This window comes from Ictidomys tridecemlineatus, unplaced genomic scaffold (genome assembly GCF_052094955.1).
Source record: "Ictidomys tridecemlineatus isolate mIctTri1 unplaced genomic scaffold, mIctTri1.hap1 Scaffold_1097, whole genome shotgun sequence".
Taxonomy (NCBI): Eukaryota; Metazoa; Chordata; class Mammalia; order Rodentia; family Sciuridae; genus Ictidomys; species Ictidomys tridecemlineatus.
The window spans coordinates 5,188-76,927 of NW_027521034.1; the positions used below are offsets into that span (position 1 = coordinate 5,188).

At 45.8% G+C, this 71,740-nt stretch overlaps 2 pseudogenes; both read right to left on the reverse strand.

Moving 5' to 3' along the window:
• Nucleotides 1-23,782: 23,782 nt before the first annotated feature.
• Nucleotides 23,783-24,726, reverse strand: LOC144372481 (olfactory receptor 5J3-like; annotated as a pseudogene).
• Nucleotides 24,727-35,941: 11,215 nt separating this feature from the next.
• Nucleotides 35,942-36,895, reverse strand: LOC144372482 (olfactory receptor 5V1-like; annotated as a pseudogene).
• Between the last annotated feature and the right edge of the window lie 34,845 nt (nt 36,896-71,740).

Below are 71,740 nucleotides of genomic sequence, written 5' to 3' on the forward strand. Positions count from 1 at the left end.
GTCCTTCTGCAACCCAGTCTCCAACCTCTGCTTTTTGAATCAGTTCTTCTGAACCCGAGTCTCCAACCACTGCTCTTTGTATTTATCCTTCTGCACCTCAGTCTTCAACCTGTGCTTTTTGTAACAGTCCTTCTGCACGTCAGTCTCAAACTCTGCTCTCTGTAACAGTCCTTCTACACCTCAGTCTCCAACCTCTTCTCTCTGTAACAGTACTTCTGCACTTCAGTCTGACACCTCTGCTCTCCATGATTCTTCTGCACCCCAGTCTCCAAAGACTCCTCTCTGTAACAGTCCTTCTAAACCTCAGTCTCCAACCTCTTCTCTCTGTAACAGTACTTCTGCACCTCAGTCTGAAACCTTTGCTCTCCACGATTCTTCTGCACCCCAGTCTCCAAACACTGCTCTCTTTAACAGTCCACCTGCACCTCACTCTCCAAGATCTGCTCTCTGTAAGTTCCTTTAGCAAACCAGTCTCCAAACTCTGCTCTCTGTAACGGTTTTTGTGCACCCCTGTCTCCAACCTTTCCTCTCTGTAACATGCCTTCTGCACTCCAGTCTCACAACTCTGCTCTCTATAGCAGGTCTTCTGCACCCCACTCTTCATCCTCTGCTCTCTGCAACGATCCTTCTGCACCCCAGTTTCCAACCTTTGCTCTCTGCAATGATCCTACTGCACCCCAGTCTCCAACCTCTGATCTCTGCAACAGTCTTTCTGCACCTCAGTCTCCAAATTCTGCTCTCTGTATGATCTTTCTGCACCCCTGTCTCCAAACTCTGCTCTCTGTCACAGTCCTTCTGCACCCCAGTCTCCAACCTCTTCTCTCCGCAAGAGTCATTCTGCACCCCAGTCTCCAAACTCTGCTCTCTGTAACAGTCCTTCTGCACCCTAGTTACCAACATCTGCTCTCTGCTACAATAATTATGCACCCCAGTCTTCAAACACTGCTCTCTGTAACAGTCCTCCTGTACTGCAGTATCCAACCTCTGCTCTCTGTAATGGTTTTTCTGAACCCCAGACTCCAAACTCTGTTTTTTTATCAGTCCTTCTGTACCCAAGTTTCCAACCTCTGCTCTCTGTAACAGGACTTCCGCACCTCAGTCTCCAAACTCTGCTCTCTGCAACAGTCCTTCTGCACCCCAGTCTTCAACCTCTGCTTTCTACAACAGTCTTTCTGGACCCTCGTTACCAACATCTGCTCTCTGCAACAGTCCTTCTGCACGCCAGTCTCTAACATCTACTGTCTGCAACAGTCATTCGGCAGCTCAGTCTGAAAACTCTCCTCTCTGCAACGACCCTTCTGCACCCCAGTCTCCTACCTCTGCTCTCTGTAAAAGTCCTTCTGCACCTCAGTCTCCCAACTCTGCCCTCTGTTTGATCCTTCTGCAACCCAGTCTTTAAACTCTGCACTCTGTAACAGTCCTTCTGCACAACAATCTCCAACCTCTGCTCTCTGTAACAGGACTTCTGCAACCCAGTCTCCAACCTCTGCTTTGTGTAACAGTCCTTTTGCACCTCAGTCTCCAAACTCTGCTCTCAGTAAGATCAATCTGAACCCAGTCTCCAAACTCTGCTCTCAGTAACAGTCCTTCTGCACCACAGTCTCCAAACTCTGCTCTCTTTAACAGTCCTTCTGCACCCCAGTCTCCAAACTCTGCTCTGTGTAACAGTCCTTCTGCACCTCGTTCTCCAACCTATTCTCTCTGCAACAGTCTTTCTGCTCCCCAGTCTCTGAGATCTGCTCTCTGTAACAGTCCTTCTGTACTGCAGTGTCCAACCTCTGCTCTCTGTTTCAGTTCTTCTACACCCCTGTCTTCAAACTCTGCTTTCTGTATCAGCCTGTCTGAACCTCAGTATCCAAACCCTGTTCTCTGTATCCATCCTTCTGCACCTCAGTCTCCAACTTGTGCTCTCTGTAAGAGTCCTTCTGCATCCCAGTCTCTAACCTCTACTTTCGGTAACAGTCCTAAACTGCAGTCTCAAAACTCTGCTCTCTTTAACAATCCCTCTGCACACCAATTTCCAACTTCTGCTTTCTGTAACAGTCCTCCTACATCTCAGTCTCCAACCTCTGCTCTCTGTAACAGTCCTTCTGCACTTCAGACTGAAACCTCTTCTCTCTGCATGATCCTTCTGCACCCCAGTCTCCAACCACTGCTCTCTGTAACAGTACACCTGCACATCAGTCTCTAACGTCTGCTCTCTGTAAGATCCTTCAGCAACCCAGTCTCCTAACTCTGCTCTCTGCAACGATCCTTATGCATCCCAATCTCCAACCTCTGCTCTCTGCAATGATCCTACTGCACCCCAGTCTCCAACCTCTGATCTCTGCAACGGTCCTTCTGCACTTCAGTCTCAAACCTCTACTCTCTGTATCAGTCCTTCTGCACTTCACTCTTCAAACTCTGCTCTCTGTACATCCTTCTAAATCCCAGTCTCAAACCTCTGCTCTCTGTATCTATTATTCTGCAACTCAGTCTGCAACCTCTGCTCTCTGTTACAGTTTTTCTATACCGCAGTCTCCAAACTCTGGTCTCTGTTACGGTCCTTCTGCACCCCAATTTCTAACCACTTCTTTCTGTAACAGTCCTTCTGTACCTCAGTCTCCAAACTCTGCTCTCTGTAACAGTCCTTCTACACCTCAGTCTCCAACCTCTGCTCTCTGTAACAGTCCTTCGGCACCTCAGTCTGATACCTCTGCTCTCTGCATGATCCTTCTGCACCCCAGTCTCCAAACACTGCTCTCTGTAACAGTCCACCTGCACCTAGTCTCCAAACTCTGCTCTATGTAAGATTCTTCAGAAACCCAGTCTCCAAACTCTGCTCTCTATAACTGTCCTTCTGCACCCCAGTCTCCAAACTCTCCTCTCTATAACAGGCCTTCTGCACGCCAGTCTCCAATCTTTTCTCTCTGTAGCAGGCCTTCTGCACTCCAGTCTCCAAAATCTGAACTGTGCAACGATCCTACTGCACACCAGTCTCCAACCTCTGCTCTCCGCAATGATCCTACTGCACCCCAGTCTACTACCTCTGATCTCTGCAACAGTCCTTCTGCACCTCAGTCTTCAAATTTTTCTCTGTAAGATCCATCTTCACCCCAGTATCCAACCTCTTCTCTCTGCAACAGTCCTTCTGCATCCAAGGCTCCAAACTCTTCTCTATGTAACAGGACTTCCATACCTCAGCCTCCAACCTCTGCTCTCTGCAACAGTCCTTCTGGACCCCAGTCTCCAACCACTGCTCTCTAGATCAGTCCTTCTGCAGCCATGTCTCCAACCTCTACTCTTTGTAACAGTCGTTCTGCACTTCACTCACCAACCTCTGCTCTCTGTAGTATCCTTCTAATACCCAGTCTCCAAAATCTGCTCTCTGTAACAGTCCTTCTGAACACCAGTCTCCAACCTCTGCTCTCTGCAACCATTCCTCTTAACCCCAGTCTCCAACCTCTGCTCTTTGCGACAGTCCTTCTGCACCCCAGTCTCAAACAACTTCTCTCTGCAACAGTCCTTCTGCACCTCAGTCTGAAAACTCAGCTGTCTTCAACGAACTTTCTGCACCCCAGTCTCCTACCTCTGCTCCCTGTAACAGTCCTTCTGCATCTCATTCTCCCAACTCTGCTCTCTGTAAAATACTTCTGCAACCCAGTCTCCAACTTCTGCACTCTGTAAGATCCTTCTGCACCCCTGTCTCCAAGATCTGCTATCTGCAACGATGCTTCTGCACCCCAGTCTCCAACCTCTGTTCTATGTAACAGGACTTCTGCACCTCAGTCTCCAACCTCTGCTCTCTGCAACAGTCCTTTTGCACCACAGTCTCCAAAATCTGCTCTCTGTAAAAATCTTTCTGCACCTGAGTCTGCAACCTCTGTTCTCTGCAACGGTTTTTCTGAACCTCAGTCTACAACCTATACTCTCTGTAAAAGTACTTCTTCACTTCAGTCTCCAACATCTGCTCTCTGTGAGATCCTTCGCCAACCCAGTCTCCCAACTCTGCTCTCTGTAACATTCCTTCTGCACACCAGTCTTCAATCTCTTCTCTCTGCAACGATCATTTTTAACCCCAGTCTCCAACCTCTGCTCTCTGCAACAGTCCTTCTACACCCCAGTCTCCAACATCTGGTCTCTGCAACAGTCCTTCTGCACCACAGTCTGAAAACTCTGCTGTCTTAAACGAACCTCCTGTACCCCAGTCTCCTACCTCTTCTGTCTGTTAAAATCCTTCTGCACCTCAATCTCTGACCTCTGCTCTCTCTAAGATCCATCTGAACCCCTGTCTCCAACATCTGCTCTCTGTAACAGTCATTATGCTCCTCAGTCTCTAAACTTTGCTCTCTGCAACAGCCTTCTGCATCCCAGTCTCTAACCTCTGCTCTCTACAACAGTCCTTATGAACCCCAGTCTCCAAACCTGCTCTCTGCAACAGTCCTTCTGCACCTCAGTCTGAAAACTCAGCTGTCTTCAACGAACTTTCTGCACCTCAGTCTCCTATCTCTGCTGCATGTAACAGTCCTTCTGCACCTCATTCTCCCAACTCTGCTCTCTGTAAAATACTTCTGCAACACAGTCTCCAACTTCTGCACTCTGTAAGATCTTTCTGCACCCCTATCTTCAAGATATGCTATTTGCAACGATCCTTCTGCACCCAGGTCTCCAACCTCTGTTCTATGTAACAGGACTTCTGCACCTCAGTCTCCAACCTCTGCTCTCTGCAAAAGTCCTTCTGCACCCCATTCTCCAAACTCTGCTCTCTGTATAAATCTTTCTGCACCTGAGTCTGCAAACTCTGTTCTCTGCAACAGTTTTTCTGCACCTCAGTCTACAACCTATACTCTCTGTAACAGTACTTCTCCACTTCAGTCTCCAACCTCTGCTCTCTGTAACATTCCTTCTGCACACCAGTCTTCAATCTCTTCTCTCTGCAACGATCATTCTTAACCCCAGTCTCCAACCTCTGCTCTCTGCAACAGTCCTTCTGCACCACAGTCTGAAAACTCTGCTGTCTGAAATGAACCTGCTGCACCCCAGTCTCCTATTTCTTCTGTCTGTTAAAATCCTTCTGCACCTCAGTCTCCGACCTCTGCTCTCTCTAAGATCCATCTGAAACCCTGTCTTCAAAATCTGCTCTCTGTATCAGTCATTCTGCACCTCAGTCTCCAACCTTTGCTCTCTGCAACAGCCTTCTGCATCCCAGTCTGCAAACTCTGCTCTTTGCAACGATCTTTCTGGACCCCAGTCTCCAACTTCTGCTCGCTGCAACAGTTTTTCTGCACCACAGTCTCCAACCTCTGCTCTCTGTAAGATCTTTCTGCACTCCAGTTTCCAAACTCTTCTATTTCTAACATTCCTTCTCCACCCTAGTTGCCAACCTCAGCTTTCTGCAAGGGTCCTGCGGCACTCCAGTCTCCAAACTCGGTCCTCTGCAACAGTTCTCCTGCTTCCCAGTCTCCAATATCTGCTCTCTGTAACAGTCCTTCTGTACCACATTCACCAAACTCTGCTCTTTGTAAAGGTCCTTCTGCACCCCAGTCTCCAACCTCGGCTTTCTGTATCAGTCTTTCTGAACCCCAGTCTCCAACCTCTGCTCTCTGTGTCTATCCTTCTTCACCTCAGTCTCCAACCTGTGCTTTCTGTAACAGTCCTTCTGAACGCAAGTCTCCCACCTCTGCTCTCTGTATCAGTCCTTCTGTATCGTAGTCTCCAAACTCTGCTCTCTGTAACGGTCCTTCTGCACCCCAATTTACAACCTCTGCTTTCTGTAACAGTCCTTCTGCACCTCAGTCTGAAACCTCTGCTCTCCATGATCCTTCTGCACCCCAGTCTCTAACCACTGCTCTCTGTAACAATCCACTTGCAACTTAGTCTTCAACCTCTGCTCTCTCTAAGATCCTTCAGCAACCAAGTCTTCAAAATCTGCTCTGTTTACCAGTCTTTCTGCACCCCAGTCTCCAAACTCTCCTCTCTGTAACAGGCCTTCTGCACGCAAGTCTCTAACCTCTGCTCTCTGCAACGATCCTTCTGCACCCCGGTCTTTAACCTCTGCTCTCTGCAATGATCCTAGTGCACCCCAGTCTCCAACCTCTGATCTCTACAACAGTCCTTCTGCACCTCAGTCTCCAAATTCTGCTCTCTGTAAGATCCTTCTGCACCCCTCTCTCTAACCTCTGCTCTCTGTAACAGTCTTTCTGCACCCCAGTCTCCAACCTCTGCTCTCCGAAACAGTTCTTCTGCACCCCAGTCTCAAAACTCTGCTCTCTGCAACAGTTCTTCGGCACCCTAGTTACCGACATCAGCTCTCTTTTACAGTCCTTCTCCACCCCAGTTTCCAAACTATGCTCTCTTTAACAGTCCTCCTGTACTGCAGAATCCAACCTCTGCTCTCTGTAACGGTTTTTATGCACCCCAGGCTCCAATCTCTGCTTTCTGTATCACTCCTTCTGCACCCCAGTCTCCAACCTCTGCTCTCTATTACAGTCCTTCTGCACCCCAGTCTCCAAAATCCGGTATCTGCAACAGTCTTTCTGCACCCCAGTCTCCAACGTCTGCTCTCTGTAACAATCCTTCTGCACTTCAGTGTCCAAACTCTATATTCTGCAACGTTACTTCTGCACCTCAGTCTCCAACATCTTCTCTCTGTAACAGTCTTTCTGCACCTGATTCTTTAACCTCTGCTCTCTGTAAGATCCTTCTCCAACCCAGGCTCCAAACTCTGCTCTCTGTATCAGTCCTTCTGCACCCCAGTCTACAAAGTCCGGTATCTGCAACAGTCCTTCTGCACCCCAGTCTCCAACCTCTGCTCTCTGTAACAATACTTCTGCACCTCAGTGTCCAAACTCTGTACTCTGCAACGTTACTTCTGCACCTCAGTCTCCAACATCTTCTCTCTTTAACAGTCTTTCTGCGCCTGATTCTTTAACCTCTTCTCTCTGTAAGATCATTATCCAACCCAGTCTCCAAACTCTGCTCTCTGTAACAGTCCTTCTGCACACCAGTCTCCAACCTCTGCTCTCTGCACGGATCCTTCTTCACCCCAGTCTCAAACCTCTACTCTCTGCAACAATCCATTTGCACACCAGTCTCCAACATCTGCTCTCTGCAAGAGTCCTTCAGCAACTCAGTCTAAAAACTCTTCTCTCTGAAACAATTTTTCTGTACCTCAGTCTACTACCTCTGCTCTCTGTAAGACCCTTCTGCAACCCAGTCTCCAAACTCTGCTCTCTGTAACAGTCCTTCTGCAGAATAGTTTCCAACCTCTGCTCTCTGTAACAGGAATTTTACAACCCAGTCTCGAACCTCTGCTCTCTGTAACAGGCCTTCAGAACCCCAGTCTCCAACCTCTTCTGTCTGCAATGATTTTTCTCCACCCCAGTCTCCACCCTCTTCTCTCGGCAACATTCCTGCACCCTAGTCACCAAACTCTGCTTTCTGTAAGATCCTTATGCACTCCAGTCTTCAACCTCTTCTCTCTGCAATGATTCTTGTACATCTCAGTCTCTAACATCTGCTCTCTGCAACAGTACTTTTGCAACCCAGTATCTAAACTCTGCTCTATGTAAGATCCATCTGAACCCCAGTCTCCAACCTGTGCTCTCTGTAACACTCCTTGTGCACACCAGTCTCCAAACTCTAATATCTGTAACTGTCCTTCTGCACCTCAGTCTCCAAACTTCGCTCTCTGTAACAGTCCATCTGCACCTCAGTCTCTAAAATCTGCTGTCTGCAACGATCCTTCTGGGCCCCAGTCTCCAACTTCTGCTCTGTGCAACAGCCCTTCTGCACCACATTCTCCAACCTCTGCTCTATGTAAGATCTTTCTGCACTCCAGTTACTAAACTCTGCTCTCTGTAACATTCCTTGTCCACCTCAGTCTCCAACTTCTTTCCTCTGCAACAGTCATTCTGCTCCCCAGCCTCCGAGATCTGCTCTGTGTAACAGTCCTTCAGTAACGCAGTCTTCAACCTCTGCTCTCTTTAATGGTCTTTCTGCATTACAATTTCCAAACGCTGCTTTTTGTAACAGTCCTTCTGCACCTGAATCTCCAAACTCTGCTCTCTGTAACAGTCCTTCTACAACCCAGTCTCCAAACTCTGCTCTCTACAACAGTCCTTCTGCAGCCCAGTCTCCAAGCTCTGCTCTCTGCAACAGTCCTTCTCACCTTAGCCTGAAAACTCTGCTGTCTGGAACGAACCTTCTGCACCCCAGTCTCCTACCTCTGCTCTCTTTAACAGTCCATCTACACCTCTGTCTCCAACCTCTGCTCTTTTTAACATTCCGTCTGCACGTCAGTCTCCAAATTCTGCTCTCTGTAAGATCCTTCTGTACCGCTGTCTCCAACCTCTGCTCTCTGTATCAGTATTTCTGCAACCCAGTCTTCAATCTCTGCTCTCCGCAACAGTTCTTCTCCACCCTAGTCTACAACATCTGCTCTCTGCAACAGTCCTTCGGCAACCGAGTTACCAACATCAGCTCTCTTTTAAAGTCCTTCTGCACCCCAGTCTCCAACCTGTGCTCTCTGTAACAGTCCTCCTGTACTGCAGAATCCAACCTCTGCTCTCGGTAACAGTCTTTCTGCACCCAAGTCTTTAATCTCTGCTTTCTGTATCAGTTTTTCTGAACCCCAGTCTCCAACCTCTGCTCTCTATAACAGTCCTTATGTGCCCCAGTCTCCAAAATACACTATCTGCAACAGTATTTGGGCACCCCAGTCTCCAACCTCTGCTCTCTTTAACAATCCTCGTGAATCTCAGTCTCAAAACTCTGTATTCTGCAACGTTACTTCTGCATCTCAGTCTCAAACATCTACTCTTTGTATCAGTCTTTCTGCACCTGATTCTTCAACCTCTGCTCTTTGTAGGATTCTTCTCCAACCCAGTCTCCAAACTCTACTCTCTGTAACAGTCCTTCTGCACACCAATCTCCAACATCTGCTCTCTGCAACAGTCCTTCAGCAACTCAGTCTAAAAACTCTGCTCTCTGCAACGATCCATCTGCACCTCAGTCTCCTACCTCTGCTCTCTGTAAGACCCTTCTGCAACCCAGTCTCCAAACTCTGCTCTCTGTAACAGTCCTTTTGCGAAATTGGTTCCAACCTCTGCTCTCTATAACAGAATTTTTGCAACCCAGTCTCGAATCTGCTCTCTGTAACAGGCCTTCAGAACCCCAGTCTCCAATCTCTTCTATCTGCAATGATTTTTCTCCACCCCAGTCTCCAACCTCTGCTCTCTGTAAGATCAATCTGAACCCCAGTCTCCAAACTCTGTTCTCTAGAACAGTCCTTCTGCATACCAGTCTCCAGAATCTGCTCTCTGTAACTGTCCTTCTGCACCTCAGTCTCCAAACTCTTCTCTCTTTAACAGTCCATCTGCACGTCAGTCTTTAAAATCTGCTCTCTGCAACCATCCTTCTGGACCCGAGTCTCCAACTTCTGCTCTGTGCAACAGTCCTTCTGCACCACAGTCTCCAGACTCTGCTCTCTGTAAGATTCTTCTGCACTCCAGTTTCCAAACTCTGCTCTCTGTAACATTCCTTCTCCACCCCAGTCTCCAACGTCTGTCCTCTGCAACAGTCCTGCTGCTCCGCAGTCTCTGAGATCTGCTTTGTGTAACATTCCTTCTGTACAGAAGTCTCCAAACTCTGCTCTCTGTAAGGGTCCTTCTACACCCCAATTTCCAACCTCTTTTTTCTGTAACAGTCCTTCTCCACCTCAGTCTTCAAACTCTGCTCTCTGTAACACTCCTTCTACACCTCAGTTTCCAACCTGTCCTCTCTGTAACATTCTTTCTGCACCCTAGTCTTCAACCTTTGCTCTCTTCATTGGTACCTCTTAACCCCAGTCTCCAACCTTGTTCTCTACAACAGTCATTCTGTACTGCAGTCTTCAACCTCTGTTCTCTGTAAGGGATCTTTTGCTACCCAGTCCCCCACCTCTACTTTCTATATCAGTCCATCTGAACCACAGTCTCCAAACTCAACTCTCTGTAACCGTCATTCTTCTCCTCACTCTGCAACCTCTTATCTCTGAAACAGTCCTTCTGCAACCAGTCTTCAAACTCTGCTCTCTGCAAGATTCCTTTTGCACCCCAGTCTCCATCTTCTTCTCTCTGCAACAGTTCTTCTCCACCCCAGTCTCCAACCTCTGCTCTCTGTAAGGGGCCTTCTGTACCCCAGTCTCCAAACTCTGCTTTCTGTATCAGTTTTTCTGCACCCCAGTCTTCAACCTGATCTCTCTGTAATAGTCTTTCTGCATCTCATACTCCAACCTCTAATCTCTGCTACAGTCCTTCAGCACCCCAATCTCCAACATTTTCTCTCTGCCACAGTCCTTCTGCACCTCAGTTTCAAAACTCTGCTCTCTTTATGATCCTTCTGAAACCGAGTCTCCAACCTCTACTTTCTGCAATGGTCCTTCTGTAAACCAGTCTCCAACCTCTGTTCTCTACAACAGTCATTCTGCACCCCAGTCTCCAACGTCTGCTCTCTGTAAGAGTCTTTCAGTCTCCAACCTCTGTTCTCTGTAAGGATCCTTATGCACTCTAGTCTTAAACCTCTGCTTTCTGTATCAGTCCTTCTACACTGCAGTCTCTAAACGCTGCTCTCTCCAACGATCCTTCTGCACCTCAGTCTCCAAACTCTGCTCTCAGTAAGATTTTTATGCAACCCAGTCTCCAAACTGTGATCTCTGTAACTATCCTTCTGCACCCCAGTCTCCAAAAACTGCTCTCAGTAAAAGGCCTTCTTCACCCCAGTCTCCAACCTCTGCTGTATGTAACATGCCTTTTGCCCCCAGTCTCCAAACTCTTCTCTCTTCAATGATCCTTCTCCACCCCAGTCTCCAACACCTGCAATCAGCAACAGTCCTTCTGCACCCCAGTATCCAACCTATGCTCCCTGTAAGATCTTTCTGCACACGTGTCTCCAATCTCTGCTTTCTGTAACACTCCTCTGTACCCCAGTCTCCAACTTCTGCTCTCTGTAATGGTCCTTCTGCAATTTAGTCTCCAACATCTGTTCTGTGCAACACTCCTTCTGCACCCCAGTCTCCTAACTTTGCTCTCTGCAACAGTTTCTCTGAACCTAAGTCTCCAACCTGTGCTCTCAGTAAAAGTCCTTCTGCACCACAGTCTCCAAACTCTGCTCTCTCTAACAATTTTTCTGAACGCCAGTCTCCAAACACTGCTCTCTGCAATGGTCCTTCTGCACCCCAGTCTCCAAATTTTACTCTCTGTAACAGTCCTTCTGCACCCCAGTCTTCAAAATCTGCTTTCTGTAACAGTCTTCTGCAACTGAGTCTCCATCCTCTTCTCTATGCAACAATACTTTTTCACCCAAGTTTCCAACGTGTGCTCTCTGAAAAAGTCCTTCTAAACCCTAGTCTCCAAACTCTGCTCTCTGTAACAGTCTTTCTACACCCCATTCTCCATACTCTGCTCACCCCAAAAATACTTATGCACCCCAGTCTCTATCCTGTTCTCTCTGCATCTTTCCTTTTAAACCCCAGTCTCCAGCATCTGCTCTCTGCAACAGTCCTTCTGCACCCCAGTGTCCAAACTGTGCTCTCTGTAAAAGTCCTTCTGGACCCCAATCTCCAACCTCTACTCTATGCAACAGTCCTTCTACACCCCAGTCTAGAACCTCTGCTCTCAGCAAAAGTTTTTCTGCATCCCAGTCTCACAACCTCTTCTCTCTGTAACAATCCTTCTGCACCTCAGTCTCCAACCTCTGCTCTTTGCAAGGGTCCTTCTGCACCTCAGTCTCCAACCTCTACTCTCTGTAACAGTGCTTCTGCACCTCAGTCTCAAAACTCTGCTCTCTGTAAGATCCTTCTGCACCCCAATCTCCAAACTCTGCTCTGTAACAGGCCTTCTGCACCCCAGTCTCCAACCTCTGCTCTCTGTATCAGTCCATCTGCAACCCAATCTCAAACCTATGCTCTCAGCAATGATCCTTCTGCACCCCAGTCTCTAACATGTGCTTACTGCAACAATTCTTCTGTACCTCAGTCTAAAAATTCTGTTCTCTGCAACAATCCCTCTGCGCCCCAGTCTCCAACCTCTGCTCTCTGTAACAGTCTTTCTGAACATCTGTCTCCTAATTCTGCTCTCTGTAAGACCCTTCTGAAACCCAGTCTGCAAACCCTGCTCTCTGTACCAGTCCTTCTTCACCTTAGTCTCCAACCGCTGCTCTCTGTAGCAGGCCTTCTGCATCCAAGTCTGAAACCTCTCCTAGCTGCAATAGTCCTTGTGAACCCCAGTCTCTAACATCTGCTTCCTGCAACAGTTCTTCTCTACCTCAGTCTGAAAACTCTGCTCTCTGCAATAATCCATATGTACCCCAGTCTAAAATCTTTGCTCTCTGTAACAGTCCTTTTGTAACTCAGTCTCCAATCACTGCTCTCTTCAACAGTCCTTCTACACCCAAGTCTCCATACTCTGACTGCCCCAACTGTCCTTCTGCACCCCAGTCTCCAAACTCTGTTCTCTACATCGGTTCTTCTGCAACCCAGACTCCAACCTCTGCTCTCTGTAACAGTCTTTCTGTACCACAGTCTCCAACCTCTGCTCTCTGTAAGGGTCCTTATTTACCCCAGTATCCAACCTCTGCTTTCTGTATCAGTCATTTTGAACCACAGTCTCCAAACTCTGCCCTCTGTTACCGTCCTTCTGCAACTCAGTTTGCAATATCTGTAAGGGTACTTCTGCACCAGAGTCTCCAGCCTCTGCTTTCTGTGACAGTCCTTCTGCAATCCAGTCTCTAATCTCTGCTCTGTGTAACTGTCCTTCTGCACCTTAGTCTCAAAACTCTGCTCTCTGCTAGAGTCCTTCTGGACCCCAATCTCCAACCTCTAATGTCTGTAACAGTCCTTGTACATCCCAGTCTAAAATCTCTGCTCTCTGCATCAGTTCTTCTGCACCCCTGTCTCCAACCTTTGCTCTCTATAACAATCCTTCTGAACCTCAGTCTCCAACCTCTGCTCTCTGCAACGGTCCTTCTGCACCTCAGTCTCCAAACTCTACTCTATGTAACAGTGCTTCTGCACCTCAATCTCCAATCTCTGCTCTCTGTAAGAGCCTTCTGCAACCCAGTCTCCTAACTCTACTCTCTGTAAAAGTCCTTCATCACCCCAGTCTCCAAATTGTGCTCTCTGTAACAGGCCTTCTGCACTCCAGTGTCCAACCTCTGCTCTCTCTATCAGTCCATATCCACCCCAGTCTCCAACGTCTGCTATCTGTAACTGTCTTTCTGCACACCAGTCTTTATCCTCTGCTCTCTGCAAGAGTCCTTCTGCACCCCAGTCTTCAAACTCTGCGTTCTGCAACAGTCCTTCTGCACCCAAGTCTCCAACCTCTGCTCACTGCAACATTCCTTCTGCACCCCAGTCACCAAATTCTGCTCTCTGTAATGATCCTTCTGCACCACAGTCTCCAAACTCTGCTCTCCGCAATGATCCTTCTGCACCTCAATGTACAACCTCTTCTCTCTGCAAAGATCTTTTGGCACCCCAGTATCAAACCTCTGCTCGCTGCAACAGTCCTTGTGAACCCCAGTCTCCAACATCTGCTCTCTGCAACAGTTCTTCTGTACCTCAATTTGAAAACTCTGCTCTCTGCAATAATCCGTCTGCACCCCAGTCTCCAACCTCTACTATCTGTAACAGTTATTCTGTATCTCAGTCTCCAATCTCTGCTCTATGCAACAGTCCTTCTGCAGCCAAGCCTCCAACATCTGTTCTCTGAAACAGTCCTTCGATAAACCAGTCTCCAACGTCTGCTCTCTGAAACAGTCCTTCTACACCCCAGTCTCCATACTCTGCTTGCCCAAACGATCCTTCTGCACCCCAGTCTCCAAAGTCTGCTCTCTGCAACAGTCCTTCTACACTCCAGTCTCCAACCTCTGCTCTCTGCAGCAGTCCTTCTATACACCAGTCTCCATACACTGCTCCACCCCATGATCCGTCTGCACCCCAGTCTCCAACCTCTGTTCTCTACATCAGTTCTTCTGCACCCCAGTCTCCGACCTCTTCTCTCGGTACCAGTCCTTCTGTACCACACTCTCCAACCTCTATTCTCCGTAAGGGTCCTTATGCACCCCAGTATTCAAACTCTGCTTTCTGTATCAGTCCTTATGCACCACAGTCTCCAAACTCTGCCATCTGTAAGAGTCCTTCTGCAACTCAGTCTGCAACCTCTGCTCTCTGCAACAGTCCTTCCGCACCCCAGGCTCCATCCTCTGCTCTCTGCAACATTCCTTCTCCAGCCCAGTCTCCAAACTCTGCTCTCTGTAAGAGTCCTTCTGTACTGCATTCTCAAAACTCTGCTTTCTGTAAGGATACTTCTGCACCCAAATCTCCAAACTCTGCTTTCTGAATCAGTCCTTTTGCACCCCATTCTCTAAACTGTGCTCTGTGTAACTGTATTCTGCACCTTAGTCTCTAACGTCTGCTCTCTGCTACAGTTTTTCTGGACCCCAGTCTCCATCATCTACTCTCTGCAACAGTCCTTCTGCACCCCAGTCTCCAACCTCTGCTCTTTGTAAGAGTCCTTCTTTCCTAAAGACTCCAAACTCTGCTATCTATAATGGTCCTTCTGTACCCCAGTCTTCAACCTCTGGTTTTTGAATCATTTCTTCTGCACCCCTGTCTCAATCCTCTGCTCTCTATAACAGTTCTTCTGCACCTCAGTCTTAAACCTCTGCTCCCTGCAACAGTTCCTTCTGCACCCAAATCTCCAACTTCTGCTCTATGCACAAGTCCTTCTGCACCCCAGTATCCAACCTCTACTCTCTGTAACAATCCTTCTGCATCTCAGTCTCCAACATGTGCTCTCTGCAACAGTTCCTTCTGCACCCAAATCTCCAATTTCTGCTCTATGCACAAGTCCTTCTGCACCCAATATCCAACCTCTGCTCTCTGTAACAATCCTTCTACATCCCAGTCTCCAAATTCTGCTTCCTGCAGCAGTCCTTTTTAACCCCAGTCTCCAACCTCTGCTCGCTGTAATATGCTTATGTACCCCAGTCTCCAAACTCTACTCTCTGGAACAGTTCTTCTGCACCGCAGTCTCCAAACTCTGCTCTCTGTTAAAATCCTTCTGCACCTCAGTCTTCAACCTCTGCTCTCTACAATGGTCTTTCTGCAACCCTGTCTTAAACCTCTGTTCTTGTAACAGTCCTTCTGCTCCCCAGTCTCCAATCTCTGCTCTCTGTAAAAGTCCTTTTGTACCCAGTCTCTAATCTGTGCTCTCTGTAACGGTCCTTCTGCACCCCAGTCTTCAACCTCTGCTTTCTGTATCAGTCCTGCACCCCAGTCTACAACCTCTGCTCTCTGTAAGAGTCCTTCTGAACCTCAGTCTCTATCCTTGCTCTCTGCAAAAGTCCTTTTGCAACCCAGTCTCCAACCACTGCTCTCTGCAACAATCCTTCTGCACCCCAGTCTCCAACGTCTGCTCTCTACAACAGTCCTTCTGCATCCCAGTCTCCAACCTCTGCTCTCTGTAAGATCCTTCTGCACCCCAGTCTCCAACCTATGCTATCTTCAACGTTCTGTCGGCACCTCAGTCACCAACCTCTGCTCTCTGTAATGGTACTTCTGCAACCCAGTCTCAAAACTCTGCATTTTGTATCAGTCCTTCTGCACCTCAGTCTCCAACCTCTGCTCTCTTTAACAGCCTTTCTGCATCTCAGTCTTCAACCTCTGCTCTCTGCAATTGTACTTCTGCAGGTAAGTCTTCAAACTCAAATCTCTGTAACAGTTATTCTGCATCTCAGTCTCCAAACTCTACTCTCTGTAAGATCATTTTGCAAACCAATCTCCAAACTCTGCTCTCTGTAACAGTCTTTCTGCACCGCTTCTCCAAACTCTACTCTATGTAAAAGGTTTTCTTCACCCCAGTCTCCAACATCTACTCTCTGGAACAGTCCATATGCACACAAGTCTCCAACCTCTGCTCTCTGCCACAGTCATTATGAACCCCAGTCTCCAACATCTGGTCTCTACATTAGTCTTACTGCACCTCAGTATGAAAACTCTGCTCTCTGCCACGATCCTTCTGCACCCCAGTCTCCAACCTGTGTTCTCTGCAACAGTCCTTCTGTACCGCAGTCTCCAACCTCTCTTCTCTGTAATGGATCTTCTGCACCCCAGTCTCCAAACTCTGCTTTCTGTATCAGTCCTTCTGAACCACAGTCTCCAACCTTTGCTCTATGCAACAGTCTTTGTGCAACCCAGTCTCCAACCTCTGCTGTCTGCAAGAATCATTCTGCACCCCAGTCACCAACATCTGTTTTCTGTATCAGTCCTGGACCACAGTCTTCAAAATTTGCTCTCAGTAACAGTCCTTCTGCACCTTAGTCTCCAACCTCTGCACTCTGCAAGAGTTCTTCTGCACCCCAGTGTCCAACCTCTGCTCTCTGCAACAATTTTTCTGCACCTCAGTCTTCAACGTCTGCTCTCTATCACAGTCCTCCTGCATCTCAGACTCCAACCTCTGCTCACTGTAAGATTCTTCTGCACCCCAGTCTCCAACCTCTGCTCTCTTTAAAGGTCCTTCTGCACCCCAGTCTCTAACCTCTGTTCTCTGCATCAGTCTTTCTGCACCATAGTCTCCAACATCTACTCTGCAACAGTTCTTTTCCATCCCAGTCTCCAACCTCTGCTCTCTATAACAGTCCTTCTGTACTGTAGTCTCCAACCACTGCTCTCTCTAAGGCTCCTTCTTCATCCCAATCTCCTACCTCTCCTAACTGCAACAGTCCTTCTACACCCCAGTCTAAAACCTCTGCTCTCTGCAACAGTCCTACTGCACCCCAGTCTTCAAGTTCTGCTCTCTGCTACGATCCTTCTGCAAACTCTACTCTTTGTAACAGTGCTTCTGCACCACAGTCTCCAACCTCTACTCTTTGTAACAGTGCTTCTGCACCACAGTCTCCAACCTCTGCTCTCTGTAATATCCTTCTGCAACCCAATCTTTAAACTCTGCTCTCTGTAACAGTCCTCGTGCACCCCAGTCTCAAAGCTCTGCTCTCTTGAACAGGCTTCTTCACCCAAGTCTAAAAACTCTGCTCTCTGTATCTGTCCTTCTGGACCCCAGTCTCCAACCTCTGCTCTCTTTAACAAACCATCTGCACCCTGTCTCCAACCTATGCTCGCTGCAACAGTCTATGTGCACCCAGTCTCCAACATCTGCTCTCTGCAACAGATCTTCTGTACCTCAGTCTGAAAACTCTGCTCTCTGCAACAATCCTTCTGCACCCAAGTCTCCAAACTCTGCTCTCTGTAACAGTCCTTCTGTGCATCAGTCTCCAACGTCTTCTTTTTGTAAGACCCTTTTAAACCCAGTCTGCAAACTCTGCTCACTTAAACACTCCTTCTGCCCCCCAGGCTCCAATCTCTGCTCTCTGTAACAGGCCTTCTGCACCCCAGTATCCCACCACTGCTCTATGTAAGAGGCATTTTCACCCCAGTCTCCAACAGCTACTCTCTGTAATGATGCTTGTGCACCCCAGTCTCCAACCACTTCTCTTTGCAACAGATCATCTGCACCCCACTCTCAAACCTCTGCTCTGTGTAAGATTTTTCTGCACACAAGTCTCCTACCTCTGCTCTCTGTATCAGTCCTTCTGCACCCCTGTTTCCAAACTCTGCTCTCTGAAACAGACCTTCTGCACCTCAGTCTTCAACAACTGATTTCTGAAAAAGTCCTTCTACACGCCAGTCTCCAAACTCTGCTCTCTGGAACAGTCCTTTTATACCCCAGTCTCCATAATCTGCTCTCTGCAAAGATCCTTCTGCATCCCAGTCTCCAACGTCTGCTCTGCAACAGTCTCTCTACAACCCAGTCTCCAACCTCTGCTCTCTGGAAGATCCTTCTGTACCCCAGTTTCCAAATTCTGATTTATGTAACATTCCTTCTGCACCCCAGTCTCCAACCTCTACTCTCTGCTATGGTCCCTCTGCACCCCAGTCTCCAACCTTATTCCCAACAACAGTTTTTCTGTACTGCAGTCTTCAACCACTGCTATCTGTAAGGGTCCTACTTCACCCCAGTCTCCGAACTCTGCTTTCTGTATCAGTGCTTCTGAACCACAGTCTCCAAACTCTGCTCTCTATAACAGTCCATATGCACCTCACTCCGCAACCTCTGCTCTCTGCAACAATCCTTCTTCACCCCAGTTTTTAACCTCTGCTCTCTGTAACAGTCCTTCTGTACTGCAGTCTCCAACCTCTACTCTCTGTAACAGTCCTTCTGCACCCATGTCTAAAAAACTATGCTTTCTGTATCATTCCTTCTGCACCCCAGTCTCCAACCTCTGCTATCTGCAACAGTCTTCTGCACCTAAGTCTCCAAATTCTACTCTCGGCAAAAGACCTTCTGAACCCATGTCTCCAACGCCTGCTCCCTTAAACAGTCTTTCGTCACCCCAGTTTCCAACCTCTGCTCTCTGTAATAGTCCTTCTGCACCCCAGTCTCCAAACTCTGCTCTCTGTAATAGTTCTTCTGCAACTCAGTCTCCAAATTCTGCTCTCTGCAACACTCTTTCTGCACCCAAGTCTCCAAACTCTGCTCTCTGCAACAGTCCTTCTACACCTCAGTCTTCATCCTGTGCTCTGTTGAACAGTCCTTCTGCACCCCAGTCTCCAACCTCTGCTTTCTGTAACAGTCCTTCTGCACCATATTCTCCAACCTCTGCTCTTTGTTACAGTCTTTGTATACCGCAGTCTCCAAACTCTGCTCTCTGTAACGGTCCCTGTGAACCCCAATTTCCAACCTTTGTTTCTGTAATAGTCCTTCTGCACCTTAGTCACCAAACTCTGCTCTCTGTAACCGTCCTTCTGCACCCCAGTCTCCATCTTCTGCTCTCTGTAACAGTCCTTCTGCACCTCAGGCAGAAACCTCTATTCTCTGCACGATCCTTCTGCATTCCAGTCTCCAACCACTGCTCTCTGTAACAGTCGTCCTGCACCTCAATCACTAACCTCTGCTCTCTGTAAGATCCTTCTGCAACCCAGCCTCAAAACTCTGCTCTCTATAACAGACCTTCTGCATCCCAGTCTCCAACCTCTGCTCTCTGTAGCAGGCATTCTGCACCCCAGTCTCCAAACTCTGCTCTCTGAAACAGTCCTTCTGCTCGCCAGTCTCCAACCTATGCTCTCGTTAACGGTCCTTCTGCACCCCAGGCTCCCACCTCAGCTTTCTGTATAATAATTCTTCACCCCAGTCTCCAACGTCTTCTCTGTGTAACAGTCCTTCTGCATCTCAGTCTCCAAATCTGCTCTCTCTAACAGTCCTTCTGCACCCCAGTCTCCAACCTCTGCTTTCTGCAACATTCCTTCTGCACCCCAGTCTTTAACCTGTTCTCTCTGTAACAGTCCTTCTGCTCCCCAGTCTCCCACCTCTGCCCTCTGTATCGATCCTTCTGCAGCCCAGTCTCCACCTCTGCTCTCTGCAACGATTTCTGTAACTCTGTCTCCAACTTCTGCTGTCTTCAATGATCCTTCTGCACCTCACTCTTCAAATTCTGCTCTCTGTGACAGTTTTAGTGCAATTCAGTCTCCAACCTCTGCTCTCTGCAACCGTCCTTATGCACCCCAGTCTCCAACCTCTGCTCTCTGCAACGATCCTTCTGCACCCCAGTCTCCAACGTCTCCTCACCTTTACACTCCTTTTGCACCCCAGTCTCCAACCTTTGTTCTCTGTAACGTACTTGTGCAACCAGTTTCCAAACTCTGCTCTCTGTAACATTTTTTCCCCAATCCAGTCTCCAACCTCTGCTTTCTTAAACGGTCCTGCTGCAACCCAGTCTCCAACCTCTGTTCTCTGAAACAGTCCTTCTGCTCCCAAATTTCTAATCTCTGCTCTCTGTTACAATCCTTCTGTACCCAGTCTCCAACTTCTGCACTCTGTAATGGTCCTTCTGCACCCTAGTCTCCAACCTCTGCCTTCTGTATCAGTCTTTTTTCACCACAGTCTCCAAACTCTGCTCTCTTTTACAGTCCTTCTGCACCTCAGTCTCCAAAATCTGCTTTATGTAAGATCGTCTGCAACCAAGTCTCCAAATTCTGTTCTCCGTAACAGTCCTTCTGCACACCAGTCTCCAACCTCTGCTCTCTGCAGCGATCCTTTTTCATCCCAGTCTCCAACCTCTGCTCTTTGCAACAGTCATTCTGAGCCCCAGTCTCCAACATCTGCTCTCTGCAACAGTTCTTCTGCACCCCAGTCTTTAACATCTACTCTCTGAAACAGTCCTTCTACACCCCTGTCCAAATGCAGAAGAATGAGACCTAAACTATCACTTACCCTGCAAAAAATCAACTCAAAATGCATTAAAGACCAAGGCTCTAGACCAGAAATTATGCAGTTTCTAGGTAAAAACAAAGTAAATCCTCCAACCTACAGGCAGAGGCAATGACTTTCTCAATAGGATGCCAAAGCTCAGGAGATAACACCAAAAGTTAGCTAATAGGATGGCATCAAATTAGGAAGGTTCTGCACAGCAAAGGAGACAATTAGAATATGAAGAGAGAACCTACAGAAAGGGAGAAAGTCTTTATGAGGTGCTTTCCTAAAAGAAGATGAATATTCAGAATATTAATAAAGAACTCAAAAAACTTAACATCAAACCCACAATTATTAAATAACCCAATTATCAAATAACCCAATTACCAAATGGGAAACTAAATGAACTAAACAGACAAGTCTTAGAAGAAAATATGTGAGTGGCCAACAAATATATGAAAATACTTGCAAGTCAAGACTACCCTGAGATTTCATCTCACTTCATTGACAAAGGCAACCACCAAGAATACAAACAGAACCCAGTGTGACAAGGAGAGAATTGGAGAGAAAGGAGCACTCTCACCCTGTTGGTGGGCATGTAAGTCAGCACAACCACCACGGAAATCTGGATGGAGGCTCCTCAGGAGTAGGCATGGACCTCCCTGCAACCCAGCTCTACCTCTGCTTGGTATTTATCACAGCGGATCGAGGTCATCATACTATAATGACACATACATGCCCATGAACCAGCCGAGGTGACATCAGTGGACGAATGGATAAAGAACATCTGGTATATGCACACTGGAATTTCATTCAGCCATAAAGAAGAACGAAATTATGTCATGCTGGAAGATGGATGGATCTTCAGAACATTAAGGAAATTAAGCAACTCAGAAAGTTAAGGGCCGTATGTTTTTCCTCTGTTAAAGCTAGAGGGAGAAAAAGAAGGAAAGTTGGGAAGGGAGTCTCATCATGAAAGTTGAAGGAAGATCAGTAGAGTCAAGGCACCAGTGGAGGAGGTGAGGAAAAAGGAAATATTGGAATGATATTGGCCAAAGTTCACGGTTATTTTGTGTGCATGTTCAAATATGAGTCAGCAAATTCCACCATTATGGACCACTACAATGAACCAATGAAGTGTGAAAAGAAGAGTTTCACATTACATGGGACAGGCACTATTCTTGGAGGGTGCCCATTTTTTCCAATCTATAAATACCACGATCATTTACCACTGTCAAAAATCTCTACAGATTCGAATGTTCTGATTAATGCTCCACCACATGGCCTCTTCTACTTCAGGGTCCCCAATTCTCACTGAAATCAGGGAGCCCGTTTCAACGATGCCATCTGTTAATGTCTTCCCAGGCTTCCAAGGACAGCGGCTGTGGGTTTCACAAGGATCTGGTGCTGCCTTCTGAACGCATGTCCACGAGGCCTTGGCAAATGCTGGTGCTCCAGGCCCTCCTCCAGATCCAGCTGTGAGCCCAGGGAAAAAGTCACATAACACAACCTCCAACACCTTATTTATTTATGATCACCATCCTCTCCATTATTCAAGGATCATATTGGTCATTGAACTTAAGCAAACACTGAGTCCAGATTTCAGTCCATCAACCAAAGAGAGTCTAATAGGCACTCCCCGAGGCTCAGGAAGATCCTTGGCCCTAACATTTCTGGTGATTACGTCCGTGTGACTGCATTCAAGGTGAACCAGCAATATGTCTTGACTTCTTGGTCTAGAAGACTCAAGCAAATTCTCTTATATATTCTTAAGGCTCCTATTAACAAAATACAGTAAAATATTTACCTTTTATTTTGGTGTGACCCTTATACTCTCCTGGGCTATATTTTATACTCTTACCTGAGGCGTTCTAAGATCAGACCCCAATTAAGAGTCTGGTGACAATGTGGGATGATTGATGAGCATCTTAAAGACAATTGGGCTGGGGATGTGGCTCAAGCAGTAGTGCGCTTGCCTGGCATGCGTACAGAGCGGGTTCGATCCTCAGCACCAAATACCAACAAAGATGTTGTGTCCGCCAAGAACTAGAAAATGAATATTAAAAACTCTCTCTCTCTCTCTCTCTCTCTCTCTCTCTCTCTCTCTCTCTTTCCTCTCCTCTCCTCTCCTCTCCTCTCCTCTCTCACTCTCTCTTAAAAAAAAAATAGACAACTGCCCAGGTAGAGTCACCATAGGGTCTTCAATTTAGGGAAAGCTAGTCTCCTCGGGTGAGGAGGGGATGCTTCTAACAGCAAAGAGGGTTAATGGAGATTTCAGGGTTCAAGGCTCTGAGATTTGTCTAATTCCACTGGTATTTTGCCATTCTAATTAAGAGAGTCTCAATCATTCCCCCATTATTGCCCTAATTGACATAAGAGAGACCAGGAGAAATTGTGGATTTATAGTTTTCTTTCTACTTCTGCAATTTGGGGAATTTGATGTTTTATTCTGATATTAACCTTTATCAATTTCAAGAGAGAAAATATTTCTCATGATCTGAACCTGACTTGAAGGAGGAATATAATGCTTGAACCTATCATTTTCTTTCTGTAAGTCTCCCACTCCAGTCAGTAACAGCAGTCTGTAGTCATGTTGTAATGTTCATTCCGACCCTGAAGGTCGATGGTGTTATTCCAAAGCTCAGTTTTCCATAGACATTTGATTTCAGGCCACGATAACTTAAAGTCTCTGTTAGGTCATTGCACACCAGGAATTATCAGGACTCCTTTTCTATGGGCTGTGACATCATCAACATATTCAATTTTCTCAGATCAGACATCCAACCTACCTACTCAGATCTGTTATCTAGAACCATCTCTTATGTAAACCACTATTGTGGTCAGTGCCACCATGGTCAGGTAGAGATGAAGAATGACTCATGATGTCTTAGAGTAGAGGAAGTTAACACAGAAAAAAGTTATAAAATGGTTGGGAGATCTGGAAGAAAAAAGAAAAATAGGGCAGGTGACAGCACCCCATATATGGAAACTGTAACTTCCCTGGAAAGAGATGCTCATTCCACGCTACTGTGACCGACATTCAGGAACAGCTTTCTAGGAGCCTGCACACACAATTCCTGGAGCCAAGGAGATTAGTTCCTGCCTCTACAGGGCTGGTTTGCTGCTGCTGCTATAGGATCCAAAAGAACCCGCTTTCTTCCTTTCCTTTCTTTCTTTCTGCCTAGTGTTTGGCTCATCTTGACAGAACCTCCTAAAATGGAGGCCTGCAGGCAGGGGAGTGTGGGAAAGGAGGTTCTCGTACTTTCTGTCCCTCTGGTGTGGGGAGAAAACAGAAGGACAGAGATGGTGCTGAACACCCACACAAGGTGTCCAACACACTTGAACCTGAAAGTGGGAAAAGGGTGTTTGTGAAAAGAGAGGAGAGAAAGGAGTATCAGAGATTTTAAAAGCGGGAGTTGGAGTTGAAGCTCCAGATACAGACTCTCTAACCAGGTGCCTACAAGTCGCTGGGAGACATCTTTTTTCAGATGACTGTATACTCCAGTTTGAAGATTGGTCTAGACTTTGATCGTGCAAAGGGATGCACACCCTCCAGCCTGCTTCCTCAGGACACTCTGGGCCTCGTTGCTTCTCAGGCTGTGAATGACGGGGCTCAACAGGGGGCTCACCACACAGTAGAGCACAGAGACCAGGGTGTCCATGTCCAGCCTTCTCTGGGCCTGTCATAGTGGAAGATAGCTGTTCCATAGAAGACCACCACGAGAGTGAGGGGGGACACACAGGTGGAGAAGGCCTTCCTCCTTCCCTGGGCAGAGGGAATCCCCCAAATGGCCGCCATGATTATTGCGTAGGAGCCTTCAGTGAAGAGGCACAGGATCAGGCCTATGGTGGCACTGACCACGTGGAGCACAGACTCGTTGACAGAGGAGTCTGAGCAGGAGAGCTTCAGGAGCAATGGGGTGTCACAGAGAAAGTGGCTAAACTGGTGGGGATCACACAGAGTGAGTGTGATGGCCAGCACTGTGTGTGTGACCAAATTCACCAGCCACACAGCCAGGACCCAGTCACCAGGCCAACACAGACCTTCACACTCATGATGACTGGGTACTGAGGAGGACGGCAGGTGGCCACACAGCAGTCATACTGGCCACACAGCCAGTAAGAAGCCTTCTGTGCCAGCACTTGTCACCAAGAAGAAGATCTGGGAAAAGCAGACCTCATAAGAAATGGCCTTCTTCTCCCAAAAGAAGTTCACCAGCAGTACTGGGAGGGTGGTGAATCTGTAGCAGACGTCCAAGAAGCTCAAATTGCTGAGGAAAAGGTACATTGGAGTGTGGAAACCAGGACTGACTCTGGTGGCCACTATTATGAGCATGTTCCTCAGGAGAGTGGTCAGGTAAATGAACAGAAAGAGTAGAAAGAACCAGCCCTGTAGGTTGGAGTGGTTGGAAAATCCCAAGAAGATGAATTCAGTGACAAATGATTGATTGCTCATTTCCATAGTATCATAGCTACAAAACAGAGAAAAAAAGACCATGATGAGAATGGACTGAGAGCACCCCAAACAGGCTTGTTAATCTGCAGCAACATGGCAAATAATATTGTATACAGAGATGCCTGGACTCTGGAAAGAGATGTATAAGAGTGAGTTTAGAGAGAGCATAACTTCTCACAGACTTTTGCATGGGTGCCCTTTTGTAAGAATAAATGCAGACTTGGTCAAAATGCACAACCAGCTATCAACCCCTGTGTCTCATTGAATCTGCAGTATCTCCCTCCTAACACTGTGCTTCACTGTGATGAATTCTTTTTTGTATTTCTCTTATTTCAAGTAATAAGTTTTCATTGTGGAAAAATGAAGAAAATGCAGAAAGTTACTCAGAAGAATAGAACAGGTCAAAAAATCAAAGCTCTCTTTGCATTCATCCCATTCTACCTCTATCTATCTTTAAAATATTCAAAGCAAAATTTCCCAATATTGTTGTACTCTATTTAGTTGTTTGCCTTGTAATATTAATTTCCTAACATGAAATTAAGTTAATATCTCCCTTTTTATTGTAAAAAAGTTAGCTCATCTCTATTCCTCAGTTTCTTCCTTGCTTAGGATATTAATGATGTCTATTTCACAACTGCTGAAAAAAGTTTTGAGACAATATAAGCTATGGGTCTGGCACATTATATTTACTCAATGCCTTTTATCATGTTAGAAAATGTCTATACATTTTTCACTAGTTTTTTTTTTTGTGTGTGTATGTGTGCTGGGTTTTGAATTCAGAGCCTTATGCATACTAAGCATGCACTCTACCACTGGACTTTGCCCCTAGTTTCATTTAGTTATAGTTTTTATCATAAATAGATATTGAATTTTCTTATTTTCTCTGCATCTATTGAAATGATATATATTTTTTCTTATTTAGTCTGTTACTATGGAAATTCGGTTGATTGAATTTTTGAATATTGAACCAGCCTTGCATTCTGGGATTGATCTAAATTGACTGTAATGTCATCCTTATTTTATATGGCTGAGTTTAGTTTGTTAATATTGTTCCCTGCTTGCTTAAGTGTATTCTATCTTCGCTGTTCTCCAGAGATAATCTATTTCTTGAAAAATTCTCTCCTGTATTCTACTTTTATTTTCAGTCAATGCATGTTAGTGGACTAGTGGGAAACAGAGAAGGGATTTCTGATGTTTCCAGGAATCCCTGCCTTAGGTACTGTAAACTCAGTAACAGAAATATGGCCTTCACAGTGACCCACTTTCTAGCAATATGGCTGAGCCTAGTTCTTATTCCTCCCGACGTTAGACATTTCAGTCTGTTCCTTTTCATAGCTGCAAAGGTTTTCCGTTGAGTGTCCTAATGTAACAGTTTCTGTTACTCTTGCCCCTGAAGATTACAGCTTTTGTTCTATGCAAAAAATCAGGAAATGGGTATGGGAGAAGTTTTGGCTGCTTTGCTGCTCTTTGTTCCTCCACCTATCCAAGAAATGATACCATTAAAGACACTTTCTCAGAATACTTCCCTATCTTCCTGGGAGCATTTGGTGGAATCCATGGAGAAAAAGAAAAAATACAAATATCTTATGTCTATAGCCCTCTGGGTCTTTATGTTGTTAAACCAGTCTATACTTAGTCTTTAGCAATCCATTGACTATTTTTTATTTGAGTTTTTTTTTTTTTTATAAATAAACTCCTATGTATCTAGTGGGTTCTACCATAGTTAAAAAAATGCCTGGATTATTTTGGTTGCTTATCTCTCCCCAGACTTTGGTTAGTTGTTTGCCTTATAATCTTCATCCCTAATAAAGTCAAGGAAAGTCATTAATTTGCATTTTCTTCTGCTCTTTTTGGTTATTATAATGATGAAAACAACATGCTTTCTAGCTATTTCAATAGATACTCAAGGTGAAATTTGAAGTATATACACTTACTTTTCAAAAATATTTAGTAATTTTTAATTTAGTTAAAAATGTAGTTATTCTATTCAAAACAATCCCATTCCTAGCATATTTTCAAGGAAATTAATGCACATTTCACAAAAATTCTTGTGTAAAAATTCATAATAACTCAAACAAATATTATGCCTTCAGCAGAAGGACAGAAGACAAATCACGGTTTATCATGCAGTGGAATAATTCAGTTACTTTAGAAATACAAATACTGGAATATTAATAAAATTGACAAATCTAATAAAATTTTCTTGGTGAAAGAAGCCAGATATAAAATATATACTGTATGTTTCCTTTAAATAAAGTACAAAAATTAGCAAAACAGGTATAATGGTCAAGTAATAATGGTGGTCTTTTTTTTTGTTTGGAGCTCAGGGGTGATATCAGTTGAAGCATGAAGGAATTTTCTAAAGTGATAGAAATGTTTTATATCCTGATTTTTGGTAGTTCATATATATGTAAAATATTATAAACCTGTACACTTTAGATCTGTGCATTCTTTGAGAACAAATTACAGTTCAATTTTTGAAAATAGCCTTATTTTAAAAATAAGTAATTAATGGAGAAGAGTGGTACCTTCCTGTAATTCCAAATACTTGGAAGACTAAGGCAGGAGGATCATAAATTTGAAACTCTGCAAGGCGTTTCGCCCCAAATAATTGAAAGGGCCGGGGATATAGCTTCATGGTAGAGTGCCACTGGGTTCAATCCCCAGTACTGCAGTAAGTAAGTAAGTAAGTAAGTAAGTAAGTAAGTAAGTAAATTGATAATTGAAGTGAAAGCATTTTTCCAAGACGATTTTTAACTCAGGTTTGGATGGAACCACATCTAAATATTTTTTTTAGGTCTCTAAGAGGTTAAGTATTTTCTCCCATTTTTTGCATTTCTCTACTTCTTTTTTACCACAGTGATAGTCCAGGACATATGACATTTTACAAGTGACATCAGTTGTTTCCTGATCATGATCTGTTTGAAGCAGTGAATGTGATTGGTGGGTGCATTTGGTCTGTATCACAGATACAAAGCATTGCTCACCATGATGGATGGGCGTGAGCATGTGTGTGTGTGTGTGTGTGTGTGTGTGTGTATGTGTGTTATTGGTTGTGGGATTTGTCTTGACTGCGAACACTGTCTTATAGTTAGTGGGATGGCAAGTTGGCATCTCAGGCAACATTGATAGCAGAAATCTCAAAGAATATAGCAGAAATCTGCCATCTGAGGCTCAGCAAGCTCAAAACACTTGGTTATCCTAATTGCTATAAATGGAAAGACCCTCACTATTGAGCTTCTCTGAGAGCTGCATCACACTGGAGCGGGAGGAGAGAGCCCATTTTCATAGAGATGTACTCTGTTTCTATGGAGACTCCAGCTAGGCTTCAATGGGCTGGTGGGATAGTACCAGTGGATGCTGCCAAGCCCTGGGTCATTCTGAAGAGCCTGCTACTTCAGGGGAGGTGGCAGGGTATCAGCCTATGGGGCCGGGACTAGGCTCTGTGAAGCTGTGTCAGGCCTGATTTTTAAGCAAGGTACTTGGCAATAGAAACCTCGGAAAATGTCCCACCCTCCACCATGCCATGGACCACCAGAGAGCCCAGGTGTGTCTCTGGAAGCCAGGCTTGGGTATGAGCATGGACATCAATGATTTCAGAGTATCAACAATAGGGGAATATAAATCTCTTTCAGGTGAGTGCAGACTGAAAACAGGGACATCTGGAGGGAGATAGACTGGGTTTTAGAAAATCATCAGTTCTCTAGGTCTAGAACACGCAGATAGACCCACTCGTGGAATTGTGCGTGTGAGTCCAAGGAACAGGGGTCGTTAACTGTGAAACCTGGTTCCCCAGGTTTTAGACACACCTGTTTAGTTCAAAAGAGTTATCTGAGTGCTAAAAAAAGATCAAAATGAAGTGGTCTGTATCAGAAGACGTGCTGTGTTGAAGGTGGGAGAAAATCTCTGAAGCCCTCATGGAGAAGGATATGGAGAACTTTAAAGTCCTAGTTGAAGAAGACACGGTAAAGACAACAAATCAGTTTGGGCAGGCAGGCTAGCTGTTGGGATCACTCAGGAAAACAGGAATATGTGAGGAATAGCAGATGTAGAGGAGGCTTTGGTGGATTTGTTTTGAGTAATGTTGAATGTGAGTTATCTGTGGGATAATCACGTAGAAATGCCCTTCACAGACAGCCTAGAACTGCAGGTGTGGATTTGGGAGTCATTGTCTTGAAGGAAACTGTTAGAGCAAAGGGTGAATATAAAATCCCCCAGGAGAATAGAGAAAGTAGAGAAGGAAATAGAGAAAGTAGGGATTCTTGTGATACTTGGTGTTCACAAAAATTGTAGTAAAAGTTTATCCAGAAAGGACTAAAAACACCACACTATCTAGTTCAGTTGTAGGTATGGCTTTCTCTAAATAATTTCCCTAAACAAGAGGTTACCTTATTAACATTGATTTACAAAAAAATCAACTTTGAAATGGAGCTGGAAGCTACATGTACTTGACATTTCTTACGTTCTCTGTTTTCTCTATCAACTACCTGGATGAACTTCAAGTCATTTAGAAATCAGTTATATGTACTTTTTTTTTTAACTCCCCGTATCAAAACGATCAATATGACAATCTCTTTTATAGGTAGATATCTAGATGTTTTCAGAAAAAAAATAAAATTCCACATAGAAGGCAGTTCCAGCAGATTTTACTATGAGAAAATGGTACATGGTCTGTGGATGTGTAAAAGGGAAAACTAACCATAAATGTTCAGGGATTTAAAAATACAATCTCTGAAGTTGTGCATACTGCTATTGTAAAGGTCTTAAATATAAAGGTCAGTGCAGGAGAAACAATTTCATGGGGCATTAAAAAAATCTCATAAATGATTTTTTTAATCTCATAACTCATGAATGACACTTTGTGACACAATATGTATTGCTCCTTAGAATTTATATAATGCAGCATAGGAATTAGATCAACTTAATAGTAAACCCTCTGCTCTGCAATAATAATAACCATAATCATCATAATCGTCTAGAGCATATTTCATAGAAAAATAATTTGAGTGTGTGTCTTCTTAGATTGCTTCAATACACATAAATGCCTGACTTTAAAAACCTTGTTTAATGTAGTTTAAAAGTGGCATGTTTTCTGTAAAAATTTGATTGATTTTTGGATAATCCATTCTATCAAAACTCAGTGAATTTCTTTGAAAAGATGAATTTTTACATACCTTAATCCAATCAGGATTTTTCAAATTGAGTAACGAATAGAGACACACATTAGATAAATAATACCTAACACTTATTAAATGCCTATAAGACTTTTACATGCATTAACTTATTTGGTTTACATGACAACCTATAAGATAACCTATTATCCCAATTTTAAAGAAAAAAGAATTGAAATTAATGCACAATATATTAATGAAAGTAGGGAAACATCAATAAATCCCTTTAATTTGCATAATGTACATTAATTTGTACATTCAATATGTATTAACAATTAACATTTAAGAAACAAAAAAGAAATTGACTCAGAAAATTTATCATGTAATAATTATTATTTGTAGTGATACTTTGTTACCTGATGATAATACCATATATTAGTAAACTGTCTTATTATCTTCAATGCCCAGACATTCTTGTCTTTGGTACTAATAATTCATTGCACATGATTAATAGGCCAACACAGCTTTCATTAAATTTCAAAATCTCAGGGCCTTAAGAAGCTTAAAGTATTTAAATTTCACTAGAAACTCGGTGCTTCAGTTAAGCACAACTAGTTTTAAAATCTGAATATAAACAAAATAAAATAAATAAGTCTAGGGTCTTAAAAGAAGAACTTTTTTTTTGCTTTGGCAATAAATGAAATGTTTTGCTGACTAACCTTAGAAATTCAGTTCCTCAAACGAAAAAAAAAAAATGGGCATGACCAAATCGAGGAAGAATGGTGTGATCATGTTGCCCAGTAAATTGCTTAAAACACACACACACACACACACACACACACACACACAAACACACACACACACACACACACAGTACAAGGTCAATTTATTCAGAAAAATATCTGAATGATTTCAGGTGCTTGTGGCAATGTGAATTTATTACTGTGAAATCTATGAGCTATCTGGCCTGGCCCAGAGTTGTCCTCATATCCTTCCATGAGGTGTGGGTGCTTGGAACCGAGGGAAAGATCAGAGGTCATTGTGCAGAACAGTTGGCCTCAGTCAGTGAGTTCCAAGTGTTCCCAGTGATGCTGGTTCAAGGACACACTTCGGGGGAGGCTGGACTCTTTCACCTAACATGCAGGGATGCCCTTACCCCAAACTGATAGGTTTAAAATCCTAACAAATTCACCAGGAAAAAGCCTCCCTCCTGTCTTGGAGATTCAGCACTCAATTCAGCATTTAACATCTCTTTCAGTTTTTTTTTTTTTTGTGGCCCTGGTGTAGGGGGGCAGTTACCGGAGATTGAACTCAGGGGCTTGACCACTGAGCCACATCCCCAGCCCTATTTTATATTTTATTTAGAGACAGGGTCTCACTAAGTTTCTTGGTGCCTTGTTTTTGCTGAGGCTGTCTTTGAACTCACTATCTTCCTGCCTCAGCCTCCTGAGCTGCTGGGTTACAGGCGTGCACCACTGTGCCAGCTCTTTCAGTTTTTTTTTTTCACCTGTGCTTCTTCTAGCATAAAGGGGAAAGGGAAGAAAAATTATTACCTCTTATGATATGTCAGAACCTTCTAGTTATAAAATTCTTCAAAATATAAAATTCTCTTTTCCATTTAGGATTTTAAAATTTCTTTTCTTGGTAGTGGTTAGTTTCAATTCAAGCCAATTTTGTTTCTATACAGGGTCTAATTTAGTCCTAAGCCAGATCTACTAAGAAACTCAAAGAGGATAAGATCTGATTCCTGTCCTGCTGCGCCCCTCCCCTGACTCAGGCAATGGCAAGGCCCTACTGAGGTGGATGGTGCAAGGCGTCCATCCTCTAAAGTAGTGCAGTATTTTTCTGGGAATGGGCTGATTTGTTTTTGTATTCCTTTAATAAGTATAGTTTTGATTTCTCATATGACCATTAAGTATAAAGGAAAAATCATGACTTTCCCAATTAATGCAACTACTTCTAAAGCATAGATCTCTTTGCTCTAAATGCAATGATTCAGCTGTGGAGTGTAAATTGTTAATGTCTAAAGAAAAACTCCCTGTATTCCTTTCAAGGAAGTTTTTGAGAAATTAAATTAAAATCTAGAGGAGAAAAATTAATGTTAAGAAGATAGATTAGTGCTTAGTACTGGGCAACTTGTTCTTGTTCCTGTGCACAATGGTTTGTGCTCTTACTTTTGTTTGATTACAAGTAATAACAAATCAACTACTTGCCGTAACCATGGCACTTGTTCCAGTCAGTAAGTCAAGAACTAATTATCAAGGTATAGGCCAATAGTTTGGGACATTTGTAACTATTATTAAAAGTTAACTAAGCAGAAACAGCTCAAAGCAAAACTCGAACTGAAAGTACAAATGCTTGCTTATGCATAAGCCAAGATCCATTCTTGTATTCTAATTGTAGCTATGTAATATTTTGTTTTGTTTGAATAATGATTCCTGTTTTGTAACCACAAAGTACTGTAAGCCTGCCAAAATGAAAAGTATATATGATCAACTTCATAAGTAAAGATTGGGATCAACACCTTCACTTTGGTGTCTGCGTTGTTTCTCCACCCCCTCTTTCGCCGACTCCTCACCATCCGTTCCTCTCCTGAGACACCCTGTTGGAGCTGGTCTCCGACACGGTCCTTCAACCAACTTACAATCTAATGGGAAGATGAACTCAATATGTGCAGGAAACTTGGTAACAATTCTATGTAATCTACAAATTATCATTATTTTCCCTTAGTGTTTGCTTGGGCAGCTCTGGGAATGGAGCACTTAATACTTGTCAAAGTACCTCATTCCATCTTGAATATGCGCTCCTCCAGGTCCTAGTTGGGCCTCTCATTTGTGTTCTAAACACTAAGGCAACACCTTGTGTAAATGTTCACTCAGTTAAGGTTTCAAAAATGAAGATGGTCTGTCAAGTACATCCATGGAGCAGAGTTTTTAAAAGATTCTTTAAAGACGGTACTGTGTGGGACCTAAAGGATCTAACAGAGACTTGACAGAGGCGAGAATACATTTCTGTTCAATGGTTCTGGTGAAGATATCTTGCTGAGAAAAATAAAGCCTCTGTGGGCATAAGTGAGGCAGCATAGCCCAGCGGCTTCTGAGGAACTCAGTGTCTCCTGTCTCCTAAACATATCCCTTATGGAGACCATAGGCTCAGTTCCCACAGAACAAGCAGCTCTGCATCTTTCTTTCCCAATCAGTCATCTCAAAGTAAGGTGACCAAGAATGAAGTCACTTATGACTGACCCCAAAATATAATATTTCTAAAGGAGAGGGGTTGTGTATGAAGTTGATTACTCACAAGCTTCAGGGATTTATTACAGTTAATAAATTGCTTGCAACTCCCCTCCCCAAGAATCCATGTGTTGTAAGATAAAGATGAAAACCCCTAGTTAGTGAATGAATACGTTTCTAAACATAACTTCTTCTACAATAATGATTTTTATTTAAACAGATATTTTGGTAGGTCTATTGTTATGCTATATTGTGTCATAATGAGAATATGTCCCTATACTTTCTCCCTAAAAATTATTCCTTTCTGTCCTGCTCATCAAAAGCAGAGGATTAACACTTAGCATTATCTATTGTTTACCATAAGTAATTTTCCACACACATCATCTCACTTAAGGAATTTAGGCATCCCAGGGTTTCTTGTTATGTTTTGGGTTTTATTCCAGTACTGGAGGCATCATGCTAAATCCCTCAGGTTTTGTGATAACCTCTGAAGTTATTTCTACTCTGGCAATAAAAGTAGTATTGTGGAAACTTAGACACACATAGAAAAGGTGCTACAATAGGTCATTACATAAATGTCATCAAAATGGTAATGAAAATATGTACAATATTCTGTAATATGTTTTTAAGGTGTAGGTATATCCTTATTCTGGGATAGTGTTTTTGAAAATTGTGATGGTAAATAAACTACTTACCAGCAACTCTCACAGAGAGGCGTAGATTTCTGGTTTTGGTGTGGCCCTTGCTGCTCTCCATACTAGCACCTGGGCTGCAAAGAAAGCTCTTGGTAAAAGTGGCTGTTGGTCTCCATTCACCACAAAATGGACCTGTTATTCTGAAAGTTGCCTGTCGCATATCTGTGGCCTCATTAAGGAGTCAAAATCCTCTGATCTCTCCCAATTCATTTTCCTGTGATGGACATTTATAGAGGTCTGTGCCCGACCTTTTGGGAATATGCATCGTGCCTTTCCTCTTCAGCTGCTCTGGGACTCCTCAGTGTGCAAACAAAACTCAAGGGCAACAGCTTGAGTTCAACTGCAACAATGGAGAGCAGTTAATTCGTTGTTGGATTCATTAATGTCTTTGCAATCACCTGTTCTCAGCATGAAGCTATAAGATCAGCGTCCTCTCTCTTCTGGGATGTGGGTGAGCGAAGTTCAGAATGAGATTTCTGCTAAGAAGTTTTGGGTGGCTGAAACCTCAAGACTGCCTCCACTTCCCCCTAGGGAGAGAAGGGTTCAGGGTGGATGTACACTTATTGGGATGGATTTCGCACTGCATATAAAGTTTTTCCTTCATGTTACATACTTTGCCAGATGGACAGGTATCAGAACAACAATATTAGAAGCATCCCCACTATCTTCAGCTGATCCACTTCTGCTAAGGGCTGATCCCTTACCAAACCCTGTATGACTTCGTGCCCCTTAATTTTATGATCCTGCTCATGACCTGGTGAAGAAATTGTTTGCTATGGAGTTTAAAAGTATGGAAAAAAAAGAGTCATCAAACAGCTCTTTCGGGAACAGGTGGAGAAAAGACAACAAGCTTGAAAGTCTTGTAGTATTTTACTGCAGAAAAAAAATAAAAGTATTAGATAAAGAGGTAAGTCTCTAAAACATAAAATTTCCCATAATACAATGGGGTTTTCCTCATGCTTAGGAGAGACACATTAACAGTACTCCTAAAATATTTTAGAATGATTAGCCATCAGGGAAAGGCAAAGCTAAAGCACATTTGATGAAGCACTTCACACATTCCAGGGTCATCCCAATAAAAGAAATGATAATGATGTGTTGTTAAGGGAGTGAGGAAATCAGAAGCTTTATTCACCACTCTTAATAATAAGGTAAGCTGGTTCCACTGGTCTGAAAATGATCTTGAACTCTTTCAGAAAGTTAAATATTGAGTTAACGATCCACGTCTTCTACTCCTACTTACAAACTCAAGATAAATAAAAAAGTTGTCCACCAATGATTTGTACATGAATGTTCATATAATGTTCATATTATATATAATGTTCATATTATATATACGAATCTTATTCATATTAGTCAAAAAGTGAAATTGACCAGGCAGGTCTGTAATCTAGCTACTCAAGAAGCTGAGGCAGGAGGATTACAAATTCAGGGACAACCTGGGCAAATTTGCAAGACCCTGTCTCAAAACAAAATTTTTAGAAGTGTTGGGCTTTGGCTTAGTGGTAGAACATTTTTTAGTGTGCAGGAGGCTCCGGGTTCAATCTGCAGTACCACACCCACACAGACTCAAAGTAAAAATTACTATCCAGTGGGAAATGAACAAAGAAATGTGGCATTTTCATAAGATGGAAATCAATCACAATAAGGAGGAATAAACTAAAATACTTATACAAGCTACAATATAACTGAAAATTGCAAACATCCTAAGTGAACAGAGTCAGATCCAAAAGGCGTATATGGTATTACTTCATTAAAAATATCCACAGAAACTCGAGTGTATACATGGGTCTTTCCACATGTGAAGGAGAAACACAGAAATGGTGTTTATTTAAAACTTAGAATCAAGATTCATTAGGAAAATGCAAGTAAAATCACATTGCAAATAGCACTTCACATACACTAGTGTTGGCTAGAGCTGCAATATTGGGGGAAAAGAGATTGACTGCTTTACGTATAGGCTTTTTTTGGAGAGAAAAGTAATAAAAATATTCTGAAATACTTGTGAATTAGAGAACCCAGGTAGGTCACAATGTGTCACATACTTAGCACAGTGTGCTTCCCCTGGTTGGAGGGGCACCACAGTGGTCATGAGACACTGTGTATGGAGAGAGCGCTCTTGTAATTGCTGCTGAAGAGTTCACATATTTTTACAACTAAGACATTTCCTAGAATAAAACCATCATCTAGTTCTAATCTCACTATTCAGTCTTCTCCCAGCAAGCTTCCTCAGGGCACTCTGGATCTCGTTGCTTCTCAGGCTGTGAATGATGAGCTTTAACATGGGGGTCACCACACAGTAGAGCACAGAGACAAGGGTGTCCGTCTCCAGCCTTCTCTGGGCCTGTCATAGTGGAAGTTGGCTGTTCCATAGAAGACCACCATGACAGTGAGTGGGGACGCATATGTGGAGAAGGCCTTCCTCCTGCCCTGGGCAGAGGGAATCCCCAGGATAGCCACCATGATGAGTGCGTAGGAGCCTGTAGTAAAGAGGCAGGGGCTAAGGCCCATGGTGGCACTGACAACGTGGAGCACAGACTCGTTGACAGAGGTGTCTGAGCAGGAGAGCTTCAGTAGCAATGGGGTGTCACAGAGAAAGTATCTGATCTGGTGGGGCCCACACAGAGTTAGTGTTATGGCCAGCACCGTGTGGGTGACCAAATTAACCAGCCCTCACAGCCAGGACCCAGTCACCAGGCTAACACAGACCTTCACACTCATGATGACTAGGTACTGAGGAGGACGGCAGGTGGCCACACAGCAGTCATACTGGCCACACAGCCAGTAAGACGCCTTCTGTGCCAGCACTTGTAACCAAGAAGAAGATCTGGGAAAGGCAGCCCTAATAAGAAATGGCCTTCTTCTCCCAGAAGAAGTTCACCAGCAGTACTAGGAGGGTGGTGGATGTGTAGCAGACGTCCAAGAAGCTCAAATTGCTGAGGAAAAAGTACATTGGAGTGTGGAGAGCAGGACTGACCCTGGTGGCCACTATTATGTGCATGTTCCCCAGGAGAGTGGTCAGGTAAATGACCAGAAAGAGCAGGAAGAACCAGCCCTGTAGGTTGGAGTGGTTGGAAAATCCCAAGAAGATGAATTCAGTGACAAATGATTGATTGCTCATTTCCAATTTTGCCATAGCTACAAAAAAGTAAAAAAGAAACCATGATGAAAGTGGACTGAGAGCACCCCAAACAGGCTTGTTAATCTGCAGCAACATGGCAAATAATATCGAATGAAAATCAGCGGGAAACTGATAACCTGTGGGACTGGTCTCAGGGAATATGACCCATGAAGCCGCACACATTTGCAGGGGTGATGGTGGGTGGGAGTAACCAGAGAATTGCTAGAAGCCAACAGAAAGCCATTCGACCTCATCACGGTGTGAAGTCATTTCTCACTGTCTCAGTAATCTCTGTCTCCTGTTGTCCTTTTATGTAAACATAGGATTTTTAAAGAAGTTCATTTTCATTGCAAATGTTAAGAAAAAAATTTACAAAGCAGAGTCATCATCTGCAGAAGCAGTCAGTGTTGCCTTCATTGTTTTCCAATGTAGAGTTTTTCTCATTTTACATCAATCTTGATCTGTGTGTTCGGAAAGGCAGAAGTTAACTATTTCTGTACAATGCTGAAATTATCAGGGCCAGAGCAAAATAGAGGAAAGCAGTTTATGAAGTGGGGTTGGACTGGCTATCTTAAGTATACAGGAAAGATCAGTGGAGTAGAAAGAGAATGAGAGGGCGGAGAGATTTGGGAAGGGAGGAAATGTGAAAGGTCTTTACACAGATCATGTTATGTGCACATGGAAGTCTACCACAGGGGACTGCACCTGTATGTATATGTAGAAAGCACCAGTCAGAAATTAACAGATAAATGACCCAAAGAAAGATCAGTAGAGAAAGGAGAATGGAGGCGGGAATAGGAGGGAGATGGGGAGTGGGGACTGAATGAAGAAAATCAGATTCCATGCACGTAGGATCTTTTCCAAATCAACCCAAATTCTATGTATAACTATTATGCTCTAATAACAAAATTAAGAATATGACATGATCCTATCAGCAAAGAGTGAGATTTAAATTCTTCTTGACCTATTTGTATACCTTTAATTTCTTTCTTTTTTCCAATGGCTCTGGCAATTTCAAGGATGAAGTTGAATAGAAGTGGTGAAAGAGGGGGCACCCTGTCTTCTTCCAGTTTTTAGAGTGAATGCTTTTATCCTTTCTCCACTTAGAATGATGCTGCCTTGGGTTTAGCATAGAGAGCTTTTACAATGCTTTTACAAAGTTCCTTCTGTCCCTAGTGTTTCTACTGTTTTGACGGGTAGGGGTGCTATATTTTGTTAAATGCTTTTTCTGCATCTATTGAGATGATCAATAAACTTACATCTCTCTTAAATAAACTTAATCTCTCCCCTTTGGCTAAACATTCAGATCATCTCCAGTTCTATAAATATATTAATGAACATTTTCCTACATAAACATATGTGACCATTTCGAATTATCTCTTCAGAATAAAATTTAAATCTGACATAAAAGAATTTGTTGTGCAGTTTCTATTTAAAACTAGCTCATGGGAGACATTATATTAAGTGAAATAAGCCAGACACATAAAAGAAATAGCAGTTTTTCACTTCTTTTTGGAAGCTAAAAAATTGATCTCAGAAAAGTATGGAGTTGAGCAGTGGTTATTGGAGCCTGGGAGAGAATCAAAAAAATTATTGTGAGTCTGATTTCTCAAAGACGCATGTGAAAGACTGCCTGAAACATGGTCTGGGGCAAGCTGACCCATTGCTGCTGGACTGAGATGAGGTGGGACACCGAGGTGGAAGGGAACAATGGGAGAAGCGTCCCTAGCTAATGGCATCCAGAAGATTAAGGCTGGGGAGAGGACAGGAAGAGAAAGTTCGCAGGGGACAAGTCCTTCTGCACCTCAGTCTCCAACCTCTTCTGTCTGCAATAATCCTTCTGCACCTCAGTTTCCAACCTCTGTTCTCTGTAACGATCCTTCTGCACCACTGTTTCTAAACTCTGCTCTCTGTAACAGTGCTTATAAACCTCAGTTTCCAACCTCTTCTCTCTGTACCAATCCTTCTGCACCTCAGTCTCCAACCTCTGCTGTCTGTAACAGTCCTTCTGCACCTCAGTCTTCAAACTCTGCTCTCTATAATATCCTTCTGCACCCCAGTCTATAAACTGTGCTATCTTTATCAGTCCTTCTGCAACCCAGGCTCCAACATCTGCTCTATGCAATGATTCTTCTGCACACCAGTCTTCTTCCTTGTCTCTCTGTAATACTACTTTTGCACCCCTGTCTCCAACATCTCCTCTCTCTAAAAGTCTTTCTCCACCTCAGTCTCAAATCTCTGCTCTTGGAAATGATCTTTCTGCACCTCAGTCTCTAACCTGTGCTCTCTGTAACAGTCCTTCTGCACCTCAGTCTCTAACCTCTGCTCTCTGGAACAGTCCTACTGCACCCCAGTTTCCAAGCTCTTCTCTCTGCAACAGTCCTTATACACTCCAGTCTCCAACCACTGCTCTCTGCAAGGATCCTTTTGCATCCCAGTCTCCAACTTCTGCTCTCTGCAACAGTCCTTCTGCACTCCAGTCTCCAACCTCTGCTCTCCGCTACAGTTTTTCTTCACCCCAGTCTCAAAACTCTGCTCTCTGCAACATTTCTTCTGCACCCCAGTCTTCAAACTGTGCTCTCTGTAACTGTCCTGCTGCACCCCAGTCTCCAAACTCTGATCTCTGTAGCTATCCTTCTGCACCTCAGTCTTCAACCTCTGCTCTCTGCAAGATCCTTCTCCACCTCAATCTTTAAGTTTTGCAATCTGTAACGGTCCTTCTTCACCCTAAACTTCAACCTCTGCTCTCTGAAACGATTCTTCTGAACCTTAGTCTCCAACCTCTGCTCTCTGTAACAAACCTTCTGCACCCCACTCTCCAAACTCTGCACTCTGTAACAGGCCTTCTGCAACCCAGTTTTCAACCTCTTCTCTCTGCAACGATACTTCTTCACCTCAGTCTCCATCCTCTGCTCTCTGCAACTGTCCTTCTGCACCCCAGTCTCCTTCCTCTGCTCTCTTTAAGAATCCTTCTGCACCCAAGTCTCCAAACGCTTTTCTCTGTAACAGTACTTCTGCACCTCAGTGTCCAACCTCTGCTCTCTGTAATGAACCTTCAGCACCTCAGTCTCCATCCGCTGGTCTCTGTAACAGGCCTTCTGAACCCCATTCTCTAACCTATGCTTTCTGGATCAGTCCTTTTGCACACCAGTATCCTAACTCTGCTCTCTGTAAGAGTCCTTCTGTACCTCAGTCTCAAAACTCTGCTCTTTGTAACGGTCCTTCTGCACCCCAGTCTCCAACGTCAGCTTTCTGTATCACTTCTTCTGCACCAAGTCTCCAACCTCTGCATTCAGTAAGAGTCCTTCTGCAACCCAGTCTCCAACTTCTGCTCTCTGCAACATTTTTTCTGCACCCCAGTCTCAATCGGTGCTCTCTGTAACTGTCCTTCTGCACCCCAGTATCCAACCTCTGCTCTCTGTAACGATATTTCTGCACCACAGTCTGAAACCTCTGCTCTCTTCAACGATCTTTCTGACCCTCATACTCCAACCTCTGCTCTCCACAATGATCCTTCTGAACCCCAGTCTCCAACCTCTGCTCTCTGTAAGAGTCCTTCTGCACTACAGTCTCCAATCTCTGCTCTCTGTAACAATCTTTCTGCACCTCATTCTCCATTCTCTGCTATCTGTAACAATCCATCGGCACACCAGTCTCCAACCTCTGTTTTCTGTAACAGGTCTTCTGCACCACAGTCTCCAAACTCTGCTCTCTGTAACAGGCCTAATGCACCCCAGTCTCCAACCTCTTCTCTCTGCAATGATCCTTCTCCATCTCCGTCTCCAACCACTGCTCTCTGCAACAGTCCTTCTGCACCCCAGTCTCTAACCTCTGCTCTCTGCAAACGTCTTATTATAACCCAGTATCTAACATTTGCTTTCTGCAACGATCCTTCCGCATCCCAGTCTTCAATGTCTGCTCTCTGCAACAGTCCTTCTACACCCCAGTCTCCAACCTCTGCTCTCTGCTACAGTGCTTCTGCACCCCAGTTTCCAACTTCTGTTCTCTGTAACAATTTTTCTGTACATCATTACCCAAACTCTACTCTCTGCAATCGTCCTTCTGCACCCCATTCTCGAAACTCTCCTCTCTTTAAAAATCGTTTTGCACTCCAGTCTCCAACTTCTGCTCTCTGCAACTATCCTTTTGCAACCCAGTCTCCAACCTCAGCTCTCTGCAAAAGTCTTTCTGCACCCCAGTCTCCAACATCTGCTATCTGAAACAGTCCTTCTTCACCTCAGTCTGTAAACTCTGCAATGCGCAATGATACTTCTGCACCCAAGTCTACAAACTCTGCTTTCTGTAACAGTCCTTCTTCATCTCACCTCTCAACAGTCCTTCTGTACTGCAGTCTCCAAACTCTGCTCTCTGCAACTGTCCTTCTGCACCCCATTCTCCAACCTCTGTTTTCTGCAAGTGTCCTTCAGCACCTAAGTCTCCAAAATCTGCTCCCTGAAACAATTCTTCTGCAACTCAGTCTCCAAATTCTGCTCTCTGCAACAGTTCTTCTGCACCCCAGTACCCAACAACTACTCTCTGAAACAGTCCTTCTTCACCCCAGTCTCCAATCTCTGCTATCTGTGACATTCCTTCTGTACTAGTATCTCCAAACTCTGCTCTCTGTAAGGATCCTTCTGCACTCCAGTCTAACACTTCTACTTTCTGTATCAGTCCTTCTGCACCCCAGTCTCCAAACTCTGCTCTCTGTAACAGTCCTTCTGTACCTCAGTCTCCAAACTCTGCTCTCTACAAAAGTTTTTCTGCACCCCAATCTCCAACCTCTGCTGCCTGCAAATGTCCTTCTACACCCCTGTCTCCAAACTCTGCTATCTGCAACAGCCCTTCTGCACCTCATTCTCCAAAATTTGCTCTCTGCAACAATCCTTCTGTACCTCAGTCTCCAACCAATACTTTCTGTAACACTCTTTCTGCATCTCAGTCTCCAAACTCTGCTCTCTGCAACAGTCCTTCAGAACCGCTGTCTCAAATTCTTTTCCCTGCAACATTCTTTTTACACTTCAGTCTCCAACCTCTGCTGTCTGCAACAGTTCTTCTGCACCTTAGTCTTTAACCTCTGCTCTCTGCAACGAACCTACTACACCCCAGTCTCCAACATCTGCTCTCTGCAACAGTCCTTCTGCACCTCAGTCTGAAAACTCTGCTCTCTGAAACGATTCTTCTTCACCTCAGTTCCCAAAATCTGATCTCTTCAACAGTCCTTCTGAACCCCAGTATCCAACCTTTTCTCTCTGTAACAATCCTTCTGCACCCCAGCCTCCAACATCTGCTCTCTGAAAAAGTCCTTCTGCACCCCGGTCTCCAACATCTGCTCTCTGCAACAGTCGTTCTGCACCTCAGTCTAAAAACTCTGCTCTCTGAAACGATCCTTGTGCACCACAGTCTCCAAACTCTGCACTCCGAAACAGTCATTATCCACCCCAGTCTCCAACCTCTGCACTCCGTAACAGTCCTCCTGTAGTGTAGTCTCGAAAATCTGCTCTCTGTAACGGTCCTTCTGCACCCCAGTCTCTAACCTCTGCTTTCTGTATCAGTCCATCTGCACCCCAGTCTTCAACCTCTGCTCTCTGTAACAGTCCTTCTGCACCTCAGTCTCCAAACTCTGCTGTCTGCAACAGTCCTTCTGCAACAAAGTCTCAAACCTCTGCTCCGTGCTAAATTCCTTCTGCACCCCTTCTCCAAACTCTGTTCTCTGTAACAGTCCTTCTGCACACCAGTATCAATTCTCTGCTCTCCCCAAGGATACTTCTGCACCCCAGTCAACTTCCTCGGCTCTCTGCAACAGTCCTTCTCCACTTCAGTCTCCAAACTCTACTCTCTGTAAGAGTCCTCCTGTAGTGCACTATAAAAAATCTGCTCTATGTAACGGTCCTTCTGCACCCTAGTCTCCAATCTCTGCTTTCTGTAACAATCCTTCTGCACCACAGTCTCCAAACTCTGCTCTCTGCAACAGTCCTTCTGCACCTCAGTCTCAAATCTCTGTTCTCAGCAAGGATCCTTCTGCACCCAAATCTCAAAAATCTGCACTCTGTAACAGTCCTACTGCACCCCAGTCTCCAAACTCTGCTCTCTGTAACAGGTTTTTGCACCCCATTCTGCAACCTCTACTCTCTGTAACAGTGCTTCTGCACCTCAGTCTACAAACTCTGCTCTCTGCCACAATCCTTCTGCACCCCAGTCTCCAAACTCTGCTTACTGTATCAGTCCATCTGCACGACAATTTTCAACACCTGCTCTCTGTAAGAGTCTTTCTTCACCTCAGTCTACGAACTCTGGTCTCTGCTACAGTCCTTCTGCACCCCAATCTCCAACATCTTCTCTCTGCCACAGACCTTCTCCACCAAATCTTCAACATCTGCCTCTGTAACAGTCCTTCTGTAACCCAGTCTCCAACCTCTTCTCTCTTAAACAGTCCTTCTGCACCCCAATGTGAACCTGTGCTCTCCACTACAGTCCTTTTACACCCCAGTGTCCAGCCTCTGCTCTCTGCAACAGTCCCTCTGCAACCCAGTCTCCAAACTCTGCTCTCCTCAACAATACTTCTGCACCCCAGTCTCCGACCTCTGTTCTTTAAATCAATCCTTCTGCACCAGTCTCAAAATTTTGCTCTCTACAATGAACCTTCTGCACCCCAGTCTCCAACCTCTGCTCTCTGTAAAAGGCCTTATGCACCCAAATCTCCCACCTCTACTCTCTGTAACAGTCCTTTTGCACCTCAGTCTCCAACCTCTGCTCTCTGCAACAGTCCTTTTGCACCTCAGTTTCCAAACTCAGCTCTCTGCATCGAACCTTCTGCACCTCAGTCTCAAAACTCTACTCTCTGTAACAGTCCTTCTGCACCCCGGTCTCAAACCACTGCTGTCTGAAACAGTCCTTCTGCACCCCAGTCTCCAAACTCTGCTCTCTGCAATGATCCTTTTGCACCCCAGTCTCCAACCTCTGCTCTCTTTAAAAGTCCTTCTGTACCTCTGTCTCCAAATTCTGGTCTCTGCAAAAGTCTTTCTGCACCCCAGTATCCAATCTCTGCTGCCTGCAAAAGTCCTACTACACCCCATTCTTCAACCTCTGCTATCTGCAACAGTCCTTCTGCACCCCAGTCTTCAAACTATACTATCTGTAACAATCCTTCTGTACCTCAGTCTCCAACCTCTACTCTCTGTAACAGTACTTCTGCTTCTCAGTCTCCAAACTCTTCTCTCTGCAACAGTCCTTCAGAACCGCTGTCTCAAATTCTTGTTCCTGCAACAGTCCTTCTACACCCCAGAACAAACCTCTGCTATCTGCAACAGTCCTTCTGCACCTTAGTCTCCAACCGCTTCTCTCTGCAACGAACCTTCTTCACCCTAGTCTCCAAAATCTGCTCTCTGCAACAGTACTTCTGCACCTCAGTCTGAAAACTGTGCTCTCTGCAAAGAGACTTCTTCACCTCAGTTCCCAAATTCTGATCTCTGAAATAGTCCTTCTGAACCCCAGTATCCAAACTCTGCTCTCTGTAACAATCATTCTGCACCTAAGTCTCCAACATCTGCTCTCTGAAAAAGTCCTTCTGCATCTCAGTCTTCAAACTCTGCTCTCTGCAACAGTCCTTCAGAACCGCTGTCTCAAATTCTTGTCCCTGCAACAGTCCTTCTACACCCAGTCTCCAACCTCTGCTATCTGCAACAGTCCTTCGGCACCTTAGTCTCTGAACTCTACTATCTGTAACAGTCCTTCTGCACCTTAGTCTCAAACATCTGCTCTCTTTAAGATCTTTCTGCAACCCAGTCTGTAAACTCTGCCCTTTGTAACTGTCCTTCTGCACCCCTTGTCCAACCTCTTTTCTTGTAACAGTCCTTTTGCACGCCAGTCTCAAACCTCTGCTCGCTACAATGATTCTTCTGCACCCCAGTCTCCAAACTCTGCTCTCTGCAAAAGTCCTTCTGCACCCCAGTCTCCAATATCTGCTCTCTGCAACAGTCGTTCTGCACCTCAGTCTGAAAAATCTGTTCACTGCAACGATCGTTCTGCAACCCAGTCTCCAAACTCTGCTCTCTGTAACAGTCCTGCTGTACCACAGTCTCCAAACTCTTCTATCTGTAAGATCTTTCTGCAACCCTATCTCCAAATTCTGCTGTCTGTAACAGTCCTTCTGCACCCCAGTCTCCAACCTCTGCTCTGTGTATCAGGCCTTTTGCACCCCATTCTCCAACCTCTGCTCTCTGCAACAGTCCTTCTGCACCGGAGACTCCAAACTCTGCTTTCTGTATCAGTCCATCTGCACCCCAATCTCCAAACTCTGCTCTCTGTAACAGTCCTTCTGCACTTCAGTCTATAAACTCTACTCTATGCAACAGTCCTTCTGCACCCCAGTCTCCAACATCTGCTCTCCACAACAGTTCTTCTGCACCAAAGTCTCAAAACTCTGCTCTGTAACAGTCCTACATAAAGGCAGTCTAGAATCTCTACTGTCTGCAACAGTGCTTCTGCACCCAAATTTCAAACCTGTGCTCTCGGCAACAGTACTTCTACACCCTATGTCCAGCCTCTGCTCTCTGCATCAGTCCTTCTCAACACAGTCTCCAAACTCCGCTCTCAGTAACGGTCCTTCTGCAAATCATTCTCAAAACTCAACTCTCTGTAAAAGTACTTCTGCACCCCTTCACGAAACGCTGCTCTCTGTAACAGGCCTTCTGCAATCCACTCTCTGACATCTTTTTTCTACAACAATTCTTCTGCACCCCAGTCTCCAACCTCTGCTCTCTACAACTATCCTTCTGCACCCCAGTCTCCAACCACTGCTCTCTGCAACAGTCCTTCTGCACCCCAGTCTCCAACATGTGCTCTCTGCAAAATCCTTCTGCACCTCAGTTTGAAAACTCTGTTCTCTGAAACGATCCTTCTGCACCCAAGTCTCCAACCTCTGCTCTCTGTAACAGTCCTGCTGCACCTTGGTCTACAACCTCTGCTCTCTATAAGATCCCTGTGCAACCTTTTCTAAAAACTCTGCTCTCTGTAACAGTTCTTCTGCACCCCAGTCTCCAACCTCTGCTCTCTGTAACAGTCCTTTTGCACCTCAGTCTCAAAACCTCTGCTCTCTGCAAAAGTCCTTCTACACCCCATTCTCTAACCTCTGTTCTGTGCAATAGTCCTTCTGCACCCCAGTCTCCAACCTCTGCTCTCTGTATCAGACCTCTTGAACCCATATCTACAACCTCTACTCTCTATAACAGTCCTTCTGAACCTCAGTCTCCAACTTCTGCTCTCTGCAACAATCTTCTGCACCTCAGTCTCCAAGCTCTGCTCTCTGTAACAATCTTTCTGCACCTCTGTCTCCAAAGTCTGATCTCTGCAACACTCCTTCTGCACTCCAGTTTCCAAACTCTGCTCTCTTTTAGATCCTTCTGCACACCAGTTTCCAAACTCTGTTCTCTACAACATTCCTTCTCAATTCCAGTCTCCAACCTCTTCTTTCTGCAAAGATCCTGTAGCATCCCAGTCTCCAACCTCTGTTCTCTACAAAATTCTTTCTGCTCCCCAGTCTCCAAACTCTGCTCTGTGTAACAGTCCTTCTGCACTGCAATCTCCAACCTCTGCTCTCAGTAATGGTTCTTCTGAACCCAAGTCTCCAAATTCTGTTGTCTGTAACAGGCTTTCTGCACCTTAGTCTCCAAACTCTGCTCTCTGTAACAGGCCTTCTGCATTCCAGTCTTCAACCCCTTCTCTTTGCAACGATGCTTCTGCACCCCAGTGTCAAACATCTGCTCCTTGCAACAGTTCGTCTGCACCCGAGTCTCAAACCTCTCCTCTCTGTAAGATCTTTCTGCACCCCAGTCTCCAAACTCTGCTCTCTGTAAGAGTCCTTCTGTACTCCAGTCTCCAAGCTCTACTCTCTGGAACAGTCAATTTGAACCCCAGTCTCCAACCTCTGCTCTCTGTAAGATCCATCTGAACTCCAGTATCCAACCTCTGAACTCTGTAACACTCCTTCTGCACCCCAGTCTCCTAACCCTAATCTCGGCAAGATCCTTCTAGACCCAGTCTCCAACCTCTGCTCTCTGCAACAGTCTTTCTGCACCCCAGTCTCCAACCTCTGAGCTCTGTAACAGTTTTGCTATACTAAAGTCTCCAAACTTTGGTATCTGTAATGGTTCTTCTGCATCCCAATTTCCAAACTCTGCTTTCTGTAACAGTCCTTCTGCACCTCAGTCTCCAAACTCTGCTCTCTGTAGCAGGCCTTCTGAACCTCAGTCTCAAAACTCTGCTCTCTGTATCTATCCTTCTTCACCTCATTCTCCAACCTGTGCTCTCTGTAACATTCCTTCTGCACCCCAATTTCCAACCTCTGTTTTCTTTAACAATCCTCTGCACCTAAGTCTCCAAACTCTTCTCTCTGTAACAGTCCTTCTGCACCCCAGTCTCCAACCACTGCTCTCTGTAACAGTCCACCTGCACCTCAGTCTTCAACCTCTCCTGTAACAGGCCTTCTGCACGTCAGTCTCCAAACTCTTCTCTCTGTAGCTGGCCTTCTGAACCTCAGTCTCCAAAATCTCCTCTCTGAAACCATCTTTCTGCACCCCAGTCTCCAACATCAGCTCTCTGCAATGATCCAACTTCTGCACCCCAGTCTCCTACCTCTGCTCTCCTTACAGTCCTTCTGCACCTAAGTCTCCCAAATCTGCTCTTTGTAAGATCCTTTTGCAACCAAGTATTTAAACTCTGCACTCTGTAACAGTCCTTCTGCACAACAGTCTCCAAACATTTCTCTCTATGAGGATTCTTCTCCACCCCATTCTCCAACATCTGCTCTCTGCAACAGTACTTCCGCACCCCAGTCTCCAAACTCTGCTCTCTGCAACGATCTTTCTAGAACCCAGTCTCCAATGTCTGCTCTCTGCAACAATCCTTCTGCACCACAGTCATCAAGCTCTGCTCTCTGTAAGATCCTTCTGCACTCCAGTTTCCAAACTCTGCTCTCTGTAACATTCCTTCTCCAACCCAGTCTTCAACCTCTGTCCTCTGCAACAGTCCTTCTGCTCCCCAGTCTCAGAGATCTGCTCTCTGTAACAGTCCTTCTGTACTGCAGTCTCCAACCTCTGCTCTTCGTAACGGTCCTTCTACACCACAGTCTCCAACCTCTGCTTTCTGTATCAGTATGTCTGAACCCCAGTCTCGAACCTCTGTTCTCTGTATCTATCCTTCTGCACCTCAGACTCTAACCTGTACTCTATGTAAGAGTCCTTCTGCACCCCAGTCTCCAACATCTGCTCTCGATAACAATCCCATAGTGCAGTCTCCAACCTCTGCTATCTGTAAAAGTCCTTCTGCAGCCCAATTTCAAAACTCTGCTTTATGTTACAGTCCTTCTGCACCTGAGTCTCCAAGCTCTGCTCTCTGAAACACTCCTTCTACACCTCAGTCTCCAACCTCTGTTCTCTGTAACAGTCCTTCTGCACCTCAGTCTGAAACCTCTGCTCTATGCACGATCCTTTTGCACCCAGTCTTCAACAACTGCTCTCTGTAAAAGTCAAGCTACACGTCAGTCTGCAATCTCTGCTCTATGTAAGATCCTTCAACAACCCAGTCTCCAAACACTGCACTTTATAACAGTCCTTCTGCACCCCAGTCTCCAACATCTCCTCTCTGTACCAGGACTTCTACACGCCAGTCTCCAAACTCTGCTCTCTGCAACAATCCTTCGGCTCCCCAGTATCCAACCTCTGCTCTCGGTAACAGTCCCCCTGCACCTCAGTCTCCAACATCTGCTCTCTGTAAGATCCTTCTGAACCCCTGTCTCCAAGCTCTGCTTTTTGTAACGATCCTTCTGCACCCCACTCTCAAACCTCTGCTCTATGTAACAGGACTTCTGCAACTCAGTCTCCAATCTCTGCTCTCTTCAAAAGTCCTTCTGCACCCAAGTCTCCAAACTCTGCTCTCTGCAACAGTCCTTCTATACTTCAGTCTTCAAACTCTGCTTTCTGTAACGGTCTGTCTGCACCCCAGTCTCCAACCTCTGCTCTCTGCAACAGTCCTTCTGCACCCCAGTCTCCAAACTTTGCTCTCTGTAACAATCCTTCTGCACCTCAGTCTTCAACCTCTGCTCTATGTAACAAGACTTCTGCACCTCAGTCTGACACCTCTCCTCTCTGCACGGTCCTTCTGCACCTCAGTCTACAACCACTGCTCTCTGTAACAGTCCACCTGAACCTCAGTCTCCAAACTCTTCTCTCCATAAGATCCTTCAGCAACAAAGTCTCCAAATTCTGCTCTCTATAACAGTCCTTCTTCACCCCAGTCTCAAACCTCTCCTCTCTGTAACAGGCCTTCTGCACTCCAGTGTCCAAACTCTGCTCTCTGTAGAAGGCCTTCTTCACCCCAGTCTCCAAAATCTGCTCTCTACAACAGTCCATCTGCACTTCAGTCCCCAAATTCTGCTCTCTGTAAGATGCTTCTGCACCCCTGTATCCAACCTCTGCTCTCTGTAACAGTCCTTCTGCATGCAAGTCTCTAACCTCTGCTCTCTGTAACAGGACTTCCACACCTCAGTCTCTAACGTCTGCTCTCTGCAACAGTCCTTCTGCAGCATATTCTCCAACCTCTTCTCTCTGTAAGATCCTTCTGCACCCCATTTTCCAAACTTTGCTCTCTGTAACAGTCAATCTGAACCTCATTCTCCAACGTCTGCTCTCTGTAACAGTCCTTCTGCACCCTAGTCTTTAACATCTACTGTCTACAACGGTCCTTCTGCACCAAAGTCTCCAAACTCTACTGTCTCTAACAGTCTTCTGTACCGCAGTCTCCAAACTCTTCTCTCAATAACTATCCTTCTTAACGGCAATTGCCAAACTCTGCTTTCTGTAACAGTCGTTCTGCACCTCAGATTCCAACCTCTTCTCTCTGTAACGATCCTTCTGCACCTCAGTCTCCAAATTCTGCTCTCTGCAACGATCCTTCTGCACCTCAGTCTTTAAATTGTGCTCTCTGCAAGGATCCTTCTGCACCTCAGTTTCCAATCTCTGCTCTCTGCAACGATCCTTCTGCACCAGCGTTTCCAACCTCTGAACTCTGTAACAGTCCTTAAACACCTAGTCTCCAAATTCTTCTCTCTGTACCAATCCTTCTGCACCTCAGTCTCCAACCTCTGCTCTCTGTAACAGTCCTTAAACACCTAGTCTCCAAATTCTTCTCTCTGTACCAATCCTTCTGCACCTCAGTCTCCAACGTCTGCTCTCTGTAACAGTCCTTCTGCACCCTAGTCTTTAACATCTACTGTCTACAACGGTCCTTCTGCACCAAAGTCTCCAAACTCTACTGTCTCTAACAGTCCTTCTGTACCGCAGTCTCCAAACTCTTCTCTCAATAACTATCCTTCTTAACGGCAATTGCCAAACTCTGCTTTCTGTAACAGTCGTTCTGCACCTCAGATTCCAACCTCTTCTCTCTGTAACGATCCTTCTGCACCTCAGTCTCCAAATTCTGCTCTCTGCAACGATCCTTCTGCACCTCAGTCTTTAAATTGTGCTCTCTGCAAGGATCCTTCTGCACCTCAGTTTCCAATCTCTGCTCTCTGCAACGATCCTTCTGCACCAGAGTTTCCAACCTCTGAACTCTGTAACAGTCCTTAAACACCTAGTCTCCAAATTCTTCTCTCTGTACCAATCCTTCTGCACCTCAGTCTCCAACCTCTGCTCTCTGTAACAGTCCTTCTGTACCTCAGTCTCCAAACTCTGTTCTCTGTAACAGGCTTACTGCACCCCAGTCTCCAAGCTCTTCTTACTGTAACAGTTCTTCTGCACCCCAATCTCGAATCTCTGCTCTCTGTAACAGTCTTTCTGCACTCCAGTCTCCAAACTCTTTTCTCTGCAACGATCCTTCTGAACCTCAGTCACCATTCTCTGCTCTCTGCAACAGTCCTTCTGCACCCCAGTCTCCAGAATCTGCTCTCACTAAGATTCTTTTGCATCCTTTTCTCCAACCCTTCCTCTCTGTTACAGTCCTTCTGCACCCCAGTATCCAACATCTGCTCTCCCTTAAAGTCCTACTGCACCTCAGTCTCCAAATTTTACTCTCTGTAATGGTCCTTCTGTATCCCAGTCTCCAACCTCTACTTTCTGTATAAATCCTTCTGCACCTCAGTCACCAACGTCTGCTCTCTGTAACAGCCCTTCTGTACCGCAGTCTCCAAACTCTACTCTCTATAATATCCTTCTGCACCAAAGTCTCCTAACTCTTCTCTCTCTAACAGTTCTTCTGTACTGCAGTCTCCAAACTCTTCTCTCTATAATGTTCCTTCTGCACCTCAATTGCGAACCTCTGCTTTTTGTAACAGTCCTTCTGCACCTCAGTTTCCAACCTCTGCTCTCTGTAACAGTACTTCTAAGCCACAGTCTGAAACCTCTGCTGTCTGCAACAATCCTTCTGCACCCCAGTCTCCAAACTGTGCTATCTGTAACAATCCTTTTGCACCCAAGTCTCCAACCTCTGCTCTCTGCAACAGGTCTTCTGCACCCCAGTCTTCAAACTCTGCTCTCTGTAACAGGCCGTCTGCACGCCAGTCTCCCACCTCTTCTCTCTGCAACTATCCTTCTGCACCTCAGTCTCCAACCTCTGTTTTCTGCAACAGTGCTTCTAAACCGCAGTCACCAACCTCTGCTCTCTGCAATGATGCATTCCAGTCTCCAACAACTGCTCTCTGCAACAGTTTTTCTGCACCCCAGTCTCCAAACTCTTCTCTCTGCTACAGTACTTCTGCACCCCAGTCTTTAACCTCTGCTCTCTGCAACATTTCTTCTGCACCCAAGTCTCCAACCTGTGCTATCTGTAACTGTCCTGTTGCACCCCAGTCTCCAAACTCTGCTCTCTGTAGCGATCCTTCTTCAACTCATTCTCCAACCTCTACTCTCTAAAACGATCCTTCTGCACCCCAGTCTCCATTCTCTGCTCTCTGTAAGAATCCTTTTGCACCTCAATCTCAAATCTCTCCTGTCTGTAAAAGTTTTTCTTCACCAAAGCCTCCAAGTTCTGCAATCTGTAACAATCCTTCTGCACCTCAGTCTCCAAGCTCTGCTCTCTTTAATAGTCCTTCTGCACCCAGTCTCCAACATCTGCTCTCTGCAATGATCCTTCTTCTAACCAGGCTCCAACCTCTGCTCTCTGCAATCGTCAGTCTACATCTCAGTTTTCAAAATCAACTCTCTGTAACAGTCCTTCTGCACCTCACTCTCCAAACTCTGCTCTCTGAAACAGTCCTTCTGCACCCCTGTCTCCAACCTCTGCTCTCAGTAACAGTTCTTCTGCACCCCAATCTCCAAACTCTGCTCTCTGTAACACTCGTTCTTCACCCCAGTCTCCAAACTCTTCTCTCTGCAACGATTTTTCTGCACCTCAGTCTCCAACCTCTGCTCTCTGTAAAAGTCCTTCTGATCCTCAGTCTCCATCTTTTGCTCTCTGTAATGGTCTTTCTGCACCCCAGTCTCAAATCTCTGCTCTCGGTAACAATCCTTCTGCACCTCTCCCTCTAACGTCTGCTCCTTGTAACAGCCCTTCTGTACCACAGTCTCCAAACTCTACTCTCTATTACGGTACTTCTGCACCCCAATTGCCAACCTCTGCTTTCTGAAACTGTCCTTCTGCACCTGAGAATCCAACCTCTGCTCTCTGTAACAGTCTTTCTAAGCCTCATTCTGAAACGTCTGCTCTCTGCCATAATCCTTCTAAACCCCAGTCTCCAAACTGTGCTATCTGTAACAATCATTCTGCACCCCAGTCTCAAACATCTGCTCTCTGCAACAGGCCTTCTGCACCTCAGTCTCCAACCTCTGCTCTCTGTAAGATCCTTCTGCACCCCGTTCTCCAAACTTTGCTCTCTGTAACAGCCATTCTGCACCTCAGTCTGCAATCTCATCTCTCTGCAACGGCCCTTCTGCACCCCAGTATCCAACCTCTGTTCTCTGAAGCAGTACTTCTGCACCCCAGGCTACAAAATCTGCTCTCTGTAACAGTCCTGCACCCCAGTCTCCAATCTCTACTTTCCGTATCAGTTGTTCTGCACCCCAGTCTAAAACCTCTGCTCTCTTTAACAGTCCTTCTGCACCTCAGTCTCCAAACTCTCTTCTGTGCAAAAGTCCTTCTACACACCAGTCTCCAACATCTGCTCTCTGCAACAGTCCTTCTGCACCCGAGTCTCCAACCACTGTTCTCTTCAACATTTCTTCTGAACCCCAGTCTCCAACCTGTGATCTCTGTAACTATCCTACTGCACCCCGGTCTCCAAACTCTGCTCTCTGTAGCGATCCTTCTGCACCTCAGTCTCCAACCTCTGCTCTCTGCAACAGTCCTTCTGACCCCAGTCTCCAGGCTCTGCTCTCTGTAAAATCCTTATGCACCCCAGTTTCCTAAGTCTGCTCTAAGTGACATTCTTTCTGCACCCCAGTCTCCACACTCTGCTCTTTGTAACAGTACTTCTGTACCGTAGTCTCCAATCTCTGCTCACTGCAACAGTTCTTCTGCACCCCAGTCTCCAAACTGTGCTCTATGTAACTGTCTTTCTGACCCCAGTCTTAAACAACTGCTCTCTATAACGTTTCTTCTGCACCTCAGTCTCCAACCTCTGCTCTCTGCAATGATACTTCTGCAACTCAGTTTCCAACCTCTGCTCTCTGCAACGATGCTTCTGCAAAAGAGTTTCCAACCTCTGCACTCTGTAACAGTCCTTCTACACCTAGTCTCCAAACTCTTCTGTCTGTACCAATCGATCTTCACCTCAGTCTGCAACCTTTGCTCTCTGTAACAGTCCTTCTGCACCTCAGTCTCCAACCGCTGCTCTTTGGAACATGCTTATTGCACCCCAGTCTCCAACCTCTGCTCTCTGTAACAGTTCTTCTGCACCCCAATCTCGAATCTCTGCTCTCTGTAACAGTCTTTCTTCACCACAGTCTCTAACCTCTTTTCTTTGCAAGGATCCTTCTGAACCTCAGTCTTCAACCTCTGCTCTCTGCAACAGTCCTTCTGCACCCAAGTCTCCAACCTGTTCTCTCTGTAACTGTCCTGCTGCACCCCAGTCTCCAACCTCTGCTCTCTGCAACGATCCTTCTGCACCCCAGTCTCCATCATTTGCTCTCTGTGAGAATCCTTTTGCACCCAAGTCTCGAACCTCTCCTCTGTGTAAAAGTCCTTCTGCACCTAAGTCTCCAAGTTCTGAAATCTGTAACAGTCCATCTGCACCCCAGTCTCAAACCTCTGCACTCAGAAATGATCTTTCTGTACCTCAGTCTCCAACCTCTGCTCTCTTTAGTAGTCCTTCTGCACCCCAGTATCCAACATCTGCTCTCTGCAACAATCCTTCTTATCCCCTGGCTCCAACCTCTCCTTTCTACAAGGGTCCTTATACATCCCAGTTTCCAAAATCTGCTCTTTGTAACAGTCCTTCTGCACCTCACTCTCCAAACTTTGCTCTCTGAAACAGTCCTTCTGCACCCCTGTCTCCAACCACTGCTTGCAGTAACATTTCTTCTGCACCCCAATCTCCAAACTCTGTTCTGTGTAACACTCTTTCTGCAACCCTGTCTCCACCCTCTACTCTCTGTAAAAGTCATTCTGCACCTCAGTCTCCAACCTCTGCTCTCTGTAAGATCTTTCTGCAACCCATTCTCCAAACGCTGCTCTCTGTAACAGTCTTCTGCAACCCAGTCCCCAAACTCTGCTCTCTGTAACAGGCCTTCTGCACCCCAGTCTCCAACCTCTGCTCTCTGTAACAGGTCTTCTGCACCCCCGTCTCCAAATTCTGCTCTCTGTAAGAGGCTTTCTGAACCCCAGTCTCCAACATATTCTCACTGCAACGATCCTTCTGAACCTCAGTCTCCAAAATCTTCTCTCTGTAAGAGTCCTTCTAAACCCTAGTCTCCAATCTCTGCTCTCTGCAACAATCCTTCTGCACCCCAGTCTCCAAACGCTGCTCTCTGTTTCAGTCATTCTGCACCCCAAGATCCAACATCTGCTCTCTGACACAGTCCTTCTGCACCTCAGTCTGAAAACTCGGGTCTCTGCAAAAATCTTTCTGCAACCGAGTTTCCAAACTCTGCTGTATGTAACAGTCCTTCTGAACCTCAGTCTACAAAATGCTCTCTGTAAGATCCTTTTGCAACCCAGTCTCGAATTTGTGCTATCTTTAACAGTTTTTTTTGCACCCCAGTCTCCAAACTCTGCTCTTTGTAACAGGCGTTATGCACCCAGTCTCCAATTTCTGCTCTCTGTAACAGGACTTCTGCAACCCAGTTTCCAACCTCTTCTCTCTGCAACGATCATTGTTAACCTCAGTCTCCAACCACTGCTCTCTGCAACAGTCCTTCTGCACCCCAGTTTCCAACCTCCGCTCTCTGTAACAATCCTTCTGCAACTCAGTCTCCAACTTCTGCTCTCTGCAATGATTCTTCTGATCCCCAGTCTCCACACTCTGTTCTCTGCAAGAGTACTTCTGCACCCCAGTCTCCAACATCTGCTCTCTGTATCAGTCCTTTTCAACAGTCTCCAAACTCTGCTCTCTGCAGCAGTCCTGTTACACTCCAGTAACCAAACTCTGCTCTGTGTAACGATCCTTCTGCACCTTAGTTTCTAACCTCTGCTCTCTGAAACCATTCTTCTGCACCCCAGTCTCCAACCTCTGATCTCTGTATCAGTCTTTCTGCACCACAGTCTCTAAACTTTGCTCTCTGCCAAAGTCCTTATGCACCCAAGTCTTCAAACTCTGCTGTCTGCAACAATTCTTCTGCACCCCTGTCTCAAAACTGTGCTCTCTGTAAGAGTCCTTCTGCACCCCAGTCTCCACTCTCTACTCTCTGCAACGATCCTTCTTCTATCCAGTCTCCAAACTCTGCTCTCTGTAAAAGTCCTTTTGTATCGCAGTCTCCAACCTCTTCTATTTGTAACGGTCCATCTGCTCCGCAATTTCCAACCTCTGTTTTCTGTAACAGTCTTTCTGCACCCCAGTCTCCAAACTCTTCTCTCTGTATCGACCTTTCTACACCTCAGTCTCCAACCTCTGCTCCTGTAAAAGAACTTCTGAACCTCAGTCTCCATCCCTTGCTCTCTGTAATTGTCCTTCTGCACCCCAGTCTCCAATCTCTGCTCTCTGTAACAATCCTTCCGCACCTCTGTCTCCAACGTCTGCTATCTGTAACAGTCCGACTGCACCCCAGTCTCCCACATATGCTCTCTGCAATGATCCTTCTGCTCCCCAGACTGGAACCTCTGCTCGCTGCAACGATCCTTCTGCATGCCAGTTTCCAAGAACTGCTCTCTGCAATAGTCCTTCTGCATCGCAGTTTCCAAACTCTGCTCTCTGCTACAATCCTTGTGCACCCCAGTCTCCAACCTCTCCTCTCTTCAACATTTCTTCTGCACCCCAGGCTCAAACCTGTGCTCTCTGTAACTATCCTACTGCACCTCGGTCTCCAAACTCTGCTCTCTGTAGCGATCCTTCTGCACCTCAGTCTCCAACCTCTGCTCTCAGCAACAGTCCTTCTACACCCAGTCTTTAACCACTGCTCACTGCAATGATCCTTCTGCATGCCAGTTTCCAAGAACTACTCTCTGCAACAGTCCTTCTGCATCCCAGTCTCCAACCTCTGCTCTCTGCTACAGTTTTTGTGCACCCCAGTCTCCAAGCTCTGCTCTCTTCAAAATTTCTTCTGCACCCCAGGTGCAAACCTGTGCTCTCTGTAACTATCCTACTGCACCTCGGTCTCCAAACTCTGCTCTCTGTAGCGATCTTTCTGCACCTCAGTCTCCGACCTCTGCTCTCTGCAACGATTTTTCTGCACCCCAGTCTCCAACGTCTGTTCTCTGCAACAGTCTTTCTGACCCAAGTCTCCAGGCTCTGCTCTCTGTAACATTTTTCTCCACCCCAGTTTTCAAACTCTTCTCTAGGTGACATTTGTTCTGCACCCTAGTCTCCACCCTCTGCTCTTTATAACAGTACTTCTGTACCACAGTCTCCAATCTCTGCTCACTGCAACATTTCTTCTGCACCGCAGTCTCCAAACTGTGCTCTCTGTAACTGTATTTCTGACCCCAGTCTCCAACCTCTGCTCTCTGTAAAGATTTTTCTGCACCTCAGTCTCCAACCTCTGCTTTCTGAAACGATCCTTCTGCACCACAGTTTCCAAACTCTGCACTCTGTAACAGTCCTTCTACACCTAGTCTCCAACCTCCTCTCTCTGTACAAATCCTTCTGCACCTGATTCTCCAAACTCAGCTCACTGTAACAGTCCTTCTGCACCTCAGTCTCCAAACTCTGCTCTCAGTAACAGGCTTACTGCACCCCAGTCTCCAACCTCTACTCTCTGTAATAGTTCTTCTGCACCCCAATCTCGAATCTCTGCTCTCTGTAAAAGTCTTCTGCACCCCAGTCTCCAACCTCTTTTCTCTGCAACAATCCTTCTGAACCTCAGTTTCCAACCTCTGTTCTCTGCAACAGTCCTTCTGCATCCCAGTCTCCAGACTCTGCTCTCTGTAAGATCCTTTTGCATCCGTTTCTCCAACCTCTCTTCTCTGTAACAGTCCTTCTGTACCCCAGTATTCAAACTCTGCTCTCTGTAATGGTCCTTCTGTACCGCAGTCTCCAAACTCTGCTCTCTGTATCAATCCTTCTGCACTTCAGTCTCTAATGTCTGCTCTCTGTAACAGTCCTTCTGCACTCTAGTCTCCAACATCCTCTCTCTACAACGGTCCTTCAAAGTCTCCAAACTCTGCTCTCTCTAACAGTCCTTCTGTACTACAGTCTCCAAACTCTTCTCTCTATAACGGTCTTTCTGCACCCAAATTTCCAACCTCTGCTCTCTGTAACAGTCCTTCTAAGCCTCAGTCTGAAACTTCTGCTGTCTGCAACAATTCTTCTGCACCCTAGTCTCCATCCTCTGCTCTCTGTATCAGGTCTTCTGCATCCCAGTCTCCAACTCTGCTCTCTGTAACAGGCCTTCTGCACCCCAGTCTCCAACCTCTTCTCTCTGCAATGATCCTTCTGCACTTCAGTCAACAAAATTTGCTCTCTGCAACTGTCCTTCTAAAGCGCAGTCTCAAACCTCTGCTCTCTGCAATGATCCTTCTGCATCCCAGTTTTTAACAACTGCTCTCTGCAACACTCCTTCTGCACCCAATTCTACAACCTTTTCTATCTGCTACAGTACTTCTGCACCCCAGTCTCCAACCTCTGCTCTCTGTAGCGATCCGTCTGTACCTCATTCTCCAACCTCTTCTCTCTGCAACGATCCTTCTGCACCCCAGTCTCCATCCTCTGCTCTCTGTAATAATTCTTTTGCACCCCAGTGTCCAACTTCTCCTCTCTGTAAAAGTTTTTCTGCACCCATGTCTCAAAGCTCTGCACTCAGAAATGATCTTTCTGCACCTCAGTCTCCAACATCTGTTCTCTTTAATACTCCTTCTGCACCCCAGTCTCCAACATCTGCTCTCTGCAAGGTCCTTCTACATCCCAGTTTCCTAAATCTTCTCTCTTTATCAGTCCTTCTGCACCTCAGTTTCCAAACTCTGCTCTCTGAAACAGTCCTTCTGCACCCCTGTCTTTAAAGTCTGCTCTAGAAACAGTTCTTCTGCCACCCAATCTCCAAATTCTGCTCTCTGTAACACTCCTTCTGCACCTCAGTCTTCAACCTCTGCTCTCTGTAAGGTCCTTCTGCAACCCATTCTCCAAACTCTGCTCTCTGTAAGAGTCTTCTGCACCCCAGTCTCCAAACTCTGCTCTCTGTAACAGGCCCTCTGCACCTCAGTCTTCAAACTCTGCTCTGTGTAATAGGCCTTCTTCTCCCCAGTCTCCAACATATGCTCTCTGAAACAATCCTTCTTCTACCCAGTCTCCAAACTCTGCTCTCTGTAAAAGTCCTTTTTTATCTCAGTCTCCAACCTTTTCTCTTTGTAACGGTCCATCTGCTAAGCAATTGCCAAACTCTGCTTTCTGTAATAGTCCTTCTGCACCCCAGTCTCCAAACTCTTCTCTCTTCAACGATCTTTCTGCACCTCAGTCTTCAACCTCTGCTGTCTGTAAAAGTCCTTCTGCACCTCAGTCTCCATCCTTTGCTCTCTGTAATTGTCCTTCTGCAGCCCAGTTTTCAAATCTTCTCTCTGTAACAATCATTCTGCACCTTTGTCTCCAACACCTGCTATCTGTAATAGTCCTTCTGCACCCCAGTCTCCAACGTCTGCTCTATGAAATGGTCCTTCTGCACCCCAGTCTCCAAACTCTGCTCTCTGTATCAGTCCTTCTGTACGGAAGTCCCCAACCTCTTCTCTCTATTACGATCTTTCTGCACCCAAATTTCCAACCTCTGCTCTCTGTAACAGTCCTTCTAAGCCTCAGTCTGAAACTTCTGCTCTCTACAACAAACCTTCTAAACAACAGTCTCCAAACTGTGAAATCAGTAACAATCCTTCTGCACCCCAGTCTCCAACATATGCTCTCTGTAACAGATTTTCTGCAACCCAGTCTCTAAACTCTGCTCTCTGTAACAGGCCTTCTGCACCACAGTCTCCAACCTCTTCTCTCTGCAAAAGTCCTCCTATACCCCAGTCTCCAACCTCTGCTCTCTGCAACAATCCTTCTGAATCCTAGTCTCCAAGGTCTGCTCTCTTTGAGATCCTTCTGCACACCGTTTTTCAAACTTTGCTCTCTGTAACAGTCATTCTGCAAATCAGTCTCCAACCACATTACTCTGCAACGGTCCTTTGCACCCCAGTATCAAACCTCTGTTCTCTGTAGCTGTCCTTCTGCACCACAGGCTACACACTCTGTTCTCAGTAACAGTCTTTCTGCACCCCAGTCTCCAAACTCTACTTTCAGTATCAGTTATTCTTCACCCCAGTCTAAGACCTCTGCTCTCTGTAACAGTCCTACTGCACCTCAGTCTCCAACGTCTGCTCTCTGCAACTGTCTATTTACACCCCAGTCTCCAACCTGTGCTCTCTGTAACTGTCCTTTTGCACCCCAGTCTCCAACCACTGCTCTCTGTAAGTATTGTTCTCCACCACAGTCTCCAACCTCTGCTCTCCTCAACAATCATTCTGCACCTAAGTCTGCAGCCTCTGCTCTCGGCAACGATCCTTCTGCACCCCAGTCTTCAACCTCTGCTCTCTGTAACAGTCCTTATGCAGCTCAGTCTCCAAACTATGCTCTCAGTTAGATCATTCTGCACACTAGTCTACAACATCTGCTCTCCGCAACGATCCTTTAAAACCTCAGTTTCCAACCTCTCCTCCCTGTAACAGCCCTTCTGTACAGCAGTCTCCAAACTCTGCTCTATGTAACGGTCCTTCTACACCCAAGTCTCCAAACTCTACTTTGTGTATTAGTCCTTCTGCGCCCCAGTCTCCAAACTCTGCTCTCTGTAACAGTTCTTCTCCATCTCACTCTCCAAACTCTGCTCTCTACAACAGTCCTCTTCACCCCAGTCTCTACCTTCTGCTCTCGATAACAGTTCTTTTGCACAACAATCTCAAAACTCTGCTCTCTGTAACACTCCTTCTTCACTCCAGTCTCCACCCTCTGATCTCTGTAAAAATCCATCTGGACATCAGTCTCCAACCTCTGGTCTCTACAACGTTCCTTCTTCTCCTCAGTCTCCAAACTCTACTCTCTGTAAAAGTCCTTCTGCACCTTAGTGTCCAAACTCTGCTCTCTGTAAGATCCTTGTGCAACCAATTCTCCAAACTCTGCTCTCTGTAACAGTCCTTCTGCACCCCAGTCTCCAAACTCTCATCTCTGTAACAGGCCTTCTGCACCCCAGTCTTATAACTCTTCTCTAATTAACAGGCCTTTCGCACCCAAATCTCCAGCCTCTGCTCTCTGCATAGATCCTTCTGCACCCCAGTCTCCATACTCTGCTCTCTGTAACAGTTCTTCTGCACCCCAGGATCCAATATCTGCTCTGTGCAACAGTCCTTCTGCACCTCAGTCTGAAAATGCTTCTCTCTGCAACAATCCTTCTGCACCCCAGTTTCCAACCTCTCTGAAACAGACCTTCTGAACCTCAGTCTCCAAAATGCTCTCTGTAAGATCCTTCTGCAACCCAGTCTCGAAACTGTGCTATCTGTAACAGTCTTTCTGCACCCCAGTCTCCTACCTCTGTTCTCTGCAACAGTCTTTCTGCACCACAGTCTCCAACCTCTACTCTCTGCAACAGTCCTTCTATACCCCAGTCTCCAACCTCTTCTCTCTGCAACGATCCTTCTGCACCCCAGTCTCCAACGTCTGTTCTCTGCAACAGTCTTTCTGACCCCAGTCTCCAGCCTCTGCTCTTTGTAAGATCCTTCTGCACTCCAGTTTTCAAACTCTGCTCTTTGTGACATTACTTCTGCACCCCAGTCTCCAGCCTCTGCTCTTTGTAACAGTACTTTTGTACCGCAGTCTCAATCTCTGCTCACTACAACATTTCTTCTGCACCCCACTCTCCAAACTGTGCTCTCTGTAACTGTCTTTCTTACCCTAGTCTACAAAATGTGCTCTGTGTAACTGTTCTTCTACACCTCAGTCTCCAACCTCTGCTCTCTTTAACGATCCTTCTGCACGTCAGTTTCCAAACTCTGCTCTCTGAAACGATCCTGCTGTACCACAGTTTCCAACCTCTGCTCTCTGTAACAGTCCTTCTACACCTCAGTCTCCAACCTCGCCTCTCTGTACCAATCCTTCTGCACCTCAGTCTCCAACGTCTTCTCTCTTTAACACTCTTTCTGCACCTCAGTCTCTAAACTCTGCTCTCTGTAACAGGCTTTCTGCACCCCAGTCTCCAAACTTTGCTCTCTGTAACAATTGTTCTGAACCCCAATCTCAAACCTCTGCTCTCTGTAACAGTCCTTCTGCACCCCAGTCTTCAACCTCTTCTCTCTGCAACGATTCTACTGCACCTAGGTCTCCAATCTCTGCTCTCTGCAAAAGTCCTTCTGCACCTCAGTCTCCAGACTCTGCTCTCTGTAAGATTCTTTTTCATCCCTATCTCCAACCTCTCCTCTCTGTAACAGTCCTTCTGTACCCCAACCTCTGCACACTGTAAAAGTTCTTCTGCACCTCACTCTCCAACCTTTGTTTTCTGTAATGGTCCTTCTGTACCCCAGTCTCCAACCTCTGCTCTCTCTAACAATCTTCTGCACCTCAGTATAAAACGTCTGCTCTCTGTAACAGTCTTTCTGCATCCTAGCCTCCAAAATCTGCTCTCTACTACAGTGATTCTGCACCAAAGTCTCCAAACTCTGCTCTCTCTAACAGTCCTTCTGTACCGCAACCTCCAAACTCTTCTCTCTACAAAGGTCCTTATGCACCTCAATTGCCAACCTCTGATTTCTGTAACAGTCTTTCTGCACCTCAGATTCCAACCTCTGCTCTCTGTAACAGTCCTTCTAAGACTCAGTCTGAACCTCTTCTCTCTGCAACTATCTTTCTCCACCTCAGTTTCCAACATCTGCTCTCTGTAACTGTCCTGCTGCACCCAAGTCTCCAACCTCAGCTCTCTGTAGCGATCCTTCTGCACCTCATTCTTCAAGCTCTGCTCTCTGCAATGATCCTTCGGCACCCCAGTCTCCTTCCTCTTCTCTCTGTAAAAATCCTTTTGCACCCCTGTCTCCAACGTCTCCTCTCTCTAAAAGTCCTTCTGCACCTCAGTCTACAAGTTCTGCAATAAGTAACAGTTCTTCTGCAACCCAGTCTCAAATCTCTGCTCTCAGAAGTGATCTTTCTGCACCTCAGTCTACAACCTCTGCTCTCTTTAATAGTCCTTCTGCACCCCAGTCTCTAAACTCTGCTCTCTGTAACAGTCCTACTGCACCTCAGTATCAAACCTCTGCTCTGTGTAACAGTTTTTCTAAGACTCAGTCTGAAACCTCTGCTTTTTGCAACGATCCTTCTGCACCCCAGTCTCAAATCAGTGCTATCTGTAACAATCCTTCTGCATCCCAGGCTCCCAAATCTGCTATCTGTAACACTTCTTCTGTACCGCATTCTCCAAACTCTGCTCTCTGCAACGGTCCTTCTGTACCCCAGTTTGCAATCTCTGTTCTCTGCAGCAGTCCTTAGCACCCCAGGCTCCAAACTCTGCTCTCTGTAACAGTTCTTCACTACCGCAGTCTCCAACCTCTGCTGTCTGTAACGGTCCTTCTGCACCCCAGTCTCTAAACTCTGCTCTCTGTAAAAGTCCTTCTGCACCTAAGTCTCCAACGTCTGCTCTCTGCAACAGTCCTTCTGCACCCCAGTCTCCAACCTCTTCTCTCTGCAACAGTCCTTCTACACCCCAGTCTTGAACCACTGCTCTCTGCAATGATCCTTCTGCATCTGAGTCTCCAACGTCTGCTCTCTGAAACAGTCCTTCTGCACCCCAGTCTCCAACCTCTGCTTTCTGCTACAGTTCTTCTGCACCTCAGTCTCCAACCTCTGCTCTCTGCAACATTTCTTGTGCACCCCAGTCTCCAACCTGTGTTCTCTGTAGCTGTCCTGTTGCAACCCAGTCTCCAAACTCTGCTCTCTGTAGCAATACTTCTGCACCTCAGTCTTCAACCTCTGCTCTCTGCAACGATCCTTCTCCACCTAAATCTCCAAGTTGTGCAATCTGTAACGGTCATTCTGCACCCCAGTCTCCAACCTCTGCTCTCTGAAATGATCCCTCTGCACCTCAGTTTCGAAACTCTTCTCTCTGTAACAATCCTTCTGCACCCCAGTATCCAAAATCTGCTCTCTGCATCAATCTTTCTTCTCCCAAGGTTTCAAATTCTGCTCTCTGCAATGGTCCTTCTGCACCCCAGATTCCGACATCTGCTATGTGTTACACTCCTTCTGCACCTCAGTCTCCAAACTCTGCTCTCTGCAACAGTCCTTCTGAACTGCAGTCTCCAACTTCTGCTCTCGGTAACAGTTCTTTTTCACCCCAATCTTCAAACTCTGCTCTCTGTAAACTCCTTCTTCACCCAGTCTCCACACTCTGATCTCTGTAACAATCCTTCTGGACCTCAGTCTCTAACCTCTGCTCTCTAGAACAGTCCTTCTTCTCCTAAGTCTCCAACCTCTAATCTCTGTAAAAGTTTTTCTGCACCTAAGTCTCCAAACTCTGCTCTCTGTAAGATCCTTCTGCAACCAATTCTTCAAACTCTGCTCTGTGTAACAGCTCTTCTGCACCCCAGTCTTCAAACTTTGCTCTCTAACAGGCATTCTTCACCCCAGTCTTCAAACTCTGCTCTCTGTAACAGGCTTTCTGAACCCAAGTCTCCAACCTGTGCTCTCTGCAACGATCCTTCTGCACCCCAGTCTCCAAACTCTGCTCTCTGTAACAGTCATTCTGCACCCCAGGATCCAGTATCTGCTCTCTGCTACAGTTTTTCTGCACCTCAGTCTGAAAACTCTGCTCTCTGGAACAATCCTTATGCACCCCAGTTTCCAAACTTTGCTCTCTGTAACAGACCTTCTGTACCTCAGACTCCAAAATGCTCTCTGTAAGATCTTTCTGCAAACCAGTCTCGAAACTGTGCTATCTGTAACAGTGCTTCTGCACCCCAGTATCAAAACTCTGCTCTCTGTAACAGACCTTCGGCACCCCACTCTCCAAACTTTGCACTCTATAACAGGCGTTCTGCAATCCAGTCTCCAACATCTTCTCTCTGCAACGATCCTTCTTCACCTCAGTCTCCATCTTCTGCTCTCTGCAAATGTCTTTCTGCACCCAAGTCTCCAACCTGTGCTCTCTGTAACAATCCTTCTGTACCACACTCTCCAAACTCTGCTCTCTGTAATGGTCCTTTTGCACCCCAGTCTCCAATGTCTGCTTTCTGTATCAGTCCTTCCACACCTCAGTCACCATCCTCTACTCTCTGCAACAGTCCTTCTGCACCCCAGTCTCCAAACTCTGCACTCTGAAACATTTTTTCTGCCACCCCAGTCTCTAAACTGTGCTCTTTATAACTGTCTATCTGACCCCAGTCTTTTACATTTGCTCTCTGAAACTATCCTTCTGAACCTCAGTTTCCAATCTCTGCTCTCTGTAAAATCCTTCTGACACTTAGTCTCCAACCTCTGCTTTCTGTGACAGTCCTTCTGCACCCAAGTCTCCAACATCTGCTCTCTGTAACGATCCTTCTTCTACCCAGTCTCCAATCTCTTCTCCCTGTAACAGTCATTTTGTATCGCAGTCTCCAACCTCTTCTCTTTGTAAGGGTCCATCTGCTCCCCAATTGCCAACCTCTGTGTTCTGTAACAGTCCATCCACACCCCAATCTCTAACCACTTCTCTCTGCAAGGATCCTTCCGGACCTCAGACTCTAAACTCTGCTCTCTGCAACAGTCCTTCTGCATCCCAGTCTCCAGATTCTGCTCTCTGTATGATCCTTTTGCATCCCAGTCTCCAACCTCTACTTTTTGTAACAGTCCTACTGCACCCCAGTATCCAACCTCTGCTCTCTGTAACAATGCTTCTGGACCTCAGTCTCCAAAGTATGCTCTCTTTAACAGTCCTTATGCAGCCCAGTCTCCAACATATGCTCTTCGTAACGGTCCCTCTGCACCTCAGCCTCCAAACTCTGCTCTCTGCTACAGTCCTTCTTCACCCCAGTCTCAAACTTCTTCTCTCTGCAACATTTCTTCTGCACCCCTGTCTCCAACCATTGCTCTCTGCAACTGTCCTGCTCCAACCTCTTCTCTCTGTAGTGATCCTTCTGCACCTCACTCTTCAACCTCTGCTCTCTGCAATGATACTTCTTCACCACAGTCTCCAACCTCTGCTCTCTGCAACAGTCCTTCTGCACCCCAGTCTCGAAGATCTGCTCTCTGTAACAGTCCTTCTGCACAACAGTGTCCAAACTCTGCTCTCTGTAAAAATTCTTCTTCACCTCAGTCTCTAAACTCTGTTCCCTGTAACAGGCCTTCTGCACCCCAGTCTCCAACCTCTGCTTTCTGTAACAGTTCTTCTGAACCCCAATCTCCGAAATCTGCACTATGTAAAATTCTTTCTGCACCCCAGTCTCCATCATCTGCTCTATGTAAGAATCCTTTTGAACGCCAGTCTCCAACCTCTCCTCTCTGTAAAAGTCCTTCTCCACCTCAGTCTTGAAATTCTGCAATCTGCAACGGTTTTTCTGCACACCAGTCTCCAACGTCTGCTCTCTGAAACGATCCTTATGCACCTCAGTCTCCAACCTCCGCTCTCTGTGACAGTCCTTCTACACCCCAGTCTCAAACATCTGCTCTCTACAACGACCCTTCTTCATGCCGGGTTCCAATTTCTGCTCTCTGCAACGGTTTTTCTGCACCCCAGTCTCCAACCTCTGCTCTCGGTAACAGTTCTTCGGCACCCAATCTCCAAACTCTGCTCTCTGTAACACTCTTTCAGCTCCCAGTCTTCACCCACTGATCTCTGTAACAATCCTTCTTGACCTCAGTCTCTAACCTCTTCTCGCTACAACAGTCCTTCTGCTCCTAAGTCTCCAGACTCTACACTCTGTGAAAGTCCTTCTGCACCCCAGTCTCCAAACTCTACTCTTTGTAAAAGGCCATCTGCACCCCAGTATCTAACCTGTGGTCTCTGCAATGATCCTTCTGCACCCCAGTCTCCAAACTCTGCTCTCTGTAACATTCCTTCTGCACCCCAGGATCCAATATTTGCCCTCTGCTACAGTCTTTCTGCACCTCAGTCTGAAACCTCTGCTCTCTGCAACAATCCTTCTGCACCCCAGTTTCCAAACTTTGCTCTCTGTAACAGTCCTTCTGAACCTCACTCTCCAAAATGCTCTCTATAAGATCCTTCTGCAACCCTGTCTCGAAACTGTGCTATCTCTAACAGTACTTCTGCACCCCAGTCTCCAAAATCTGCTCTCTCTAACAGGCCTTCTGCACCCCACTCTCCAACCTCTGCACTCTGTAACAGGCCTTCTGCACCCCAGTCTCAAACCCCTGTTCTCTGCATCAGTCCTTCTGCACCCAAGTCTCCAACCTCTGCTCTCTGAAACAGTTTTTTGAAACCCCGGTCTTCAACCTCTGGTCTCTGCAACAGTCCTTCTACACCACAGTCTCCATACTCTGCTCACCCCAATGATTTTTCTGCACCCAAGTCTCCAACCTCTGCTCTCTGTAACATCCTTCGACACCCCAGTCTTCAACCTCTGCTCTCTGAAACAGTCCTTCTTCACCCCAGTCTCCATACTCTGCTCGCCCCAACGATCCTTCTGCACCCCAGTCTCCAACCTCTGCTCTCTGCAAAAGTGTTTCTACACCCCAATCTCCAACCTCTGCTCTCTGCAAAGATCCTTCTGCATCCCAGTCTCAAACGTCTGCTCTCTGTAAGATCCTTCTGCACCCCGTTCTCCGAACTTTGCTCTCTGTAACAGTCATTCTGCACCTCAGTCTACAACCTCATCTCTCTGCAAAAGCCCTTGTGCACCCCAGTATCCAACCTCTGTTCTCTGCAGCTGTCCTTCTACATGCCAGGCTACAAACTCTGCTCTCTGTTACAGTCCTTCTGCACCCCAGTCTCTAAACTCTACTTTCCGTATTAGTTATTCTGCACCCCAGTCTAAAATCTCTGCTCTCTGCAACAATTCTTCTGCACCCCAGTCTCCAACCTCTGCTCTCTGCAAACGTCTTATTATACCCCAGTATCCAACATCTGCTCTCTGCAACGATCCTTCTACACCACAGTCTCCAATCTCTGCTCTCTGCTACAGTCCTTCTGCACCCCAGTCTCCAACCTCTGCTCTCTTTAACATTTCTTCTGCATCCTAGTCTCCAACCTGTGCTCTCTGAAACTATCGTACTGCACCTCGGTCTCCAAACTCTGCTCCCTGTAGAGATCCTTCTGCACTTAAGTCTCCAACTTCTGCTCTATGCAACAGTCCTTCTGCACCCCAGTCTCCAAGCTCTGCTCTCTGTAACAGTCCTCCTGCACATCAGTGTCCAACCTCTGCTCTCTGTAAAAATCCTTCTGCACCTCATGTCAAAACTCTGCTCTCTGTTACAGGCCTACTGCACCACAGTCTCCAACCTCTGCTCTCTGTAACAGTTTTTCTGAACCCCAATCCAAACTCTGATCTCTGTAACACTTCTTCTGCACCCCAGTCTCCATCCTCTGCTCCTGTAAGAATCCTTTGACACCCCTGTCTCCAACCTCTCCTCTCCGTAAAAGTCCTTCTGCACCTCAGTATCCAACCTCTGCAATCTGTAACGGTCCTACTGCACCCCAGTCTCCATCCTCTGCTCTCTGTATCAGTCCTTCTGCACACAAGTCTCCAAACTCTACTCTCTGCAACATTTCTTCTGCACCCCAGTCTCCAACATCTGCTCTCTGTAACAATCCTATTGCACCTCTGTCTCCAGCGTCTGCTCTTTGTAACTCTCCTTTGCACCCCAGTCTCCAAACTCTTCTCACTGTAAAAGTCCTTCTGTACTGCAGTCTCCAACCTCTTCTTTCTATAACGGTACTTCTTCACCCCAATTGCCAACCTCTGTTTTCTGAAACAGTTCTTCTGCACCTCAAACTCCAACCTCTGCTCTCTGTAACAGTCCTACTAAGCCACAGTCTGAAACCCCTGCTCTCTTCAACAATTTTTCTAAACCCCAGTCTTCAAACTGTGCTACCTGTAAAAATCCTTCTGCACCCCAGTCTCAAACATCTGCTCTCTGTAACAGGTCTTCTGCAACTCAGTTTCGAAATTCTGCTCTCTGTAACAGGCCTTCTGCACCACAGTCTCCAACCTCTTCTCTCTGCAACGATTCTTTTACAACTCAGTCTCCAACCTCTGCTCTCTGCAACAGTCCTTCTGCACCCTAGTCTCCAAACTCTACTCTCTTTTAGATCCTTCTCCACCCCGTTCTCCCAACTTTGCTCTCTGTAACGGTAATTCTGCAATTCAGTCTCCAACCTCATCTCTCTGCAACGGCCCTTCTGCACCCCAGTATGCAACCTCTGTCTCTGCAGCAGTCCTTCTGCACCCCAGGCTACAACTTCTGCTCTCTGTAACCATCCTTCTGCACCCCAGTCACAAAACTCTACTTAATGTATCAGTTATTCTGCACCCCAGTCTGAAAACTCTGCTCTCTGTATCAGTACTTCTGCACCTCATTCTCAAACGTCTGCTCTGTGCAAAAGTCCTTCTACACACCAGTCTCCAACATCTGCTCTTTACAATAATCCGACTGCACCTCATTCTCAAACCTCTAATCTCTGCAACTGTCCTTCTGTACCTCAGTCTCCAAATTCTCCAAATTCTGCTCTCTGTAATATTCTTCTGCACCCCCTAATCCTCTCTCTAACAAAACTTCTGAATCCGAGTCTCCATCCTCTGCTCTCTATAACAGTCTTTCTGCACCCCAGTCTCCAAACTCTGCTCTCTACGACAGTCTTTCTGCACCCGAGTTACCAAAATCTGCTCTCTCCAACAGTCCTTCTGTGCCCCAGTCTCCAACATCTGCTTCCTAAAACAGTTCTTCTGCATCTAAGTCTCAAAACCCTTCTCTCTGCAATGACCATTCTGTACCCCAGTCTCCAACCTCTGATCTCTGTAACAGTTCTTCAGCACCTCAGTCTCCCAACTCTGCTCTCTGGAAGATTCTTCTGCAACACAGTCTTTAAACTCTGCACTCTGTAACATTCCTTCTGCACAACAGTCTCCAACCTCTGCTATCTGTAACAGACATTCTGCACCCCAGTCTTTAACCTCTTCTCTCTGCAACGATTCTTTTCCACCCCAGTCTCCAACATCTGATCTCTGCAACACTGCTTTTGAACCCCAGTCTCCAAACTCTGCTCTCTGTAAGATCCATCTGAACCCCAGTCTCCAAACTCTACTCTCTGTAACAGTCCTTCTGCACCCCAGTCTCCAAACTCTGCTCTTTCTTACAATCTTTCTGCACCTCAGTCTCCAACCTCTGCTCTGTGTAACAGTCTTTCTGCACCCCAGGTTCTAACATCTGCTCTCTTGAATGATCCTTCTGGAATCCAGTATCTAATGTCTGCTTTTTGCAACAGTCCTTCTGCACCACAGTCTCCAAACTCTGCTCTCTGTAAGATCTTTCTGCACTCCAGTTTCCAAACTCTGCTCTCTGTAACATTCCTTCTCCACCCCAGTCTCTGTCCTTTGCTACATTTTTTCTGCTCCCCAGAATCCGAGATCTGCTCTCTGTAACAGTCCTTCTGTACCACAGTCTCCAACCTCTGCTCTTTGTAACGATCTTTCTACACCCCAGTCTCCATGCTTTCTGTATCAGTCTGTCTGAACTCCAGTCGCCAACCTCTGTTCTCAGTATCTATCCTTCTGCACCATAGTCTCTAACCTGTGCTCTATGTAAGAGTCTTTCTGTACCCCAGTCACCGACCTCTGCTCACGGTAACAGACCTGTACTGTAGTCTCCAACCTCTGCTCTCTGCAATGGTCCTTCTGCAGCCCAATTTCGAAACTCTGCCTTCTGTAACAGTCCTTCTGCACCGGAGTCTAAAAACTCTCCTCTCTGTAACAGTCCTTCAACACCTCTATCCCCAAACTCTGCTCTCTTTAACTGCCCACCTGCACCTCAGTCTCCAACCTCTGCTCTCTGTAAGATCCTTCAGCAACCCAGTCTCCAAACACTGTTGTGTATAACAGTCCTCTGCACCCCAGTCTCCCACCTCTCCTCTCTGTAACTGGCCTTCTGCACGCCAGTCTCCAAACTCTGCTCTCTGCAACGATACTTAAGCACCCCAGTCTCCAAACTCTGCTCTCTGCAATGATCCTACTGCACCCCAGTCTCCAAACTCTGATCTCTACAATAGTCCTTCTGAACCTCAGTCTCCAAATTCTGCTCTCTGTAAGATCCTGCTGCACCCCTTTCATCTAGCTCTGCTCTACGTAACAGAACTTCTGCACCTCAGTCTCCAACCTCTGCTCTTTGCAACAGTCCTTCTGCACCACAGTCTCCAAACTCTTCTCTCTGTAAGATCCTTCTGCACCTCAGTCTCCTACCTGTTCTCCAGTTTCCAAATTTTTCTCTCTGTAACATTCCTTCTTCACCCTAGTATTTAACCTCTGCTTTCTGCAAGTGTTCTGTGGCACCCCAGTCTCCAAACTCTGTCCTCTGCAACAGTCCTTCTGCTCCCCAGTCTCCAACAACTGCTCTCTGTAAAGGTTCTTCTTAAACCCGGTCTCAAAACTCTGCTCTCTGTATCTATACTTCTGCACCTCAGTCTCCAACCTGTTTTTCTGTAACATTCCTTCTGCACCCCAGTCTCCAAACTCTGCGCTCTGTAACAGTTTTTCTATACTGCAATCACCAAACTCTGGTCTCTGTAACGGTCCTTCTGCATCCCAGTCTCCAACGTCTTCTCTCTGCAACAGTCCTTCTGAAACCCAGTCTGCAAACTCTGCTCTCTGTAACAATCCTTCTGTCCCTCAGTCGCCAACCTCTGCTCTATGCAACAAGAATTTTGCACGTCAGTCTCCAACCTCTTCTCTTCGCAACAATCCTTCTGCACTCCAGTCTCAAAACTCTGCTCTCTGCCACAGTCCTTCTGCACCCCAGTCTCCAACCTCTGCTCTCTGCAATAGTCGTTCTCCTCCCCAGCCTCCAACCTCTGCGCTCTGCAACATTCCTTCTGCACATCAGTCTGAAAAATTTGCTCTCTGCAACAATCATTCTGCACCTCAGTCTCTTACCTCTGCTCTCTGTAGAAGTCCTTCTGCACCTCAGTCTCAAAACTCTGCTCTCTATAATATCCTTCTGCACACCAGTCTCCAAACTATGATATCTGTAACATGCCTTCTACACCCCAGTCTCCAACCTCTGCTCCGTGCAAGAATCCTTCTGCACTCCAGTCTCCAAGTTCTGCTCTCTGAAAGAGTCCTTCTGAAAACCACTCTCGAACATCT